We start from the raw sequence: 60,722 nt of genomic DNA on the forward strand, positions 1-60,722 counted from the left end.
GTTTATCTGTATCTGCAGTTTTTCAGCATCATCTGGTAGTTCTGTATTACTGAGCTTTTCGAAGCTCACTCTATTACTCACCTTTTCAGGTTAAAAGAATTGTGCCAGTGCATCTATCGACTTCAGTAAGGGAGTTTTTCCGGTGTTGTTGCGGAGTATAGTACATGTGATTAGGGGCATGTAATTGTATTTGATTATATACGTGTTGGAAATCTGTTTTATTTTTAAATAGTGAAAACTGATTTATAAGTTTACATGTTCTGATAAAAGTTTTAAATTTTTAGTTATTTTTACAGTGGGTCGCTCCGGTGGCCCTAATGTGACTTCCCGGATCAGATCGGGCTACCCGTATCGGTCTGGGGGGTTACATTTAGTGGTATCAGAGCTATGGTTTGAGTCAAAATTTTCAAGTTAACCGGCCGATCGAATGTCAAAATATGTGATCAGTACATGCCCCTAGACTGTAATCGTGCTGAGCGGAACTCCAGGACTGAGTCCCTATCTGTAGCGAGTAACCAAAGTTTATCTGTTAAGGCTATACTTGTACAAAAAGGAATACCAATAACATCTGTCTAAACGCAGTAAAGTGCCTTAGCCATGTGAGAGTTATTCATCTAAGAAATTCTGACTCAACTCCAGAAATAAAATTGAGATATGCTGCTCTACGAGCCTATTCACGTAACCAATGCTGAATTGATTTCACAAGGATAAAGTTGTTTTGATTATTTACTTGAACTGAGGGAGAATTCTGAAGAGATTGATTACTCAAGGAAAATTTTTGTTCGGATTCTTTTATTGAAATGAGAGAGTTCTGATAAGAATGTATACTCAACTGGTTAAGGATTAGTGAAGGATCTGTGTTTCTATAAAAGCTACATGAAGATATGAAAGAACTGATGGAAGTTTCATTTCTGCATTTATGTGACATTAATGAATTTCGAGGACGAAATTCTTTTAAGGAGGGGAGAATTGTAACACCCCAATTTAGGGGCTAAAATTTAGAAATTATAAAGTGGTGGATTTAATTTGGTATTTTGAAAGAAACAGGGGATTAAATTATAAAGTTTTAAAGTTGGCAGACCATTTTATAAAGTGCAGGAAATTCAGTGGTTAAACCCATGATTTAACCATTTTTCTTTAGGAGTTAATATAACCCCTATTTCCCGTGCATTTTCGGCAGACAATGCTCATAATTCCTCTCCCGGACACCAACTTCCAACTCCGATCTACTCGTCGTCCGACCTCCGATCGACGAGCCGAAACCACCATCGTGTTCGTTGTCGAGCGAGGAACAAAACCCTTCAAACCTTACGTCGTAAATTCTCGTTCGTCGTTAATTTCAGTCGGAAGTATCGTCGGTAATAATCGGTTTAGTTGGTTTTTCATCGATTCACGACGATCCGAGATCCGTTTCGACACCTCCCGCACCATCGTGTTCCTTGTGCCATTCTCCGATCGACGAGCCGAAACCACCATCGTGTTCGTTGTCGAGCGAGGAACAAAACCCTTCAAACCTTACGTCGTAAATCATCTCCGTTCGTCGTTAATTTCAGTCGGAAGTATCGTCGGTAATAACTCGGTTTTAGTTGGTTTTTCATCGATTCACGACGATCCGATGATCCGTTTACGACACCTCCCGCACCATCGTGTTCCTTGTGCCATTCCGAGTCCATCGGTGTTCTCCTTTTGCTCCGGCGACGACGGCGCGTGTGGAGGTGAAGCGGTCAAAGTTTCCGACGTTTCAAAATCGAGCTCTCCGCCGTTCAAAATTGTGAAGCGAGCTTTGTAAGTATCTCGAAATCGCTCAAAATAATTTTTAGAAATTTTTCTGTGAATTTTACGCTGCCGGAACAGTGCCCACGTGCCCCCACGCGCCGCCACTGCGATTAGGGATAGTCCAAATGACCAGTTTGACCGGTTTTAGTGAATAGTTGACCGGTTTGACCGGTCACAACCCGACCCGACCCGTTGACCTGACCCGACCCGTTGACCGTTGACCGTCGTTGACCACTGTTGACCAAAACTTTGATCGGCTTTGACCGGGCATTAAACGACCTTTGACTTCGACCGAGTATACCTATCCTGACATTTTTCGACGTTCCAAATCCGATTTCGCTGTCTGTTTTTCGAAATTCGAACCCGAAGGCCTCGAAATTGCCAGTCAAACCCGTTGACTTTGATTTTGACCAAAAATTTCAAATTTCCGAAAAGTCATATTTTATACTTTCCACGTCCTGAATCCGAATCTGAAGTCCGTTTCGCCAAATTCAAACCCGATAAGCCGTCTTTCACTAATTTATCACCCGATTCGATCCGTTTATCGCAATTCAGCTCCGTTTCTGATATAATTTATGTTGATATGTATTTGAGGAATTATTGGAAGTTGAATTGAAGATCAAAGGCGTTCAAATGGAATTTTTATGGTCGATCAGTATTGCATGGAAATCGAGGTAATACTTTACTACCTCTTTATGCTTTATAGAACATGTTGGTATTGGTGAATGCATGAATGGAAATATTTGGTCTCATATGTGTAATTAATGAAGATCTACACTAGATACGAATACGGTAGAAAGTAGATAACTGAATATGACTCAGATGACTATTATAAGAAATTGGAGGACAGTTGGAATTAAATTACAAGTTCTGGAATTAAGTGATAAAAGAATCAACCATGGATTGTAGATTATAATTTATCTCATTAAAGGTACTTAGATGATAAATTATGAGAATATTTCGATTAGGTAAAATTATGAAATTACCCTTATGTTGGAAAATGACAAGAATTGTCTTTGGAAGTGGATTAATAAATCTAAAAAGAATTATTGATCTGCTAAAACTATTGATGTACATAAGAAATGTTAGTTTTACTTGGAAATTATAGATAACCGGTTTTTAACCCCAAGAAGGTTTATGCTAGATACTAGAAGTCTTTTAAGGAATTATTTCAAGATCAAAGAATGTTTGAGGAAGCAATTAATCATAGGATCTCTATATTATATAATTTTCGTTAAGAGCTAATATCAAAATTATCTGATTAAGAAATTACGAAAATGCCCTTGAGAGATAAAATAGTCAGAGTTGACCCTGAAGGAGAAAGTATTTTGAGGATTTGTACTTAACTCGATTAAGTACAAATTTAATTATTAATATTTTTGTCTTTGTAAAGAAAAATTCATAGTATTTCGTTTGTAAAATCCGAGAAGGCACTTGACCCAAAAATATCCGAGTTATGAGTAAATACCTGAAGAACAATTTATCGGAGGGTGCTCTTTTATCAGAATTGTTCGAACGGACTAGAATAGATAATAAATTAGAATTAAATAATAAGACTGGATGGAGGAAAAAGATTGAAATACTGTGGATATGTAAAATGACCAAAATACCTCTGTAATAGAAATTACCCAAGAATATCACAAAGCTCAGGAATGATTGGATATCCTCGAGCTCTGAAATGAATGGAATAAAACTGAACATCAAAATTACCAAAATACCCTTATGGCCTAAATTAAGTAAATGTCTTGGATTAATTAAGGAATCCAAGTAAGCATAGGTATTGAACTACCTTTAAAGGTAATGGAAAACAATTTAAGTAAGTAGATCAATCCTAAAGCTATGTCAATACCTGAATGGCATAGATATTACTGGAACATGTGTTCGTCTTCTCAAGTTTGGCTCAATGATAAATTTTGGAAGTGTTCATCTCAACTCAGCTCTAGATCGTATTCAGTACTAAGAATTGGACGCTTGTTCGACAAATCAACCACGAAGACCAAATTGAATGGAATGGAAGTACAACATGTATCTGAAATTCAGGAACGTTTGAATTACTCTGGAAAATCCTGAAGTAACTGGAATGGAGATGACTGCTAAATGAAATAGGTAACCTCAATGACTGAGGATTTAGTAAGTGATTTGGATAAGTCTGGAAACTCTGATGAGTTTACGTAGTGTACAATTACAATGGTTTATGAACAAATTAATCAAGTACGTCAGTATTTCATGATATTGTGGAAGTGTGGAAATGAAATAAAGACATTGGAAGATCTATTCAACGATGATTCCGAAAATGGTCTATGGACAAGAATTGTGGTATTAAAGAGTAAATACCCTGGAAGAACAATGAATTTACCAATCGACAAGCATTAGTTCTGGAAACTATTCATGTAAGAGTTGTCTGATAATCCGATCAATCGACATAGAATATAAATGTCCTGAACCTTTATTTCTTCCTTATCAGCTCAAGTCACATTCTGAATAACTGATGATTCTGTCAGTCATTGAACGTTTCCAATAGTGATTCTGAATTCCAATATTCTATCGGTATACTGAAGATCCGTATTCCTCTACTTGTTAAGATTATCCAATATCTTTGAATACTATCTATAAATTCTGGTGTGTTCCCTACTCACATGAATATTTTATCTGATTTTCGATTTGAATTTTCTGATGATAGATTCTGATTTGATATCTGACATAGATTCTGATCTGATACTTGACTTGGATTCTGATCTGATACTTGACCTGGATTTTGATATGATACTTGACCTGATTTATGTTTTGATTTTTGATATATCCATTTACGGACGGACATATTTTACTTGGGGGTAATGTTGGAGGAAGTATACCTGGAGGCTCATCGGCTGTGTGCTCAGGGCCTTATTTACCGGTTCCTCGGCTGTGTGCTCAGGGCCAACTGGACTTGATGGTGGGTGTATGGTTCTGGGGAACCTACACAATTTGGACTTGTTGGATAGGTGTATATATATATATATATATATGTTTTAAAAGATCCGTATCTTTTTACTGGTTTTATGAGAACACACTAGAAAACCTGTTCTGATCTCCTGAACCTAGACATCCGAAATATTTCCATCTGAAATGAATATTGTTTGTTACTACATGTGATATCAATGGACCTCAGCTCAACATAAAGATTTGTAAATATCTGAACCAATAAGGAAAATATGTTTATCTGTATCTGCACGTTTTTCAGCATCATCTGGTAGTTCTGTATTATTGAGCTTTTCGAAGCTCACTCTATTACTCACCTTTTCAGGTTAAAAGAATTATGCCAGTGCATCTATCGACTTCAGTAAGGGAGTTTTTCCGGTGTTGTTGCAGAGTATGGTACATGTGATTAGGGGGCATGTAATTGTATTTTGATTTATATACGTGTTTGGAAATCTGTTTTATTTTTAAATAGTGAAAACTAATTTTATAAGTTTACATGTTCTGATAAAAAGTTTTAAATTTTTCATTATTTTTACAGTGGGTCGCTCCGGTGGCCCTAATATGACTTTCCAGATCAGATCGGGCTACCCGTATCGGTATGGGGTTACAAAAACTGCAGCTGGCTTTTTATCTTCTGCCTTCAAAGCAATAAACCTGGGCACGAACAGAGCAAAAGAATCACAAATCTTTGAATAGAACCTCAACAAAACACTAAACAAACCCCCAACATATACAGCAGTTCAACCCACCGGTTATCCACTGCCACTTGCACCTCCACGCAGCAGGATCCTTCCTCGACCCAAAAACGATCCTCAGCTTCTAATCCAACCCCCACGGCTAGGACGTCCGCCGCCTTGTTCGCCGATCTGGGAATGAAGTCAAAGTTGCATGCATGAGTCTGATCCACCCTCCTCTTTGCTTCCCAAATACATGAACTGATTTTTGAAAAATCATCCTTCCCCGACTGTAACTTGTTGATCACTATTCGGGAGTCACCTTCTACAACAATACGCTGAAAACCAAGATCCACCGCATGAACAGTAGCTCTAGCTTCAGCCAAGAAAATCGAGGTAACATTTAAACTCCTTCTTCAAGCACCTAGAATAAGACCTTCATGATCTCTAATTATCACCCCTGACCAAGCTTCTTTTTTTCATGAGAAAATCGGGCATCAAAATTAACTTTGACTGTTGGGCTTACCGGTGGACTCCATCGCTCCACAAAAGTAGATATTGACCACCCGCAAACAAGCATTCGCGTTGGAGTAATCTAAGCATTGTGCTTGAACGAAGGTAATCAGTTCATCTTTTGTTGAAATCTGGCCTTGGCGTATATATTTATTTCTGGCGTATCATAATGCCCATATAGCAACCATCACCATTGCATGCTTATTTGGATGATTATGCTTTAACAACCACCCCAACTAAACTCTAAAATCTATATTTACGATATCAAGAGGCCAGACAAAACCCAACGCCTGCCAAACTTGATATGCTAATGGACAATCACGAACCACATGAACTCCATCCTTGATAATGGTTGGGCATTTTGCAAAATTATTATTTGTAATTTTGCGTTGAAAAAGATTGTGGTTTGTTGGAATGTAATTAAACGGAAACTTTCAAACGTGTAGCTTAATTTTCCGTTGGCATGCGCAACCCCAGATAGCTTTAAGCACTGCGACTTCATCTTGGTTAACACCACCATCCTCAACAAAAGGTGATAACCACTCCTCACACTGTATATCCCCGTACATTCACCATTCTAAACGAGAATATCTTCATGGTTGAAACGAGAAATTGGGATACTCAATATTATCTCCGCTTCCTCCTCTATGAAATTCTGTCGAATTAAATCCTCCTTCCAATTACCTTCCCTCGCATCTATTAAATCCGAGACCTTTTCAGTTGTGTCAACATGAGGGGAGGCTATACCATATTGCCCCCTACTCGGAAGCCAATAATCATTCCAAACAGATATGGAGTGACCATTTCTCACTTTTTATCTTAACCCTTCTCCAGCAGTCCACGTGCCCTCCCTATACTACACCAAATATACGAAGGCGAAGACCCATGTCTCGAATTGAGAAAGTCACATGTGGGATAGTACTTCGCTCTAAGTAACCTGCTCACCAACGATGAAGGTTGCATGACTAATCTCCAGCCTTGTTTTGCTAAAAGGCAATATTAAACTTCACCATGTCCTGAAAATCAAGACCACCCTCGTCCTTTAATCTACTAAGTACCTCCTACGAACACCAATGGATTCCCCATTTAACCTCCATTTTTTCCACCAAAAGCGAACCATGATACTCTCCAATTCCCTACATAACGTCTTAGACAGTAGAAAACAGTTTCTTGCAAACAGAGTAATAGCTTGAAGCACAGACTTAATCAAAACCTCCTTCCTTCCCTGTGATAAGACCCGAATTACAGAGTAACAGCTATTCCTAAATTTTGTTACTTAAAATCGTATTTTTCGAAAAGTTTGATAACATACTACAAAAAAATTAGGAATAGCTTCACATTTTTCATATTATCTACAATTATAAAAAAATTGAGTGACGTTAAATTCTAATAATAATAAAATTAACTCGATAAAAAATAATAAAATTTATAATGCGTATATTTCACTAAAATATATTTCAAAAAACATTTTCCGTAAAAATTACTAAACATCGAAAAATGAATTACAGAACATCATCCAAATACTAACAAATACTTTCCAGAAATTGTAATTCATTTTTCAGAAAATCAATTACAACGAAACAAGCATATCCTTAATTTATTTAATAATTAAATCCGACCTTGGTGCATTTTAAAGGACTATAGCCCAAGACAATTTTAAGGCCCATTTTTCTCAATTTATACCTTACATGCCCAGTTTAAAGATGTAAGAAGCAGACTGATTGTGAGTGAACAAAGATGGGCACTATTGTCACTTATTAAAGTCTAAGCATAAGTCCAAATTAGAACTTCCCATCATGATTTTCTGCAAGTCTTCAAATCAGGCACTCACGTACATACCTCTGAAATTTTTAAACTTTTTATACTTCAAATATTTTGTTTATATTAATTATCTAATTTCACATCCTTAAATTTTTAATATAATTTCTTAAGTTTGTATTCTCTAACATAAATCCAAGCCCTTTCTTAATCACTAATAACATACAGTTTGTAGACATAATTACTCGAATTCAAGATCTCAAGAGAAAATGACAACCATTACAATTTTTTTCTATCGAGAAACTACGGTCACCTACATACCAACAAGTAAATTGCATTGAAACTTTTTCTTTGATTAGGTATTGGTTTTTATTTTCTTTTGGTTAGAAGCCCATTTGCATAAAACTGTAAACTTGAGGTTCGAATTGTTAAAGATATTCTAGATGTCAGGTATTTGCTTGATATGACACGTGGTTGTCCAAGTGGTTATCCATGCGGTTATACTGTTGCAATAGATGTATATTAGTTGAGCCATCATCCTTAATCACCATAAATAGCCTATTCTTTGTATGATTATGCTTCTTGAATCAATAAAGATATCCTTCAGCAGTTTTTTTGTTCATGCTTAACATGGTATCTTTCGCTTTTAGATCCTAAAAAAACTGTTTTGCTATGCGGTGTTCATTTTCTTCTTGTTTTCTTCTTGAACTCTGGGCTCATATCTTGCTAACTCAATCATGGTGCAACCTGCAACGATCCTAGAAGTTGCCAGCGATGAATAGATCAATAATTCTAGTTCGTTTGGCTTTGCCAATAAGAGGATCAATGTAAGCTTAATAGACTCGAACTATCTCTTGAGGAAGCAGCATGTATTACTCACGATTCGAGGTCTTGGTCTTGAAAAATTATCTTGATGAATCCATGCTCGTTCCAGCCCGATAAGCTGTCAACAATGCTGGAGAGAAGATCGTCAATCCGGCCTACTTATACTTCATCAAACAGGACAATTCTCTGGCCTCCTAGCTTCTATCAACAGTTAGTCCTAATATTTTGCCTCAGTTAGTCGGTGCTGACTCTACAGCAACAGTCTGGAGTGCTGTTACAAAGTTGTATTCTAAGTTTTCCACGACAAAGATCATGGCTTTACATTGTTGCCTCAGGTCAATGAAAAAAGGCACTCAGTCTATGAGGGATTACACGATGGCTATCAAAGAGATATGCGATCTTCTAGTCACGTGTGGAAGTCCCATTTCGGATATAAATCACATAGCCACCATTCTTAACGGTCTTTCTGTGGAGTATGAGCCAACTGTAGCAGCAATTACAACGAGTAGGGAACCGTTTGCGTTGGAAAATGTGGTCTTCGTTCTCATTGATGTTGATTCTCGTATTGAAGATTCTTCTCGTTTTCCAATTGGTGTGAATTTCACTCGATGTAATACCAATCAGGCTTCTGACGGTCAGCAAGTCAATCAGCAACAAAGGCGATATGGGAATTCTACACCTAATAACTATGCTGGGGGAAATACAAAGGAAGGCCGAGGTCACAATGTCAACTCCGTGGTAAACTAGGTCATCTTGTTGACAGATGTTGGCATAGGTTTGATTAGAATTTTAAGAGTGTCTCCGCTCGACAGAATCAATCAGCTTCTGAAGCACAGGCAAATGTTTGTTCATGTTTATCTAATGCCTCTGAATGCATCTATACTCATTTTGTGAGTGCAACTGCAAGTGATGAAGAAACCTCTAACATCTTAGTTTGTTTTCAACTCCCACTAGAAATCTTTTACTCGATCATATACTTTATGTTCCACGGATAACAAAAAAACCTTCTATTAGTCTCAAAATTTGCTAGAGATAATACAGTTTATTTTGAGTTTTATGCCAATGTTTGTTATGTTAAGGATGAAAGCACAGGAGCTGTGCTGATGAGTGGAAGGCATGATGGTGGTTTATATAGCTTTGATTGTCAGAACATGGGAGAGTCAGCAGTTGTTCACAACACAATACTTAAAGATAGTGCAGAATATTGGAAGTGGAACAAGAGACTAGGACACGCATCAATTGAAGTCGTGAAAGCTGTCCTTAATAAACTAATTCAAGTGGACAAAACAAGCATATGTACAGCCCTGTCATATGGGAAAAAGTTATGTACCTCGTTATATAAACAGCAAAAAAGTACAAAAACCAGCCCCGTGCATGGCTTTCCTCGTCATTAATTTCATGTATCAATTCTTTTTATAATTATTATCAGCTTGATTTTGTCTCAAATATGAAGTGGATTTAGCTAAATCTGCCGATTTTTTTATTGGCTTTAGCTTCTGGATTCTTCCATTTCTCGCTACTCTTTGCTAATTAATATAAATTTATCGCACAAATCATGTGCACCAATGAGTTGTAATTATACCCTTTTTTCCTGCACGCTTTCACTTTGTCTGGCTAGGTTAACATCAATTGGATTTGGGGCAGCTAAAATCAAATTTATTGTACTTGGGATGGGTATGAGACCTGAACTCGACGGGTTTCGACCCGATCCGATCGAGTTAGATTTTTTAAAATAATTTGGATTTAGGGTTGGATTGGATTGGATTTGGTCGGGTCGGTTTTTTAAAAGTGATGTTTAGGTCGGATCGGGTCGGATTCGGGTTTATGGTGAAAAATATCTGACCCGGCCCAAAAATATAATTTTACCTTATATATTTAGAAATAATTATAATAATATTTCTCTATATATTATTTTTTTCAATTAATTCACTGTTTTTATTGAATAAAAATAATATTTTTTATTATTTAAGGTTAAATCAAATCGAGTTTAGATTTTATCTCAAAAAATCAGGTCGAGTTCGGATTCGAGTCGAGTGAATAATATATATTTTTTTAGATCAAATCGAGTTAGATGAATGATATAAAAGTTTCAGGTCAAGTTGGTTTGACCGAAAACCAATCTATATCCATCGCTAATTATACTGCTAAGCTATAGCATGCTTTTGGACGCGTTAGTGGTTCATTTTTCAAGGTAATGTAAAAAATATATGGATAATCCTCTCATTTTATATACATTTAATAAATTGACAATAAAAAATATATATATATTATTTATTACTCGTGATTTATCGTAAATTTAGAATTTCAATTTGAACTATAATAATTTAACTTTTATTTCATATATGACTTTAAAAAATAAGGATAAACTTCACATTTAGCATCTATACTATCAATTTTGGTTCGTTTTAATACTTAAATTTTTTATTTTTTTAAAAATCAGATCTAATGTTTAGCTTTTATTTCATTTTAGTACACCATCGTTAAAAACTTAACGTGTTTAGTACCTAAACTATTAATTTTGATCCGTTTTAGTACCTAAATGTTCATTTTTTCAAAAGTTAAAGTGAAATTTTGAACCAAAACTAAAAAAAAAACTAAACTTTAGGTACTGAAATATATCAAAACTAATAATTTAGGTACTAAATGTGTAATTTACCCAAAAATAAATGACCCTTTTGTTAAAGAAGAAAAAACATACAATCGATGTGATGAGTAAAATACAATGAATTGTATCATCTTGTTGAAAATAATGTGCATATACATATTCTTGTTTTGGGGCTATCAATGCATAGACAATGACATTTCATACTCTTATTGTTTATACAACATGAATCTATCACAAAAATCAACCTCATCTTAGCTCACCATAAAAGCATTGCACCATATTGAACAATGACTAAAGCATGATATCCGATATAAAAGCTTCTTGTACTGGGCATCTTCTGATTATAGTTTAAATCAATGTTATCAAATTCGGACCGGATCGGTCAATTCGACCAGTTGAACCTAGAACCGGTTGTCTGTTCGGTCCAGTCAGCCTCCAAAACCGGTGTGAATCGGCAGTTCAAGCAGTTTACACGGTTTTATTTAAAAAAAAATTAAACCAAACGACGTCGTTTGTTATGATTTTTTCAACCCTAAATTTATTTTCTGATTTTGCATCTGGGTTAAGCCATTTTCACGAACTTTTGCAAGCGATGAACCCTATCCTTTTTCCACTTATATATGTTATGAATTGTGATATTTTTATTAATTTTAATATTGTGAACTTAAAAAGAGTGTTATATATATATATATATATATATATTAATATTACTTTGAATATTATGTAAAATTTTAAAAAAAATATTATTTTATATAAACTGGTTCAACCGCGGTTTAACCACAGTTGAACATGTGAACCAGTACCTTCACCAGTTTAAGGTCCGGTCTGGTTTTAAAAATATTGGTTTAAATTTTAAATTATTATTATTTATAAATATATTCATAATCTAATTAACTATTTGAACATTAAATGATGATTTAGATATATAACCAAGTACATCTAAAACACATGTATCAAATTTTAGCATCTTCAAATAGTTCGCTTAAATTTAATGTGTTAAATTTTAGATACACCTTTTAGTGCTGTGTCTATTCCTTTTAAAGGATTTTTTTCCCTGTTAATGAATGAACGTTTGCACTAAATAAATAGCCAGTGATATTACTATTTTGTATACTTTAAAAATATAGATTGAAATGGAGGTTGATCAATTCCAATGGTGGTTTTAGATATTTAATTAGGTAAATTGATGACAAGCGGATAAATTACTTAGTTCAATAGGATAATTCAAAATTTATTTTAGGTTTGACGGTATTTGATTTTGTTCGAAAGGTTTATTTTCGATTTCTCAAAAAGATTATTGATCACGTTCTTAGGTACCAGTACATAACATGTTTGAACTAAATTAAAATGAAATTTGCCAAAATATAATTTAATAAAATATTTAATTTTATATACTATAAATTATTTGAATAATAAACAAAATTATAATACAAAAATATATTAATATAACACAAATGCAGAATTACAATTCAACATTACCCAAATCCGAACCCATTGACAAGTGAATTTTGTTCTCTTTGCCTGCTTTGGTTCAAGTTTGTCTTTTAGTTTTGTACCCATGAAAATTAGCTGAACAATGATGAGGAGAAAGCACGCAAAATATTGGAGCTCGGTGAGAGTAAGCTTACAAACGAACCGAACATTCAACGAACCGTTTAACGGGAAGTTCGCTTACATTTATTTATTTATTAAACGAGCGAATATGAATAAGATTTTATGTTCGTTTAAGTAAATGAACGAACATGAACAATGGGCGCGTTTGTTCATTTATGTTCGTAAACGTTTGATAATATGTTCGTTCATGTTTTCCAGACCTGTTTGAAATATTAGGGGGTTGTTTGTTTACTGCTGAATGGAACCATTCAGCGCTAAATGCTAAACCGTTCATCATTCTGAATGAAACAATAAAACACTGCTGAATGATTCAGCATTAAAGTACATTCTGGATCATTAAGCACTCGGTATTTTACCATAATACCTATTTTTTCACATGTTATCTTATTAAACAATTATATCTTATAATATAATAAATCATTATGAAGGTAAAAATGAAAATATTCATAATTCAGATTGTACATTCAAAACCATTATCAAACAACATGTCACATTCAGAGCTAATTCATACAGAATCTTTGAATCATTCAGGCCATTGAATTATTCAGCGCTTAATCATTTTATTTTATCAAACAGCCCCTAAGACTTAATAAATTTTAACCTTAAACCTATTAATATTTAAAACCCAATTAATTTTAAACCCAAATAAAAATACTTAAATCAATTAAAGAAAATATAAACCCTAAAATTATTTGGATAGAAAAAACTCTTCTTAAATATAAACTCAATTAATTTTATGTTCGTTTGTTTATGTTCGTTAACGTCCGTTCATTTGTGTTCGTTTATCATTTTAACGAACGGATATAAACGAACACGAACAATAAATTCCGTTCGTTTATTTGTTCGTGTTCATTCGCTTGTTGGATTAAAGTAACACAAACGAACATTAACAAACTCTCGTCGATGTTCATTCAATTCGTTTACCATTGTAAGTGTGAGAATTTTTAGAGCCTTGCCACTTGAATTTTTGCTTATGATGGGTGATCAAATTGATTGAATGTAGTGTGGATCTTAGATTTTAGATCATGCGCTGTTTGTATATAGTGGGTGAATATGAATATCTATCCAATCTTTATTACAAGGTTTTAAGTCACTCATATTTGTTATTTCATCTCAAAATTTTTAAAGAGTCGAACATATTTTAAAATGATTAATTATTTATCTAATCATTCATTAGTTCCGGAAAAGCTCTGTGTGAGAACATTACTAAATTCTTTAGAAACATAACGCTCGTGTTGGGCCTGATAAGCTTAATTCTAGCTCGAATGTCTGTAACCAAATTGAAACCCAAAACGTTTAGAGGCCGACAATAGCCTGATTTGAACTAAATAATTAGACCCCAAAAGAGCCTCCGTAAACCCTAACGAGGAAGAGATACGGCTTCAACCTGACGGTCATTGGGATTAGAATTACGGAGTAGAAGAAGCCAGTCCATACTAGTGTAGGGATAAACGAAGCGTAAAAGAGAAATAGCCGAGCTGAAGGATTTGGTGTCGGTAAAACACTAGATGACAAGGGGAAGGAAGAAGACAAATCGCTGCAGCTTGAAGAAACGTTTGGTTTCAGATATTTTAGTGACTGATTCTGGAATTTGAAACGGTGATAGTTGTAATTCTAAAAGATTTCACTTGGAGGAACAGTTGAAATCGGATTGCAGCATCCATATCACTTGTCCCCCAAAACACCTGGAATTGGCATTTACTAGTTTAGGATTCATAGGCAAGAAATTGCAGTCTGTCGGCGTCTTGGATAGAATAAGTAGTTTGCCCGATCATATTCTTTGTCGTATTTTGTCGCTCCTTCCTATTAAAGATGTAGTCCGGACCTCAAAAATTTCACTCAGGTGGAGGTATCTCTATGCTTTCTCAGTGTCTATCATTGATTTTAATGATTGTTTACCACATATCTCACTACCTAGTGAAAATGATATCATTGATTTTAATGATTGTTTACCACAGTTCCCGGTACCTAGTGAAAATGATAACAACTTTCTGGATTTTGTTGATAGATTCTTTTCTGTCAACAAGCATTTAAGTTTAGAATGTTTTAGGGTGAATGACTATTGGGTGACGATGGATGACATTCAACCGTATGAGGGTTTTTTACACCTTAATGGTTGGATATGCTCTGCACTGTGGTGTGGTGTTAAGGAAATTGATATTAGATTTATATATGAAGATGTTTCCACTTTATCAACTCTTCTGTTTAGTTGCCAATCACTGGTGACATCGAAATTGAATATCAGAGTCAGAGGTAATATGAAGGTTCCATCTAACACTTGTTTGCCAAATCTGAAGACTCTACATTTTTCATTCTCCAAGTTTCAAGATGGTTATCCAGTTATTAGGTTAATTTCCAATTGCCATGTCCTAGAAAATTTGGAATTTATTTATTGCGAGTTTTGTAACATAAGAGAGCTTAATATCCATAACCTTTCCCTTAAGAGGTTGGTTTTAGATTTCGGTGACTTGTATATTCAGTCTCACAGAGGTTTCAACTTCATCGAGATCGATACCCCAAATCTTGTTTATTTCAAATATGTTGATGCAATGGTTGAAGGCTATACGTTAAGTGACATGAAATCTCTAGAAAGAGCTGATATTGATATCACTCTATTAGCTAGTGTGGATTATGAACGTGCAACATATCTTCTCAAGAGAATTTGCAATGTACAGTCTATTTAGCCTTTGAAGATTTCTCTGGAACGGTTAGTGAACTTAGCAATATTTAAGGTCATTGTCTTGAATATCGAAGTCGTTTCTTTTAACAATATATAATACTTGGTTTTTCGTGTACAGCTTTTTCTGGCACCTCTTGATCCAATGCTTGCATTTAAAAACCTTGTTGAACTGCACTATCATAATTACTATACTGATGATCAAGGAACGTGGATTGTAAAGCTTCTACATTGCATACCTAATCTAAAGACACTTAAACTTTGTCTGGTATGAAGGCTTCTTTAACTATCATTTAAGATTTAGTGTACAAATTTGATTTTTTAGTTACCTACTGTGAATACTCATTGGTATTAACCGTTTTAATATCAAGTACACCCAAAACCCTATTACAAACTTTCTTATCTCCTTCTTTTGTATGCGTAGGAAATTAATTCGGAAGGTTTCACATCATTGCCTACAGCAGTGCCTTTGTGTTTGTTATTTCACATCAAAGAGATTAAAATCATATACTTTGACGGAAATGAGCATACATTTGAAATGATTAGTTATTTCTTGAAACATGCATCAGTTCTGGAGAAGCTTGTATTTACAATTATTGATCCATGGAAGAAAGAAGAATCAGATATCATTGAAAAACTATCGAGTTTACCGAAGAAATCAAAGAAATGTGAAATCGTGACTCCCTAATATTTCATTTTGTCTCTTCTATTTTGTATTGTTTTAGAGAAACTTCATTGTCTCGATTCGTTTGGTTTCGCATAACACTTTTTTGTTGCAAGTAGCAAATGCTGTGATATTATTGACATTGTTTTACAGTTTCAATTATACTTATCAAAATGTGATACAACTTGCACTAGTAAACACTTCTTATGTTTGCCTGATAGAATCTGTTGGTGACTCTGATAGAAAAAGTAATTTGCCTGATCATTTTCTTTGCCGTATGTTGTCCTTCCTTTCCATTAAAGATACAGTTCTAATATCAATTGTTTCACCCAGGTGGAGGTATCTTTCTGCTTCATCTATTTCTATCCTTGATTTTAATGGTTGCTTATGTGTATGTCAAAGCCTATCGAAAACGATAACAACTTCCTGAATTTTGTCGATAGATTCTTTTCCAACCCCAAGCAGGTTTGTCAAGAATTCTTGAGGGTGAATGAGCAGTGGGTGAGGAAGGATGGAATTCAATAGGGTGAGAATTATTTAAACTTTCAGCCTTCCGAGATTTCAATGCTGTTAATATTAATTCCCGAAATCTTGTTTATTTCAAATATGTTGAGGGAAAGGCTGAAGAATGTACTTTAAGTGAAATGAAATATTGATAAGTTATTCTTTGAAACATGCATTAGTTCCGGAGAAACTCATAATTCGATCTATGACCAGTGTGACAACATATACTTTTTTTTTCCGATTTCAAGTGAGGACATATACTAATTCTTCGGGAACATGTCGCTTTTGTCGGGCCTGATAAGCTTAAGTCTAGTTCGAATGTCTGTAAACAAATTGAAACCCAAAAAGTTTAGAGGCCTACAATATCCTGATTTGAACTAAATAATTAGAAATACGGTTTCAGCTTGACAGTAATTGGGAGAGAATTACGGAGGCAACCCTGATTCACAGAGGAGGAGAGGCCGTACTAAGTTAGGGGTAAACGAAGAGTAGAAGAGCTATGCATTAAAGTGGCAACTAATTGCGGAGCTGAAGGATTTTTTGTCAGTAAAACACTAGAAGAAAAGGGGAAGGAAGAAGAAAAATCGCTGCAGCTTGAAGAAAGGTATGGTTTTGGATAACTTAGTGTCTGATTCTGGAATTTGATACAGAGATAGCGTAATTATAGAATAGTTGAGTTGGAGGAACTGTTGAAATCAGATACATGGGCGAGCAAGTAGAGTCTGTTGGCGACTTCGATAGAATAAGTAGTTTGCCCGATCATATTCTGTCATATTTTGTCGCTCCTTCCCATCAAAGATATAGTTCGAACTTCAATTATTTCACTCAGGCCGTGGAGGTATCTCTATGCTTCCTCAGTGTCTATCATCGATTTTAATGATTGTTTATCACGTGTCTCAGCGCCTAGTAAAAATGATAACAACTTTCTGAATTTTGTTGACAGATTGTTTTCTAACCCCAAGCAGTTAAGTTTTGAATGCTTGAGGCTGAATGACAATTGGGTGAGGAGGGATGAGGATTATTTACGCCTTAATGGTTGGATATGCGATGCACTGTGGTGTGGTGTTAAGGAAATTAGCATTAGAGTTATGTGAAGGTTCCATCTAACACTTGTTTGCCAAATCTGAAGACTGCATTTTGCATGTTCCATATTTCAAGAAGGTTATTCAGTGATTATGTTAATTTCCAATTGCCATGTCCTGGAAAATTTGGAATTTACTTATTGCGAGTTTGGTAACATAAGCAAGCTCAATATCCATAACCTTTCCCTTAAGAGGTTGGTTTTAGATTTCGGTGAGATGCATGTTCATTCTCAAATTGGTTTCAGTGTCATCGAGATTGATACCCCAAATCTTGTTTATTTCAAATATGTTGATGATACAATGGTTGAAGGCTATACGATAAGTGACATGAAATATCTAGAAAGAGCTGATATTGAAATCACTCTATTAGATAGAGTGGATTATGAAGGTGCGACAAATCTTCTCAAGGAAATATGCAATGTACAGTCCCTTTGTTTAGTCATTGAAGATTTCTCTAAAACGGTTAGTGAACATAGCAGTATTAAACTCATTGTCTTGAATATCAAAGTCTTCTCGTTTAACATCATATAATAGTTCTTGGATTTTTGTGTATAGCTTTTTCCGACACCTTTTGATCCAGTGCTTGCATTTCACAAACTCGTTGAACCGGAATTTCGTAATCAGTATAATGAAGATTGGCAAGGAACGAGGATTTGTGGAGTATCTACATTGCATGCCTAATCTAAAGACACTTATCCAGGACATGGTATGATGGCTTCTCTAAGTATCATTTAAGATTAGTGTATAAATTTATGGGTTTTTTTTTAATTACTGTAAACATTCATTGCACATGACCATTTTTGTGTATCCACAATCACAAACCTAAATACGCCCTAAACCCTGTTACAAACTAACTTTCCTTTTCTCTTTCTTTTGTATGCTTAGTCAAGCACGTCTGTAGAAGGGTTCAGGTCATTGCCTACAACAGTGCCTTTGTGTTTGTTATTTCATATCAAGGAGATTGAAATCAAACACTTTGAGGGAGAGGAGCATATGTTTGAAATGATTAGTTATTTCTTGAAACATGCATCAGTCCTGGAGAAGCATGTGGGGGAAGAACTATTGACTGTCATTAGAAAACTATTGAATTTACCAAAGGGATCAAAGAAATGTGTAGTCGTGACTCCTTAATATTTCACTTTGCCTCTTCTACTTTGTATTGTTCTAGAGAGACTTCATTGTCTCAATTGGTTTGGTTTTGTGTAACACTTTTATACCCTTTCTTTCTTCTTCAGTTCTAAACAAAACAGAAAGCTTCCTTGCCCATCTTTCAAAGATACTATCAGCCAAAACCCCTCTGATTCCGGTTGACCCCGTCGAATCGGCCTGTAGTTTTGTGGGAGTAGCTTTTTCCAACTTATGGTTCAATGGCCAAACAACCCAGATCAATGGGTTTCTTTGACAATTTACCTGATAATGTTCTTTGCCACATTTTGTCATATTTGTGTCAATATGACCACTGGACTATTTAAATGGTTTCAATATAGCAGCATGGCGTTAACGTTTAACGGAAGTGTTTATGTGACAGTTAACAAAGTTGATATAATTAGGATGTGGTTCCTTGTAAAGTTATGTATTATCGACGTTAGAACCCTACTTTGTTTTCTTTCATTTTGGTCACTACTTGTATAAGATTTGTTTCCTTAGATTTTCATTTAATGCAATTTGATCCCGATTCTATTTTTAATTTATCTAATGCCTTAATTTGAGCATTAACTTTAATTCTTAATTTTTAATTAGGTCCTAATTTTAATTTAATTTAATAAATTTATTTCTCCAATCAAATTATGACACATATCATAATCTGATTTAAGGAATTTTTTAATTTTAATTTTAATTTAATAAATTTTCAATCAAATCAAAAGATGACACGTATTATCCAAAGGAATCCAACATGGATCCCCAGGCTAACCTGCGCATGCTTTAATCATTGAGCTAATTCTCTTGTTATTGACATAGTACATATATTATATAACTTGTTCAAGTTTAGGCAAGAAAAAATAACTTAATTGGATTTCAACCCAAAATGAAATAGTAACCAAACAAACCTTAATCAATAAGCTAAATCTAATATTTAGGATATATATATATATAATAAAAATGGATAATTGAGAACTTACATCTAGACAAATTGAGAATATGACAACACTTAAATCGTTAAAATAAACACAATAGTTTATTTGCAATTGATTTAAGATTTTAATGTTTTTAAACTAAATTTATTATTTCCATATTTATTTTTTAATAATTATATATATGAAATTATTAAAAATCAAACTAAGAATATGACAACACTTAAATCGTTAAAATAAACCTAATAGTTTATTTGTAATTGATTTAAGATTTTAATATTTTTAAACTAAATTTATTATTTCCATATTTATTTTTTAATGATTATATATATGAAATTATTAAAAATAATTTAATATTCAAATTATAATAATAAGAAAAAATATTTAAGATTCCAATTATTAATTTATTTTTTGATTTTAAATTGTGCTCGTAAGTTTCGGGTATGTTAAATAAATTTTTAATTTAATTTTAAATATAATTTCATGTATATAATCATTAATAAATAAATATTTTAATTGATTCCTAAATATCATATTTAGCCTATTGGTTAAGGTTTTTCTTGGTTACTAACTAATATTGGGTTCAAATGCAATTAAGTTATTTTAGTTTTATTTTCCTGCCTAAATTTGAACAAGTTATATAACATATGTATTATCTGGATAACAAGTGTGGGAATTGAATCAACGATTAAATTCTAAAATTTAGAGGATTTAATCTATAAATTTAATATATGACTAAAATAAAAGATTTTAAAGTTAATGCTAAAATTAAGGCATTGGATTAATTAAAAACATAATTAGGATCAAAAGACATTAAATGAAAATCCAAGGAAACAAATCATATACAAGTAATGGCCAAAATGGAAGAAAACAAAGCAGGGTGTCAGCGCCGCGAATACATAACTTTACTAGGATATGCACCCTAATTATATCAATTTTATTAATTGTCACGTAACACATCCATTAAATGTTAACGAAATGTGGCTATATTGAAACCGTTTAAGTAGTTCAGTGGTCATATTGGCATAAATTTGAAAATGGTGGTCATTTTGAGACCACACTCATAGTTGGATGATCATTTATGTAGTTTACCTTTTTTTTAATAATTTAATATTAACGTATTTGAAAAAATAATTTATTACTTAATAATTTACTTTAATTACATAAAAATAAATACAAATTATAGATTTTTATATATTAAAATATTTATAATGAGTTATTATAAAATATATTTTTATTGTAATTATATTTTTATTTTATATTTTATTCATTTACAATATAATGTTTATAATAGACATTATATATTCAAATTCACTTTTTAACAATAAATTCAAATAATTAAATTTTAAATTATACTTTTATACTAACAATTTTAAAAAAGTGTAAATTACACAGTTCTTAATTGAACTTTACTCACTCTCTTATTTTTCTCACCCAACTTTCAATTTGATCAATTTGCTCATTGAACTGTACAAATTGAATCATTTTTGTTCACTCTACCGTTAACTATTTAACGACGTTATGATGTGGCACAAACATCAAAACGACGTCATTTCGGTGAGTAAAATAGGGGAAGAGAGAGAGATAGTAAAGTTCAGTGAATCATGTTGTAATTTACCCTTTTTTCCTTCTCTTCTTCATTTTCTCTTTGTCGGCCATCAGATCATTTTCATTTTGGTCACCGTCGAATGCCATAGAGGGTGACCGTTTGGTCATAAATTTCATGAGTCGATTTGTCTCGACCCTAAGTCCGAATCTAGTGGTTGTTTCACCGGAAAATATCCAAAAACTCATGCATTTGGACTGAAATGTTTCGGTTTCCTCACTTTCAATCTCAAATTTGTGGACTTCAGAACAAGTTCTGGCAAATTGGAGGTCTGATTCAGACTCAAGTTGTCAAGGTGAAGCTACCCATCCCATTTTAGGATTGAACGACCACCATCTACAACGGTCGACGGTGACATGATCACCTTTTATTTTTTTAATTATTTTATATTAAATAGTGAGAAAATGATCAAGTGAGCAAAATGATTTGATAATAAAGTTCAGCGAGCAAAATGATTTGATTGTAAAGTTCAGCGAACAAATTGATCAAATTATAAGTTGGGTGAAGAAAATAGGAGAGAGAGTATAGTTCGGTGAAGAACAATGTAATTTACCCTAAAAAATTCTACAACATTTTTAAAATACAAATTTTAAAGACTATAGTAAATAAACCCTTAATATAGCACTTTTAATATGATATTTTTAAAAATCACCTTTTAAAATCTACGTCTGATTAGATTTTATAATTCCATGTCTGCATTTCTCGAAAATCTTTCTGGGGGGATATTAACCCCACGACCCACCCACCCATCCAAGTCTTTAATTTATACCCAAAGAAGAAGAAGAAGAAGAAGAACAACTTCCTCTCCCTTCATTCCACGATACTATCAGCTAAAAACCCTATGATTCCTGTCGCCAGCCGTCGAACTGGCCTGTAGTTTGTGGGAGTAGCTTTTTCCAGCTTATTGTTCAATGGCCAAACAACCCAAATTAATGGGTTTCTTCGACAATTTACCTGATAATGTTCTTTTTCACATTCTGTCGTTCCTCTCCACTAAAGACGCAGCTCGAACCTCCGTCCTTTCCCCGAGGTGGAGGTATCTTTTTGTCTCATCAATATCTGAGCTTGATTTCAAGCGTTGCGTCATGATTTTCAAAAAAGATGACAGTTTCCCGAATTTTGTCGATAGATTCTTTTCTAGCCCCAAGCTGGTAACCTTGGAATGATTTACGCATTAATGGTTGGCTATGTGCTGCATTCCGGAGTGTTGTTAAGGAAATCGTTATATTCTCGATAAAGAAAAAGACCCCCACCTTTACCTACTACTCTTCTGTTTACTTGCCAGTCACTCCTCACACTGAAACTGAGAATCAGAGGTGTCAACGATGTTCCAACTAATGCTTGTTTACCAAATCTCAAGACTCTAAATTTTAGGTCCAAATTTTTATATGTTCGTTCGCTTCTTAAGTTAATTTCCAGTTGCCCTGTCTAGAAGATTTGGAATTTTATATGTGTCGGTTTCGTAATATAAGTGAGCTCAATATCCATAGCCTTTTACTTAAGAGATTGCATTTAGGTTTTGGATTGCTGTACGCCGATTCTCGCAGAGGTTTCAATGCCATCAACATTGATGCTCCGAATCTTGTTTATTTCCAATATGCTAACGGAATGGGTGAAGAATGTACTTTAAGTGAAATGAAATCTCTAGAAAGAGCTGATATTCAAATCACTGTAATGGATAACGAGGATCGTGAACGTGTAGCAAATTTTCTTCGGGGTGTTTGCAATGTAAAGTCTCTTTATTTAGGCATTGAAGATAGCCCTAGAACGGTTAGTGTACTTGGTTATATTCACGTCATGGTTTGGAATATGGAACTCTTTTCTTTTAACATTATAGTTCTTTGTTTGTTTTTTTGTACAGTTTTTTCTGGCACCTCTCGATCCAATGCTTGCATTTCACAACCTTGTTGAACTGGAATTTCGTAATAAATTTAACGATGCATGGCAAGGAACGTGGATCGTGGAGCTCCTACGTTGCATGCCTAATCTGAAGACCACTAGCCTGGAACTGGTATGAAGGCTTCTCTGAGTACCATTTAAGATTTAGTGTACAGATTTGATTTTTCTTAATTACTTTGATGTGAATATTCATTGCAATTGAACATTTTAGTATCGAATATATAAACACTTGAATGAATTTGAAAATCGTTCAAGATCACAATTGAAATCCATGTTACAAACTCATTAACCTTTTTTTCTTCTTCTTTTGTATGCTTAGGCAAGTAAGTCGGGAGGTTTCGGGCCATTGCCTGCAATAGTGCCTTCGTGTTTGTTATTTCGCATCAAGGAGATTTAAATCAAATACTTGATGGAAACGAGAATATGTTTGGAATGGTAAGTTATTTATTGAAACATGCATTAGTTATGGAGAAGCTCATAATTAGAAGAATTGATGTCTGCGAGTAACAACCATCGACTATCGTAGAAAAACTATTGAGTTTACCGAAGGAATCGAAGAAATGTGAAATTGTGACTCCCTAATATCTCGTTACAGACTCTTCCTTGTGTTGTATTAGAAACGCTTAATTGTCTCAATTGGTTAGGTGGTTTTTTATTAATAACAAATGCTATATGATATTATCATTATTTTACAGTTTCTTTTGTTCCCATTATGACCAAATACTTGTGTTTTTAATGGTATAAATGCAGGTAAAGGACGAGAAATGCATAGGTTAAATTATTAAGTAGGAAGAATTCATTAATAAAACATAAATTTATGTAGTTTTCCTCCCTTTTTATGCCATTATTTAATCATGCGTCTTTCATACATTGTTCATCAGCAAACTGGAGTTGTATCCTCTGTTTAATCATAACCCCCAAAAAAAAAACAATCCGATCGATCCAAAGTTCAATTATCGACTACTTGTTATATTTTACATTCTCCCCACCCAGAAACTCAAACGCTTCACTACTTGAGATCAAGCTTTCAGGCAATAGTAAATGGCAGTGGCATGCTGTCCTTATTGCTCTGCTGGAAGTTTGTCTTTCAAATACTTCAGAATAGCTTTGGTTCCTCTGTCTAAAATTGGCCTCCTGATGCTGGGGAAAGAAAAAAATGGAAAACATTTCACATAAGAACCAAAACAGAACATGAAACCGAATTAAGTTCGGGTCTGTAAATCTTTAATGTTTTCTTGTTATGATTTTAAATTTGGAATGACCAAATGCAGCATACCTTCTCAATGGATTGCCATCAAGTCTCAAAACTTGGAGGTTTGGTTCAAGTAGACCCTGTCCAAAAAAAACCAATAACTAAGAAACGAGTGATCATATATAATCTGAATAAGGAGACGGTAAAGGGGCTTTTCTGATTCAGACCAGCTCTGGAGGAAGAGAAGAAATGTTATTGTCAGACAAGTCCAGCTCAGTGAGAGATATATGGTTTTTTAATCCCTGCACATGAATAAACAAAAAGGGATAAAGCCTAAATGACAGTCGAATGTCGAAGAATAATCAAGGAAAAAAATATGATGCAGGCCAATAATTAGCACCAAGAACACGGAAAATCAGGTATGTGTCTTATTTCAACCCTTCACGTGTTTAGGACAATTGTAAGAGAAGAGAACATTTTACCTCAGGGATTGACTGAAGGGAATTTTGGCTCAAGCCTAGGATTTGCAGTTGGCGTAAACTCATTATCTCTGCTGGGACTTCTCGTAGATGCATCCGTCTGTCAAGTCAGCACAAAGGTAAGACAAACAGCAATCGTTGCATAAATACATGGAAAATTGTGCATATGCTTGTGAGTATGCATGCTACATATATCTCATTAGTTTTGACGAACTAACCTCAAATAAAGCTCCTTCAATTGTGGTAAGCTGGAAAATGTAGGATTTTCGGGTAAAGAACCTGGGTTGCCACTTATGTCTAATATCTGGAGCATACACATTGCTTGGAATCCACCGGATGGAATCTATGATCAAGTAGATAACAGAAAGTCCAGCTCGTCAATATTAAAACGGAACTTGCATGCATTGTGATACAGAAACATTCATAGGCAATAGCTAAGTATGTCCTTATATTGCACTGGATATATATTGCATAGCAAATCTTGCCAGTAGAAAGGTCTTGAAATGCACAACCTTTACACTGATGATCCATTATTGATGAAACATAGTATAAAGAACGAACTTGGCATATTTAATTTGCTACATATCAAGGAGGCAATCATGAGTTTGACTGTTTCGCGCATGTACAAGCAATAATTTCTCTCCCAACAGTTGCGGATTAAAATGAATGCAACCTCGTTACCTGTCTTAGGGGATTATTATCCAGCTTCAAACAAGAGAGATTTGGAAGTGACTTCAAAATTGCAACCGGCCAGTCCTTAATATTGTTCCTAGATAAAATCAAAGTCTGCAATTTAAATACGAGTCAATAATGATTTAAGAAAGCAAAAAAAAAAAAATCAGATATAATACATTAGCCACGAGCTTTAAACTTCACGGCTATAGAATTGATATCACAAGTAAACCTCGAATGGAAGCTTCAAGCAACAATACATAATATGCATGTTTTATCCGATTCAGAAACATGGATAGACATATCGTTTTATTTTATAACTGAAGTATACTTCTAGATGGAATGATAACGCTAGAGAGCAATTACCTGGAGGGATAAACATGAGGAGAGTTCAACTGGCAGCTCTTGGATAGAATTTTTGGCAAGATTGAGTTTTAGGATTTCACCCGATTCCCATACTTCAGATGGGACAGCACTTAAACCCATTCCCTCCAATGAAAGCTCCTGCAAATACAAGAGGTGTTATTTGTAAAATTGAATTCGAAGAACTTCGAGAGTGAATTTGGATGTATATTGTAGAAAATAACTTAAACATTAGAAGAAAATAATAAAAGGCTGGTGCTAATAAAAATTTGATATTTCAACGAATCAAGCTTTGATTAAGCAATAATTCACGTTCACAATTTATATGATGCTCTCCTATCCTGAATTCTTGAATCCTATGATGCAAACTAGGTTCCACTAATGTATGAGCCTATGATGCAAACTAGGTTCAACATGAACCTACCTATTGGAAGATCAGATCAAAATCTCGGGAAAAAAAGTTGATATAGTAAAGGAGATACCTTTGAAGTGACGGACAATCGAGCTGCCATAGTGACTATTTCCTCTTTGGCAGGAGATTTAGTTTCCGAATCTAAAAAAAGTGTTCATGATTACTGCTTGAAATAAGATATGGTACCGAGACAAAAATCAAGGGAATTCGTAATTTGATGAAAACCACCACCAGAAGCAAGGAGAAAGTACAAAGGAGACCAGAAAAAGGCTATAGACTAAAAGGGTATCATGTTGAATGTGCAGTGAAAATGCATGTACCTTCAGTCTCAGAAAGTCTACTTCTAAGGTATCTCAGTAAGGCAGGTGTAGGTCCCGTAACCAGTGAACTGCATGGGCAAATAAAAATCATCCGTTGGTAAAAACCTGACTAACACAAGCGCTGAACTTACACAAAAACAAAAAAATCCCTCAATGCCTCTGACCTTCTTAGAGTTCGTAAAGGGTTGCCGGTGAGCAAAAGTTTTCGAAGAGTCGTCATCTTGCCTAGACAGAACAACTAATTAGAACCAAATAAAATAGTTTATCATGAATATGTAAGTGCCAAATGTATCTGTATTGCTTTTGCCACCGAATGTGAAATGAGTCAACCAAAATTGATATTTTTGCTGCATCATGGGCTACATGTTCCTATTAAAGATGCATCATAAGTGAATAAATAGTCATCCGAAGTTTGCTAAACTTACCAAGCTCAGCAGGAAGTCCGGTCAACGAATTATTAGAAAGATCCAAAACTGACAGAGATAACTTGCATGCTCCGACTGGATATTCCTTCAGCTGCATGCATATGAAGTTTTCAGTATGCGGTTCCAATTTGGTAAGATTCGGACTATTTCCGCATGCAAAAGAAGACAAAACCGAGCACAGAAAAAAAAGATGAAATAACTGTATAAATCAAATGATCACATGCACATATTACATTTTTTTCCAGAACAACTATTACACTGAAAAACATGTCACATGACCCAAAAATACTCCTGGCTTAAAGAAACTGCTAGCCTTGATATAGTTAAATCCAACATAGACATCCTCAAAATACATTCAACACAGCTAAGAAATCAGAATGTAGCATAAATCATATACTGTTAGTAAACCACAGTCCACAAAGCAGGAGTAAGACTTTTAAAACAAAAGGCAGCCAAGGTATCTATGTGATGCTAAATTGTTAGTATGGTATTTAGCTTCGATAAGAATTAATATCGTGGTGGGCATCTAATCATGTACTCAATATGATGGTATTTAATTGAATTTCATTTTGAGATATCCGAATGACATTTCATGTGTACATCTAGGAATAGAAAGACTGAAATTTAATCTAGCTTGGCCAAAAGCAGACTCTTTTTTATCTATATTCATCTCACTACAGTTTTCCGATTAAAGAATCATAACAGTAATAAAATGAGGTCAACAATGCAGCATTATGACCAATAGTGAGCTCAAATATAATGATTAGGCAAAAGGAATTGAAATAGATACCTGGTTCGAGTGAAGATCCAATGTCCCTAAACGAGAAAGACCACCTAATTCCTCGGATAACGTTGACAGTGCATTATTCCTGAAATTTTGAGGTGGCAAATACCAGATAAATGCAAAAGGTACACTTTCAGGTAACTATTTAAACTTCTTTCCTAATCAGTGAACAAGAATATGACCCTATATAGAATTCAGCTAGAGAAGAGCAACCCGCTATTGATGGTGGGATTGACGAAATTCCTGCATCATACAGTAGCGGTATGACTTATCACATAGAACTAAAGGATAATTTCTAGCATAACTCTGTATATCACTCACTATTCTGGTGAAGGTCAAGACGGATGAGACGTGTAAGGCATCCAATGTTCTCTGGTATACCACTCAGCAAGTTCTTTGCTGCACGGATGTCAAAATTTCCTTTTAGCTTTGGAGATTTAAACACAACTGATATAAACAGGAAAATTATATAACGGTCTATTACATGCATTGAGTTCCGTAAGCATTGTACATGATGCGAACAAATTCTCAGGTAAAGCTTTTAGCTTGTTCCCCTGACATAATTAGAACATACAGCATAAATTAGGCTCCAAATACATCATTAATGATAACTAATTACAACAGAAAATAAATGTCTTTAAATACCTCCACATCTAGTTTTGTCAATTTCGAACAGTTCGTAAGATCTTCAGGCAAGCTTGTTAGTAAATTATTTGATGCCTGCCAAGACAAGAAGGAACGAAAAACGATTTATGGATCGTATATAGTATTAAATAGACCAAAATGAAACTTGTAGTTTCATGACGAGAAGATTTTAGCACATCATAAATCGGAATCCTTAGTCGTCAGGTTAGCTGATCTCTAGAATCTAATTGTCAAATGATAACCAAATAAGCAACGGTAAATATATTTTTATGGTCCCGAATATAGAACCGTATACAAACGGGACTGCATTGACCAAACCGTATACAAACGGGACTGCATTGAGCAATCGTCTTCTTGTTTCTCCTTCTAGCAATGATTCTCGTCAAAGGGAGAATCCACCTTGAGACTCGTTTGGGAGAGAGCCATCTGATCTCTAGTTTAGGTTTAAAATACTTCTTGATTTTATTGAATATGAGAAGGCCTCTTATATAGAGGTTACATGGAATAAGGTCTCACTGGAACAATAAGGAAATAAGTCTCAAGAGTCAAGACTTCTAAGAAAGCAGGAAATCAAAATCGCAATATCTCTTGATAAAACTATATCTGTTTAATATAATAATAATGTTCTCTCCTAAAATAACAAATGCTAGCATAACAGATATTTTGAAAGAGCGTGAAATCTTGTTTGAAGATAACTCTAGCATCCATTCAAAAACAGAAATTGGGAAAACCGCAGTAAAATACAAATGAGGCGCATGTTTGAGATTGAAAATGACCAACAATGATAAACATAACAAGAAGAGATTTTGTAGATAGAAATGCAGAAAACATAAACCAAAACTATTCGCGGCTTCATAATGGAACTTAAACATTATTTTTAGGAATGGTAACCGTGTTCAAAGACAAAGGTCTATATAGCTGAAGCAAAAGGTGGAAAAATTAATCCAGAAAGCATATTCTTGAAGGCCATTAAAAAGGTAAATAATAACTATGGTGATAGATAAATAGAAAATACAATACCTTTAGGTCTGATAAATCTGAACATTTTCCAAGTGAGGACGGAAGCTCCTTGATACGATTTTTTGAACAATCAAACCTGGAAGTCACAAAGGAATTATCCAAAAAGATAAAATGGATAAGGAAACAGCGGATAAAATGATCGAAGAAATTAGGCAAGACTATCCATTTCATTGTCTGTGTCGATGCATAGCCGTTCAAACATAAGCACATCGCAATACAGGAATGCACACAGAGCATACAAATGTGAACAAGTCGTTAACATCTAAAACTAATTGTACCGCAATGAAAAAGGAAACCATCCATCTATTCTTTATTTGATGGATTGAGGAGAAGCTTACTTGACCAAAGATGTTGCAGAGCCAATTTCCTCCGGAATTTCCACTATAGAGTTAAAAGACACATCCAACAACTTCAGCATAGAAAGCCTATTCAATTAGAAGAAAACATAAGATCACAGAATGGATATTATCTAGCATAACAGAAAAAAAAAACCCATAAAGTAATAGAAAACAACTCACTCTCCTATCGCAGCTGGAAGATCTGTAAGCTTATTGTGACTAACATTCAACACAGTCAATAAAGATAAATTCCTCAGGTCTTCTTTCAGTGACTCGATATTGTTATGTGCCAAAATCAGCTTTTGTAGCTCCACAGCCTTTAAAAAACAGAAGCGACACCAAGAACACTAAGACTATGCTTAACTTTAAAAAAATGGAAATTCGCAATCGAATTACATCGAGAAACAAAGGGATTAAGCTTAAAATTAGAAGAAATTTTCATGATTTACCTAAAAAAAGAACAGTAACCAAAATTAAATTAAATTACCTCCCACCATTTTTCATCCTCCCCTAGAGAATCCAAGCTTCTGTAGATCTCTTCTGGAACATCTCTTTTAACAATTTAAAATGAAGGGGGAAACAATTAATTGAAATGCAGCAATGAATTGGAATGATGGAAAGGAATTTATGTGTTTGGGGACGAAGGAAAGAAATTTACCTGAGAGATCGATTGGATAAGTTGAGAGAACCCGAGGCTCTTGCAGCTTTCAGTAATCGATCCATTTTCTCTGCAGTGTGTTAAGACATGAATGGACTGGAGCAGTGGTTTTGGTTTTTAGATCTCTTCCGTTCGGTCTCTTTACTTTTGTCTTACGCTGTAATAACTGCAGAAGCTAGAAAATAGATCTGCTTCTAGTTCTTGCGTCTTTGTCGGATTTTCATTTTCTCTTTTTTACTTCGACAAATCTTTAAGGAAAAATAACGCATTTAGCACTTAACCTATCCCTTTTGATCTATTTTAGTACTTAAACTTTTAATTTTTTGAAAATCATACATAAAGTCTAGTTTTTGTTTCATTTTAGTACCCAACATTAAAAACTTTTGTTTTTGTTTCATTGTAGTACCCCGTTCAAAATTTATCATTAAGTTTTAAAAAGATTGAAAGTTTAAGTACTAAAACTGATCAAAACTGATAGTTTAGTTACTAAACACGTTATGGTTTTAACGGTGTGTACTAAAATGAAATGAAAACTAAACGTATGTATGATTTTAAAAGAATTGAAAGTTTAGGTGCTAAAATAGACTAAAACTGATAGTTTAGATACTAAACAAGTAATTTACCCACACTTTAATTATAATTTTTTGGGTAAACTACATAAGATACCACTTAACTTTAATTATAATTTACCCTAAATATGTACAAGTGTTTATTTATTATAAATAGAGATGTAACCTGAACCTATGAGACATTGAATAAAACTTCTAACGCCGCCTAGGCACCGAGGATGTAAGCACATTGCTAAACCTCGTTAAAATCCGTGTGTTCTTTCATTTTTCTTTACCCGATTCTTCAACAATTGGTATAAGATGTCAGGAGCAAAATTTGAAGTTGCAAAATTCGATGGTCAGGGAAACTTCGGATTATGGCAAACAAGGGTGAAAGATCTGTTGGAGCAGCAAGGGATCATGAAGGCTTTGCGACCTACAAAGCCAACGTCGATGGAGGAGGAAGATTGGGAAGAATTGCAACAGCGAGCGGCAGGAACCATACGATTATGCTTGGCGGACAAGGTCATGTATCACGTCATGCATCTGTCGTCTCCAGATGAAATTTGGAGGAAGTTGGAAAATCAGATTATGTCCAAATCCTTAACGACTAAATTGTATCTAAAGCAGCGGTTGTATGGTCTAAAGATGCAGAACGATCATGATTTGGTGCAACAGTGAATGTCTTAAATCAAATCGTTTCTAATTTGGCTCGGCTTGATGTGAAAATTGAGGATGAAGATAAAGTGATGATTTTGTTGTGTTCGTTGCCTCTCTCTTACGAACACATGGTGACTACTCTTACATATGGGAAAAAGACTATCAAAGTTGAGGAGATTAATGCAGCCTTGTTGGCTCACAACCAACGGAAGCAGAATGCAGGGGAAAGCTCTCAAGCTGATAGCTTATATGTCAAGGGTAATCGAGACTATGGACGAAAGCCAGAGAATGCAGAGTCTGGGAAGCAGAATTCCAGATTGTCCGAAGTTGAAAAAGCAGACTAATGAGAAGCGTGATGACTCACCCAAGTCTGTGAATGTGGTCGATGATGACAATTCTGATTGCAGTGAGGGTGATATGCTCTCTATTTCAATGACTCAATTGACGGATGTTTGGATTCTTGATTCTGGATGTTCTTATCACATCACGCCAAATAGGGAATGATTTTCGACATACAGGTCGATTAATTCTGGTTCTGTTTATTTGAGTGATGATCGATGTTGCAATATTGTTGGTATTGGTGATGTCAAAATTAAGATGTATGATGGCTCTGTTCGGACGTTGAGTGGTGTTCGGCATATCCCAGATTTGAAGAAGAATTTGATTTCTTTGGGCACTTTGCACAAGAAAGGTTTTATCCCTGAGGCTGATGAAGATAGGGAAACCATTCAGATTGTTAAAGGAGCTTTGATTATGATGAAAATAAAGATGACTGCAGGGAATATTTACATATTGTTAAGGAGTACCGTTGTAGGTGGAGTTCATTTGGTTGAGTCTTGAGATGATACTACCAAACTGTGGCATATGCGTCTTGCTCATCTTAGCGAACGTGGTATGGATGAATTACATAAAAGAAATATGTTGTATGGTGTTAAAAGCTGTAAGCTCGATTTTTGCAAGTATTGTGTTCTTGGTAAACAGACTAAAGTTCGTTTCAAGACTGTGAAGCACACAACTGAAGGGATTCTTGATTATGTGCATTCTGATGTATGGGGGCCTTCCACGACATCGTCTTTGGGTGGATCTAGGTATTATGTTACTTTTATTAATGATTTTCACGGAAAGTTTGGGTGTATTTTTTGAAACAGAAGTCTGACGTTTTTTAGAAGTTCAAGCTGTGGAAAGCTGAGGTAGAAAACCAAACAGGACGAAAAATCAAGTGTTTGCGGTCTGACAATGGTACGGAGTACACAGATTCACAGTTTCTACACTTCTGTAAGGAGCATGGGATTAAGAGACATTTTACAGTGCGCAAGACACCACAATAGAATGATGTTGCGGAACAGATGAACAAGTCGTTGAATGAAATAGCCAGATGTTTGCGGTTGAATGCGGGGCTTCCCAAACACTTCTGGGCTGAGGCTGTTAACATGGCGTGTTATTTTATCAATAGATCTCCAAGGGCATCATTAGCTGAGAAAGTTGCAGAAGAGGTATGGACTGGTCATGATGTTACTTTTGATCACTTATGGATTTTTGGTTGTCCTGCTTATGTACATGTACATGCTGATGAGAGATCCAAATTTGATGCAAAATCGAAGGAGTGCATTTTTCTGGGTTACAAGAGAGGTGTCAAAGGATATAAGTTCTAGGATCTAGTTACGAAGAAAATTGTGATCAGTAGAGATGTTTTTGATGAACATCCCATGTTTCAACAGAAGAAAGACACGACAGTGGTGGATTTCGAGCAATTTCCAGTTGAGAAAACAGAAACTTCTCAACTGACTTCTGGTGGTTCTGCCACGGATGATTTATATGATTATAGTCTCGCCAGAGACAGGGTGAGACGGACGAATATAAAGCCTCCGAACAGATTGGGTTTTGAAGACTTGGTCTCTTTTGTACTTACTATTAGTAGTGATGATCCGACTACTTTTCATGATGCAGTTACTAGTCAGGAAAACGACAAGTGGATGGCTGCCATGGTTGAGGAGATTGAGTCTTTGAATCATAATCGTACATGGGAGTTAGTTCGCCTTCCTGAGGGTAAGAAGTCAATTGGTTGCAAATGGGTGTATACGAAGAAACTAACAGTAAAAGAAAAAGAGGGGCAGAAGTTCAAGGCTCGTTTGGTAGCAAAGGGTTTTTCACAGAAGAAAAGAGTTGATTATGATGAAATTTTTTCTCCTGTGGTCAAGCACACTTCAATCCGAGCAGTACTTGTATTGGTGGCTAGTTGGGATTTGCATTTAGAGCAGATGGATGTGAAAACTGCTTTTTTGCATGGTGATTTAGAGGAGCAGATCTACATGCGGTAGCGTGAAGGTTTCACTCAACCTTGAAACGAGCATTTAGTTTACAGATTGAAGAAATCTTTGTATGGGTTGAAGCAGTCTCCGAGACAATGGTACAAACGGTTTGACTCTTATATGATCAAGATTGGCTACAAGCGATGTGAGTATGATTGTTCTGTCTATGTTAAGAGCCTTGATGATGGTTCTTTTATTTTTCTGTTAATATATGTTGATGATATGTTAATTGCTGCGAAAAATATGGATGATGTTATCGGTTTAAAAACTTTATTGAGTCAGGAATTTATAATGAAAGATTTAGGTGTTGCAAATGAAATTCTTGGAATAAAAATTTGCAGGGACAAAGACTCAAGGAAACTGTGGCTATCTCAACGGGGTTATGTTGAGAAAATACTAGAATGGTTTGCGATGAGCAGTGCAAAACCAGCTAGCACTCCATTGGCGAATCACTTTAAGCTCTCATCAGAACAGTGCCATAAGACAGATAAGGAAGCTGAAGATATGGCAAAGGTTTTGTACTATAATGATGTTGGCTGCTTGATGTATGCAATGGTATGTACTCGTCCTGATTTAGCTCATGTTGTTAGTCAAGTTTGTAAGTACATGTCTAAACCTGGTAAGCAATATTGGGAAGCAGTCAAGTGGATCTTTCGGTACTTAAAGGGTACTGTGAGACATGTAATATGTTGTGGCATTATCTACAACTGAAGCTGAATACATGGCAGCGGCTGAAGCTGAATACATGGCAGCGGCTGAAGCTGCAAAAGAAGCTTTATGGCTTACTGGTTTAGTGAAGGAGTTGGGTGTTCAGCAAGGTGGAGTTCAGTTGCTTTGCGACAAACAAATCACTATTCACTTGGCTAAGAATCAAGTATATCGTACTAGAACTAAGCATATTGATGTAAGGTTTCACAAGATCAGAGAGTTGGTTGCATCTGGAGAGATTTTGTTTCAGAAAGTACATACTGATGAGAATGCCACTAATATCTTCACCAAGCCAGTTACGACAGACAAGTTCAAGCATTGCTTGGACTTGTTGAGTGTTTCGAGTTGTTAAATAAGTAAGGGTTTATTTATTATAAATAGAGATGTAACCTAAATCTATGAGACATTGAATAAAACTTCTAGCGCCGCCTAGGCACCGATGACGTAAGCATATTGTTGAACCTCATTAAAATTTTTGTGTTCTTTTGTTTTTTCTTTACTCGATTCTTCAACAATCGAAACCTTAAAGGAAGTCATGGAGTAAGGGAATTATTCCTAGGAACAAAGTGGAGATTTCAAAGAGAGCCACGGAGGGCATTTCATAATTTGGAGGTCTCCTACGGAAGCTGCTCTCAACCTGGTGTTGGGGGCAGCCTACTATCTTACCTCCCCCTTACCCCATACATATGGGAAAAAAGGGACAGCCATAGTAGCATTTTTGGACTATACGACGGGAAAACGCGGGCGGCGAGGATTGGTTTCCGAGATGCCCCTGGGATATTATGGGACGTTGATTCTTTAGCAATACAAGGTGCGCCACGTGGCGTTTTTAGTAATAAATATAGATTATATTTTAAAATTAAATAAATATTCACTCAAATAAAATATTATTACGGACAAGTTACTCTACTGTTATAATTGAAATGAAAATCTAGCACAACATTTGTTGCCCCTTAAATTTAGAGTTTTAATCCTGCTTAGGATGAACGTCTACTAGGCTGGTACAACCTTGGAGATCTGTAGCCGTGCTCAACTCCGGTAAGCTCTCGGAGTTTTTCAGGTCGACCAATTTCAACCTATCCAGAGGCTGTTGTAAACAATAATAGTAAAAAAATATTTAACATAAATATTCATCTGTGATCTAACAAATAATAAAAGATGATGCCTGAAAGACAAATAGAAGATAACCTTACCTTCTTTCCCTCCCACAGTTCTTCGATCCTGCTACAAGGCATAAGAGGTTCCACAAGGATTTAAAAGGAAATCCTGGCCAATTGATAAGCCGTAACTCAGTAGAAAGATACACGACATCTCCAGAATTTGCTTCCAGATACAAGAGTTTGAGCAATCTTAGTTTTGTCATCTTCAAGAACACATCACCGCTCAAACTGAACGTCTTACTTTGCTCCCTGATAGTTATTCAAACAAATACATAAACACACTTCATAATAATACAGAGAAATCTACCAATATACTGTTGGATATATGAACTGCAAAACTACACCGTTAGCACTGACTGAAAATATAAACAGTAATTAAGAAGAACAAATTCTTAAACCGTGTCGTGGTAAGAACTACTGCCTTATAAACGAATTCGCCCCGATGTGTGTAATCGCTGCAGTAGGCGGACCGTCCCCCGAAATTAACACGGTCGCTCCGAATTCCGTACACTCGAAACCGGAGTGGACTGCAGAGAACTTTAGAAAACACTTTGTAAGTGAATTGTGAATGTTTTTGAATGAGTTGAGAAGCTGAATATAGCTCTCTATTTATAGGCTAGAAATGTGGTTAAAATCGTATTACCACGACCCGACCCGACCCGACCCGACCCGACCCGAGTCGAGCCGGACGGCGGCGGCGGTGCGCGAGAGCCCCCCTTGTTCTCTATCACTCAACAAGGAAGTGGAATGTCAAGCCTTAAATACCATTCCCAATAGTGTTTCCAACACTATGTGGGATTGAGCATTACCAACATATACAATCTAAGTACCATAATCTTTCTACGAACATGCCTTGAACCAGGGTTTCAAATAACGGTCGCGTTTTCGCTTATTTCGGATTTACCGTGATTGCGGCCGTCGCGGGTAACTCGGACAGTGGCGAAATCGCTATATCGCGGACGAAATCGCGGCCGCGGTCCGTTTTTTGAAACCCTGCCTTGAACCGCTTCAGTACCCTAAGAATCAAGAGTGAACCGTTTAATAAGTTTGGGACAATATGGACTATCATGCAGGGACATTATTTTTTCTCTCTCTCATTAAACCCTTAAATGAGCATCAAATATAAGCCCAAAATTACCGATCTAACTAATATGGTAAAAACTAAATTTTACATGATAAAATAATGACTTACAATGTTTCGTGTTAGCACATGATGGATGTCGTTTCCCTTCCACAATCTGCAACGTTTTCCAGGGTTGACAATAGATTTTTGCCTAACAATTTGTCTTCCCGTCTCTTGGAGCAAATCCTGCATCCACAATGTGTTGTCACCTGTAACTGTTATTAGAGATTTCTTAATGAGAGCATCGATACCGATTTCTAGGGAAAATCCACAACCATCCAATATTTTTGTCAGGAATCAATCTTTTCCCCTTTGAAAAAACATGCAATATCCTGAAATATATCCTGCTCGGTCTCATCCAATCCATCAAAGCTTTTTTGAAGTCTATCGTGAATCTCTTTGTTAGAGTCTCTTTCGAGTCTTGCAATAGCACTTCTCTATTTAGTTGTATCTCAACCGCAAAGGAAAGAACCCAAAACTTTAAGAGCTAAGGGAAGACCATCTGCATATTTCACAACTCGTTCAGAAAGTTCCACAAAATCATATGGTATTTTGTCACTTTTGAAAGCTTTCAAACTGATAAGACGAAGCCCTCACGAGCATCCAATATCGTCGGCTTATAAACATGGTCCACACTATAGGCTTCCAACAACTGTTTATCTCTAGTTGCTACAATGATTCGAATTCCAAAACCAAACCAGTTGCAGTCTCCAACTAAGTATTCTAACTGTTGTAGGTCATCGGCATCGTCGATAACAACAATAACTTTGGGCTCAAGATTGATCCACCGGCCGCATGTATGAAGACTCAAACTTTGGGCTCAAGATTGATCCTTGCATCTAAGGTTTCTGCAAGTCTTGCTAAGAAAGCTACACAGTCTGATGTTGACTTGATTAAACGAGATTTATTTGCCGGAAATGTAGGGATGTTGGGTACAATCTGTTTGCTAAAAAACACTATGATAAAAGCATTTTCCTTCTTACTTAATACAGAGTGCACAAATAGTTTATAAGCAAAACTTTTGCGAGTTCGAAAGGTCTGTTGTTGGCTAAAGACAATGGCTTCCAAAAGGCCATCTTAGAGTTCGAGCTGGATTCAGCGGTGGTCGTTCATTTTCTTAACCGTGGTGCAATGGATTTACATCCCTTCGGTACACTAATAAATGAAGTTATGAGCTTGGAAAGAAAAGTTGAGGGATTGAAATCAGACACAATACATAAGTTAGAGAATGCAATACGCAGATCATCTAGTAAGCATGGCTCAAGTGATTGACTCGGGTTACTCATCTTCAAAGTCCTATGAGATTAAGGCCTTTTCTACTAGAGGATGGAGTAGGCAAAGGGATGCTCAAGTTGTAATAATTCATATTTCTCTCAAGGTACAAAAGAATGGAAATTAAAGCACCCAAGATTGACAAAAGCTTGTAGAAAGAGAAAGAAAGAAACTATTTACCTGTCATTTAAATGCCATCCCTTGATACTTGCCACTTCAGTTAAAGCATTACGCCAACTTTGGATCTTGTCCTTGTGTATGTGTTCATGTCTGGCAAAGGCTTCTCCAACTCTGTCATTCTACTTTCCTTAAATCAGGCGGATCAACCTGATAAAAAAACAGGGAATCCTTTATGACCTTTTTCTCTTTTATGTTTAAAAATCTCAGCAAGCTCGTCCTAGCACCAACTTGAATGAGCATATGTTTGGGAAAACACAACGATTGAACACCATGACTCTCGGATCGCTTCAAAAAGATTTGGTCCGATCTCTTCTCCAGCTTCAAGCTTCGGGCCATCCCTAAATGTATGATTCCATTCCTTTTTAAAGCTTCGTATATGATCCGAGAAGTTTTTACGAGTATCTTCACCTCTAAAATTCAAGAAAACATTGTATTTATACCGAGAAGTTTTTACAGTTTAAAATTTAATTATTGGGATTTTTGTAAGTTTAAAAAGATAAAATATCTAATATTGACATCATGTTGTAAATTAAAAATATATAATTTAAATTATATTTACAATTATTAATACTATGATATATAAAATATATTATAATAAAAATATAGAAAAATATTTTAATATAACTCATTAATAATATTTTTATAAATGAAATATTTTTATTAATAAAAAATATATTATCAATACTTTTTAATATATAAATATAAAATTATTACGGAATAATAATTTAAATACTTGTTTTGAAAAAAAAGAATATTAAAAAAATACATTTGTGTTTGTCAATGGTTAAATGAACCGTTGTTGTTCCTAGAGGTCACGGGTTCGAGCATCAACGATTGCAGCGAGATGATTGAGCGTTTATCGTCAAATGATTGAGAGTATTTAGAACATATATTACTTTGTAATCACCTTAACTTAAAAAAACAAGTCAATTTATTAAACTAGAAGCTATTATATCTTTCACTAATTTTATTTCATAACGAGATGGGGTATTTAATTCATCATCATTACTTTCTCCATATTGTTTATCTTTTAGGTTATGTGTAATACCCCAAAAATTTAGATAATGACCAAAATGTAAATTTTGAAAATTTGATGGTCAAAGTATAAAGTTGGGAAAATTTTAAGGAATTAAGTGGTAATTTTCCTAAAAAGAATTTTATTCCATAAATTGATTTATTTAGTGACCAAATTATATATTTGGTAAAGTTTGGTGACCAAAGTATAAATTTTGAAAAGTTTAGGGACCAAAATGTAATTTTTTAAAAAAAGTTACATATGGGTCACGAAAATAAGTAAATAAAAATTTTATTTTTCACATTTTTAAAATGTTGGAAAATAATATTTAATGGTTTAATTCTATGTTTAATTTAAACCGTTGGATTATAGTGACTGAATTGTAATTTTTGGAAATTGCAAGTGCAAAACGATAAAGTGAAAAACTAATTTGTTCATCTTTGACTATTAAAAGATGATAAGGCTGATATTTATCTGATTTTGATGATGATAAGGATAAATATCTAGGTTTTATGGTAATTATGAAGTTATATTAAGGGTATATTGGTATTTTCTTAAGTTAATGATTTAAATAATATTTTTAAAGGATGATAAGCATGATATCAATAAAAAATTTCATGCCAATGTTCATCTTCTCCAGCATATTCACGTGAGAAAGCTTTCAAGGTAAGAAAAATATTTTATTTTCAATTTTTGAGCTAATTCCTTTGGAATTGGGGTTATGTCGTGAAATAGGAAAGTGATATACGCGAAAAACGCTATCATTTGGTACCAATATTGCTTTCTAATCTTGCTGGATTTCAAAGATCCCAAATCTAAGGGTTTGTGTTCATATAAGGGATCATGAAATTGATGATTAATCTTGATGATTTAGAGGTTGTAGATTCATTTTCAAGCTTGATTGATGGTTATAACATGTTCAATCTTCCTAGAAATAATTTTATAAAATTCGATCAAAAGAGGAAATTGTAGAACTTTGTGTTCTGATTAGAGTTGATTAAGGATTTGATTGTAGAGATGTTATAAGGTTGATTGAAAGTTGATTTCATGCTTGAATCGAATCAAAATCGAGCAAAATCATGGAAAACCTAGTTTTTTATCTTTAAACCATTAGGCTTTGGTTTTAAAGGATGAGAAAAATTATGGAAACTTATATATGGTCTGGAAATAACGTAGAAAGTATTCTACAAGCCTTGGAAAAATTTAGGGACCATTTTGTAATTTTTGAAAAGTTGAGGGACTAATTCATAATTTTGAAAAAAGTTGAAAATTGTTGTATAATTGTCTAATAGTTGATATACTATGCTGGAAAATGCTATTTTGGAATTGAAATGAGTGTTTAGATGTGAAATATGACTATTTTGGAAGTTTGAAAAGATTGGTGATTTAAGTATAATAATTTCATAGTTGGGATACTTAAATGTAATTATGTTTTTGTAAAAGCATTTGAATAGTGATAAATTGGAAAAGTTGGTTCCAATGTTAAAAGAAATTATTAAGTGTTAAGTATTTTGATAGAAAATGAGTTTCAAGTATATTATGGAGTTATTTTGGGATATGTTTATGTTAGTAAAATACTAACATATGTATCATTATGAATTTGTGATTTATACAGATTGTGATTGATTTGCGATTGAAGCAAGTCAAATATAAAAAGGGTTTATTGTGGAACATAGTGAGGCACATATATTGGATATATAAAGTGTCAAGGTGAGTGCAATACATGCATGACATTATACATGGATGTTTTATACATCATCAGAAAGACTTGCGATAAGTCGACCTTGTTTATATCAGCATGATATTATGTCATAGTTTTTATAAATTGACATGACATTGATATGTCACTGTATGAAATTATAATGCATTGATCATAGAAAATGTGATATTTTACCATGAATGTTTTTGGGTATAAATTGCCCAATGTTAAATTATAATATTATGTCATTTTTATAAATTGACATGACATTGATAATGCATGATATTTTTCCATGAATGTTACGGGAATATAATGCCCAATGTTAAATATATGGTTATATGATGTTATGGATGAATGAAATAGACTATATGCCCAAGTAAGTCATTGAGGGACAAGGTATAGTTGGCATGCCATAAAGTCCAGCAGCAGGCTGCATACGGGATACACTAAAGGATACCTAGTGTATATGGTGGACACGACCTTATGTGTCATACGGGTTAGCACTACGGTGCTTATATTTGACTCGTGTACCCAGGGTCCTCAGGGTTTTATATTGGGCTATGGGTTATGATTTATGGTTTATAATATATTGGTTAATAAATCGTAAGCATGCAAATAAGCTTACGAGCTTATGGGATTAAATGGTAAGTATATTGGTAAAATAAGCTTACGAGCTTATGGAATGATGGTAAGTATGTTGATAAGAAATTTTATGTTATGTTGATCATGGTAAAATATTGGATATGCATGTAACATGATCTTATGGCATTTGTTTTTGACATTGAAAATCATGCATGAATTGTATTGCACTGTTTATTATTTTAAATTGCCTCACTAAGTATATACTTAGCATGTGATGATTTTCACGCGTCTGTAAAAAGCCAAGAATGGAGTAAAGAGTATAAGGCACTCCGAGCATCCAGGAATACACTAAAATATCAGTAAGACATCCTATGATGGAATTTTGACTTTGTTAGTGGCATGTAATTATTAATGTCTTAATTGCTTTGTTAAATTATTTTGCAACTGTTTTGTAATGGTTAAACTAAACTGCTTTACTCTGATTCAATATGGATAGCATAAATCCATATTAATATATATTTTTAAATAGTATGTGATAAATCGATATGATATTTTTATATTATCATTTACCATTTTTAAAGGAAATAAATTTTAAATCACTTTCGAAATGGAAATGGTTTTACGTAAATCGGGTGACATCTATAATCTGTATAAGTATAATTATTCGGGTTATAGGTGTTACATTATGTTCATAAGTTTCATCATTTTTTTCGTATTCCATAAAATCTGCATCATCAAAACATGTATGTTTACAAATAAATTGTGTATTATCATTGTGCATCATCAAAATCTGCATAATTTATTTTAAGTAATTAAAATAAATTATTATTTAACGGTGTTAACATTAAGTTATTAAAATAAAATGTAAATACATAATTGAGTAGAACTCATATATTAGTAACAGCTTGGAGCCTGTACTCCTAATAAAGAGATTTTCCCGATATTCCTCACCACTAAAGTCATTGTCCTCAATTTCAGTTTAGTTCTAAAAAAGCCCTATTTTTCCATAATTCTTAGCGCCTATCATCCCTTGCTTCTTTCTTTCCTTTTGTTAACCAGAGCTTCTTACTAACAGCTACCTTACCACAGTCATTCAGCCTATTGACTCTCAGGATTTTGTTTTAGAGAGACTTTCGAGTGTTATTCTTACAGCTTGCCTTACTAATTAATGTGCCCCTTTGTTATTGTTGCCATACCACATTCAGTCCAATTGGTTGCCTAGCGGGATTCCCGAGCTTTTTGTCCTAAGAGCAACTAATGTCAGACTAATATAACTGATTTACACATGCTACACGTGTTAGTATTTGGCCAGCTAAGGTGATGTAGTTAGTCAAGCTGTTAGAGCAGTTATGCATGCTGTTAGGCTGTTAAGTGCTTGTTACAACAGTGTATATAAGCAAGCTATGATGAATGAAGAATGTGTGATTCCTGTGCTAAATGATTTGCTTATTCCCTTTCTAATATGGTATCTTTCGCCAACGTTCTTGGGTTCTCTAGTTTTATCTCTGCTGCTGCGTAACCTCCATTGGTTATGGAATCAACCAAGAGCTTCTCACATAAGAAGGTCAATGTAGTTCTCGACGAAATGAACTTTCTACTATGGAAGCAACAAATCCTCTTGACTGTTCGGAGCCATCTTCTTGAACGACTCCTGACCGGTGCCTTGAAGCCTCCATCAGAAATGATCATTGGTGCCAATGGTGAGGTGAGCGTGAATGAGGCGTTTAAAGATTTTATGGCGCAAGACAGTGCGTTTGCATCCTGGCTACTGTCCACTATCAGCTCTCATCTCCTTCCTCAGTTTGTTGGGGCTGAGTCAGCTGCTGCAGTATGGACTACGGTGCAACAGCTATTTGCGAGCAGATCCACGCTAACTGCAATGAGTTTGCATTGCAAACTACAATCGCTCAAGAAAGGTAATGACAGTATGCGTGTCTACCTTACCAAAGTAAAAGAGGTATGTGATGCACTTGCCTCGTGTGGTAGTGCAGTCTCCCATGTTGGTCACATTGCTAGTGTATTGAAAGGCTTGCCTAGGGAATACCAACCTTTTATAGCTGTTATCACTACAATGAAAGAGACACTCTCTTTGGACAGTTTGTACACAGTCATGCTTGATGTTGAAGCCCAGCTGGTTGGTTTTGATGAGGAACTAGATTCGCTTCCCATGAGTGCCAATATAGCTCTTCGACGAGATGATTGCAATTCTGTTGAAAATGATCGTCGTGAATCCAAGAATTCATGATCCAATTTTGGTACTAGCTCGAGAAGTCGTGGTTGAGGAAGAACCAAGATCCAGTGCCAGTTATGTGGAAAACTTGGTCACCTAGTTGATCGTTGTTGGCATCGCTTTGATGAGGACTTTATGTGTGTCACTTCTGACTCACGACCTCACAAAGGACAGGCTGCTAATGCTCGTTATGCAGCTGCTGAAACTCCAAATATAAGTTGTGATTACTGCCAAGCACGTGTAGGAGTGCGCGATGCTACTGCAGCTCACCTTGTATCTGCTGGTTTGTCATAGTCGGAACTTTGGCACCATCGCTTAAGACACCATGCTAGCTATGCAATGAATAAAATTGCCAAAGACATTGATGTAAAGATTGATCCAAATGTTAATAAAACATGTATAGCTTGCTTTATGGGAAAAAGTCATAAGCTATTGTTTGCAACTTTGAATACGCAGTACAATACTCCATTTGAACTTGTTTTCTCTGATTTATGAGGACCTCCACATGTTGCATCAAACGGATTTCGCTATTACATCTCATTCGTTGATGCATGTACACGGTATACTTGGATTTATCTACTCAAAAATAAGTCACAAGCATGCACTGCGTTTCAACTGTTTCATAAACTTGTGCACAATCAGTTTGGACAGACGATTAAAGCAATCCAGTTCGATTGGGGTGGTGAATATAGACCCCTCTCAATGGTTCTATCACAATCAGGTATAGTGCATCGGCTATCCTTCCCATATACATCAGAACAAAATGGTGTTGTCGAGCATAGACATCGTCACATAGTGGAACTCGACCTCGTGTTGCTGGCTCAGTCATCGTTGCCCATACGTTTCTGGTCATATATTGTGATAACTGTTGTGTACTTGATTAATAGGCTACCCACCACGGCGCTTGGAGGCATGACCCCATTCGAAAAATTACTCAAAAGAAAGCCAGACTACAACGCGTTGAGAGTCTTTGGCTACCAATGTTTCCCACACTTGAGACCGTTTCAAAATCATAAACTGGCATTTAGATCATAGCCTTGCATTTATCTTGGCTTTAGCCCTCAGCATAAAGGATTTCAGTGCCTTGCAAGGGATGGTAGAGTCTACATATCTCGCCATGTTGTATTTAATGAAACAATTTTTCCTTTTGCAAACAAGGTGGTTGATGGCTCGGCAACTGGTGGCTCACGATGTCGATCATATGGAATTCGGTCTTCAGATATTCCCGTCATTGCTAACGTGAGAAATTGGTCGTACAGAAGTGCTTCAGATGGTTTACCTAACGATGTATAAAGTACAGGTGGAAATGAAGTGTCAGCCATAATCCTGATAGCCCATCACAAATAGCTGAGTAAGATGCCACAGGCAATCCATCACAAGCAGCTGAGGAAGCTGCCACAGAAGCCACAATAGATACCTCTGCAAGCAATTCGCTAAGTTCAGATGTGTCTCTGCCGGTCAATGTGATGCATCCTGATGATCATACTGAGCCCAGTGTAAGCACAGGCGCAAATGTCTGTAGCAGAATGACGAGCAGTCATTCCCTGTAAAATTGTCATCACATGCTCACATGTAGCAAGTGTGGAGTGTTTAAACCAAAGTCTTACTCGAGCTACTTTGAGAGTGAAATACCAACCATAATTCAAGAGGCCTTGCAGTCTTCCAGCTGGAAAGAGGTTGTTCAAGCTGAATTTGATGCCCTTCAGCGCAATAACACGTGGGAGTTAGTCAAGATGCCTGCAGAATGTTTTCCAGTTAAATGCAAATAGCTTTTCAAGTTAAAGCGTAACCCTGATGAATCCATTCAACGCTATAAGGCACGGCTGGTTGCAAAGGGATTTGCCCAAGTGCCAAGTTACGAATTTAATGATACGTTTAGCCGATTGTGAAGTTTTCCTCCTTTAATGTTATGTTGGTTGTGGATGTTGCAAATAATTGGGAAATGAGACATATAGATGTGAACAACGCATTCCTCAACGGGGACCTAGATGAAGTGGTGTTCATGCAGCAACCACCGGGGTTCGAGCAAACAGATGAAGATGGTGCTCCACTGGTTTGCAAACTTAAGAAGGCCTCTATGGTCTCAAACAAGCCCCACGAAACTGGCATACTAAGCTTCGAAATAATTTGCTTCAGCTTAGATTTACAGCATCACGAGCTGACCCCTCGTTGTTCATTAGTAAAACAGATGATGGTGATCTATATGTGTTGGTATATGTTGATGACATAGTCATCACTGGGAAGTCTTCCAATGCGATTCAAGAAGTTGTTCGTCTTATTGGTAATAGGTTTTCGTTAAAGGACCTTGGAAGTTTTTCTTGGGAATTGAGGTACAAATGTTGCGTGATTCAGATTTGTTGAATCAAAGGAAGTTTGTGTTAGAATTGCTTGAGAATGCTGGAATGAGAGGAGTTGATGCATATGCAACACTTATGGTGGCATCCCCTAAACTTTCAGCGGATGATGGTGAATTGTTGGTCAATCCTAGTGAATACCGAAGCATAGTCGGTTCTCTTCTCTATTTGTGTCACACGCGACCATATGTGGCCTACAGTGTTGGGAAAATGGCACAATATATGCATGCACCACGAGAAACGCATATGACTGCTGTTAAAAGAATACTAAGGTATTTAGTTGGGATTGTGGACTATGGTCTCTTGTTCCAGTCGACTGATGCAGGGTTAAATGTTAAAGCTTTTGCTGATGCGGATTGGGGAGCTAGTGTGGATGATAGGCGGTCTATCTCTGGCTACGGAGTGTTCATTGGTAGAAGTCTGGTTGCATGGAGTTCCAAGAAGTAAAAGTCTATTTCCAGGTTAACGATGCAAGACGGATATAAATCTCTTACTGATGCGGCTGCTGAGGTAACCTGGGTCAATGCACTGCTTGTTGATCTTAGTTTGCAACAGACTCAAGAACCAGTGGTGTGGTGTGACAATACTGGAGTAGTGGCAATGAGTGCCAATGTTGTTTACCATGCGCAATCGAAGCACATAGGCTTGGATGTGCACTTTGTGGGTGAAAAGGTAGCTGCAGGGCAAATTCGAGTTAACTACGTTCCAGCAGCTCATCAGGTGGCTGATGGCTTCACCAAACCCCTAGCAAGATTTGTGTTCGAGGAGTTTCACAATAAGATATGTGTAATACCTAGTTTTAATTCAAAAAAAACAGGAACAAGTAGGAGGAATGTTAGACTAATATAACTGATTTACACATGCTACACGTGTTAATATTTGGCCAGCTAAGGTGATGTAGTTAGTCAAGCTGTTAGAGCAGTTATGCAGACTGTTAGGCTGTTAAGAGGCTGTTAAGAGCTTGTTACAACAGTGTATATAAGCAAACTATGATGAATGAAGAATGTGTTATTCCTGTGCTAAATGATTTGCTTATTCCCTTTCTAATAACTAACATCAGCAGATGGCCCGTTTGTGCGAAGGTGGGGTTGGGGTGTAGTCTTATTATAGGGGTATCTTCAATAAGAACGAGGGATAAAAGCCTCTCTCTCTTTTCAAAAATTCCATATTCAACAAAGATGGCAGTGGTGGTGTCTTCTCTAAAGCGAGTTCAGCTTGGATGGATAAAAGTAGCTGCTATCGAGTAGACAGTTCGTACGTTCATTCTCTCACATTCTCCTTACGCTAGGCGCATCAAGATCTGGTTTGTCAAAGCTCGAATTCGTCATATATCTTTTCGTTCTAATCATGTGCATGAGTTAAATGTACTCTTCGCTAAGATGTTGGTGGTCAGTGCACCAGAGCGAGATGAAACGTTCAAAGGTAGTTCGGAGCGTTTGCTTTGAGTTAAGGGGTCAGATCTACAAGCGTTCACTAGCCCCAGGCGGAGTTAGTAGCATACGGAGCTGCTTTTACCTTCCCATACACCAATGAAAAGAGTTTGTCGCCTAAAAGTTACAGTTCATCAGACGTGTGATGTGAGTACTTTGTCGCGTAGTCTTTTTATATAAGATTACGTTTGCGTTCGGATGTGTTCCATCATAATTGATATGTTGCTTTTGCTTAACACATACGAATTAATGTGTAAGTTCATGTTTAATCCATCTCACACGGCTAAATGCTATTTTGAGGCCTAAAAACAAGGGAAAACAAAATTGAATTGCATTAGGATAGGTGTTTATTAGCGGATTTTGGATTTATACTGAAAAATACGCGAAAACGTGAAAGAAACAGGGCAAGGCGTTCTTTCCGCTCACTCTCCTTCACTTCTTTCTTTAACTCTTTCCTTCCTTCGTATCCTCTCCTTACATACAAACAGTACACTGAACACCAACCTAATCTGCATGCTTCAGCCCATTAAAAAAATATTAATATCATATCGATCAAAGCTTTCCTTTAGTTTAATTGCAGCTAGTGGTTTCAGAATATTCCTTCCGCTAAACGGTTGCGCTAAGTCTTCCTTGGCTTTCCTTCCTTCTATAACTTTTCTTTAAGATGAGCTTCTGGCTTTGAGCAGAGCCTGAGAGCAGATACAAGATCAGAGAAAGGCATCCATACTTTCTGAATAATCAACTTTGGCGATTGCTGTTTCCATCCCTTACAACATAGAGCTTGTGGAAAGAGTCGTTGAAGAAGTTGAGATCAAGAAAGAAACACGTCCCGCTTCGAAGGGTAGGTGGAAAGCCTAAAAGATGCACAAATGATCAATTCAATGAAAGAAACAAACATACTATTCGACAATTATGCTTAATACATCTAAAAGCGCTCGGTGGTCGGCCATAAACCAGTTGTGGTGCTCAGTGGAGGACATAGGTTCATCTTAGGGTGGGTATGTGTCCACCCTGAAATTTTTAGATATTCAAAAAAAATTTCTTTAAAACTCAAATTTTTCTTTTATTAATGCATGTGTATCTACATTAAATTTTATAGTGTTCACCCTGAGATTTTATCGTATCACCTAAATATATAAAGTCCATCCTTAAAAAAATGTTTAGATCCTTCACTAGTGATGCTTTTTCCGGGAAGAATCCAAGTAGGTGAAGTGTTACTTGAATTGCATTATGAAATGAGTCCATTTAAGGGTGATTAATAAGAAAAATTAGAGTTTTTTTTACTTAATTTAATATTAAAGAATTAATTTCGATTTAGTTCAACTTATAATTTCATAAATTTTATTCAATTTGAAATTTTTTTAAATTTGAATTGGTTTATAAAATAAAAATAAAATAACTCAAAATTTTAATAATTAATGCAAGTTCCTACTTAAAAAAAGTAAATTATAGAGTTAGTCACTTTTATTTTAATTTTATAAACGTATGGTCACTTGATCCAAAAATATTAATACGTGGTCATTGGAAAGTTAACCTAAGTTTAATAACATGACACATTAGTAAAAATATTTAATTTTTTCTTTAATCTGTGAATTTTTGATAAAATACTAATTAGGGATCATTTTATAAATTCAAAGTAATTTAGGGGCAAAGTTCTAATTTACCCTTTTCATATGTTTTCTGCTAGCAACCCCATCTTCTTCACTCTTCTTTGCAGCCGTGACCCTCGCAGACCTAAACCCACGCCGCCGACCACTGTTCATATTAAATTAGAACTTTGTTTTGGTGAACGACTTGTCTCGACTCGACGCTTCCTCGTACAAAGTCCGGTTCACTTCCGGATCAATAACGACATCAGCAATGCCATGGACAACCAAGAACGGGATACTCACATGACTCAGTTTTTTACTTAACAACTCGGTCAGCCTCAAAAGCTCAACAACGGTTCCCAGTCTCGGTTTCCCTCTATACCTGAACGGATTACTGTTCCCAATAATCTTCTTTTCTTCAATCTTGATAGATTTGGTCGGTACAATGGCTAAAGTGGGCAAGAAATTGGAGATAAAAGTGAGTGCTTGAAGAATTGGCCATCTGGGTTTAACCTTGTCCGAGATTTTAATTGGTGCAACCAAAATATCACTTTGGAAACCTTTGGGGTCAGCAAAATGAACCAGCAAAGCAATGGCGCCCCCATGGATTCTCCATACAAAAAACAGGGTAACCCATCAAAGCTCAGATCTTGCTTGATTAAATTGAAGGAGAGACAATATTGGACAACTAAATCAACACTTGGGACATAACATCTTAAACCCTGAGATCTGTCGTGTCCTTCAATGTCGAGGGCGGAGTAAGCAAACCCTTTTCGAGCGAGGAAAATGGAGGTGGACTGGAAGGTCCAACTTATGTCATTTCCATACCCATGGATCCCAAAGATGATGCCACGTTGAGGGTTTTGAGACAGGGGAAGCCATGATCTTGTGAAGAGGGAGAGGCCTCTTGGTGAAGTGGGAGGGTCACGACTGCAGAGAAGAGGGAAGAAGATGGGGTTAGGAGAAGAAAACATATTTTAAAAAAAAGGTAAATTAAAACTTTTATATTTATAAAATGATTTTTATTTAGTATTTTATTTAAAATTCAAAGGTTAAAGAAAAAATTAAAGTCTTTTATTAAAGTGTAAAGTTAATATTTCAATTATCACATTTTTAATTAAAATGAAATAAAAATAACCTCATATTAATTTTTTTAAATTGAGTGATTATATATTTATAAAATTAAAATAAAAGTGATCAAATAAAATACAATCTAACCCAAAACAGTAGCATGAAAATGACGATTCTGATCAACAAATGTAAACGCAGCTACCAATTCTACAATGAAAATTCAGATGAATAAAATATAAGCAGATAATAAATACAATTTTGTTAAAATGGTTATTTATCCCAATAGGCTTCAAACATCAAGATTGCTTATCTAGTCTAGTAATACAAGGAGGAGGGACCATAATATATCAAGTTGAGATAACAAAGACCAGAAGAACATGAAGAAATAACATAGTAAAATACTAGTACTAAAACAAACATAGCATTTCAACAGTTAGTTTCTTTCTCATGAAATTTCATGATCATCCACATTTTTTTCTGTTGTCTTATGAGATTTCATCCTCGTCCGTATCTGAAACATTTGCATGATCAAATATCCTTAAAACTTATTCTTCTAATTTCCGCCATCATCATCAGCAGCAGCAGCAGCATCACAGTCATCGTCGTCGTCATCTTTAGCATCAAACTCCTCATCGTCATCAAACTCGACATCTTCATCATCAACAAACTCGTCGTCGTCGTCCACCACGACTTTTCCACGAGCCTCGACAACGATCCTATGGCTTCCGCCAACTTTCTCCTCCAGGGTCAACGCTCTATGAGACCCAACGAGAGAACCCATTTCAGTGAAATCAAAGATGGGTATTTGGGCGTGAATCGTTTGGTTCGAAACGAATAAAGATTGAACAATCTGGTGGTGATCTTTGGCTATGTTATTGAGGTTTGCAGCAGCATTGGACCGACCAAGGATTCGGCCGCGTATAATCTGGGGGAACGATTTGCTGCTTTTCAGCAGATTTCTTGCAACGGCTGCTGTTGTTGCCATTGATGCAATCAGTTTTGGAGCTTTTGAATTGGAAACTGAAGGATGGCAAGAGAGGTTCTAGTGTTCAGGGTTTTTAAAAAGAAATGGGCTGTTGACACGTGTAGACATGGTAGGTGGTAGGAGGATTCTAGGATTTTACTACAAAATACTCGAAAAAATGACCCTTTTTTTCTTTGGGTTCATCCCATTTTATGAACTTTATTTTGGGCCACTGTCCTTTCGTAGGAATCCATTTCATAAATGGATTTTTTAAAATTTGAGGATAAATTATAAGTTATAATATTTATCATCAATCTATTATTCATTTTCTATCATTAAATCATTTTTTATAATATTAAGGGGTAGATTTCTTCTCTTCTTTTTGGTACAGTCAGCATTTGAAAGAAACTGTTCTCTATTACCAGCAGAAGCCCTACGGTGACACCTCGAACCAGATCTTCTGTCCCTCCCACGTCTTAGAGTCCTCTTCCCTTGATTTCTTCCATGGACATTGGTATTCGGCAAAGCTGGTGGGCGTCGAATCATCGCAACTAGTGGAGGCATATGCTCCAATAGATCTCTACGATATACCTGCGAATAAGAAGAAAAGCAGTAAAAAGTAATATATATGTTATCAAGCTCGAAATTCATAATCTCATGAAGTTGATACTCGAATACAGATTATGTACCTGTATCACAAAATTGCGTCTTTCCCAATCCAAAAACATATGGATATGCCAATCAACTTTTACTATTATTTTATCCCTTACCATACCAAAGCTTAACTGGTCCCGGGATGTAAAACGATCAACTTCATTAAACCACAGACAGGTAAACAGATTTGCGATCGGTATATGCTCCTTTATGAGTACAGAACCTTCAGGAACATCTGTAGAAAATCGTAGAAAGGAACATTTTTCTTTGCTCCTTTATCGATAAACATGTAGAAAGGAACATTTTTCTTTGCTCCTTCACTGATGTTCCTGGGCTGCTGTATTATATCCTAGTTCCCTGGAGAGTAATAAATATAGAAATGATGAGGATAAAGCATACATAAAAGAAAGAAAATATTGCAGAACCCTGAATATCTAGTACCAAATATCCCTGATGCAACAATGATCTCGTGGAACTGCAACAACTTTTCCAGGTCAGACTCGTCAAAGTCAAATCCAGTGAGGTGACCAGGTTGACTTCCCTTGAAGAATCTGAAAGAGAAAGTACACGAAATTACAATATCAAAGAGCAACGGGGAGAAGATCTATTTATGAAGACAAGTAATTCGTTGAATCATTTAAATGCATCGTCAATAACATAAAAATCACATAAATCTCTACCCGAACTGTTGTAAATGAGTAGTTTATATTGAAGAAGTGATAGGAGAGTGAAACCTACCCACTGTGAACTGTCACCAACTCTTTTATATCAAACGAATCATTTCTTTGCTTTAGAGATGGATATCCACCAAATTCAGAGCCCCCATGTGGTTCAGTTTTGATTGGATTTTCATCATGAACATATATCAAATTTTGAAGCACTGGAGATTCGGATGGGGAACTTGGCATGCTAGCTATGGCCTGATCCACAGGGAGATAACATACGGGACATGCTGAAAAAAAGAAAGAATAAAATTAGTAGCAAGATAATGACGCAAACATAATTAATTTTTGAGACCTTACTTTCCATTGACTCTTCTGATCGTGGATCTGCAGCCTCTGCTCTCGAGAATAAGGTATAATGTTTTTGAGATATTGTGTTTCATAAAGTTTTAGACAATTATGATCTCTGTTGATCCATTTATTCACTTTTCATGTTTTACTTGTGTCTGACACATATTCAGACTAGGACAAGGGGATATGATTTACCATACCATCCCAATACAAAGAAAAACTTTTAAAAATTAAACATATCATTTTCTATCAAATACCCATATCTTGTATTCACGCCCAAGTTCATGTAACGTAGATTATAATAGTTGCATCTAAAAGCATGTCTATGTGTGCATTTTCTAAATGGTAGTATGTAATTCTTTTAGTCCAAAATCATAGTGTTGTACTTCTATTCCGATGATCGATCAATATTATCTAGTGACCTTGACTTGTTTTTATTTATGTTTTTCAGTTCTTTACGACTAAACCTCTTCCTTGTGATCCTTCGAGCTTGCCAAAGTATCCTCCTAGCAAAGAACTCGATGCGAAAATGAAGGATGAGGAAGCTAGAAGGTCCATATTATATACTTAATTACAATACAATTTTAATTTGTTTATTTTATTTTATTTATGCATGTGTGTGTGTATGAAGGTAGTTACGTGTGCTACATGGAAAATCGCATGCTTAAGGAAAATTCTATTAGAACTCTTGATATACTTGTGATGCATTTACTCCCAAAGAAAATAGAACACTTCAAAACCATTGTAAAAAAACTTGTAACAAATAATTGAATCTCTTAGTTCTTCAGCTCATGTTGGACTGCTGTAAATCTGGTGTTTGGAGCTATTATTATCGTTTACTAAACGACGTTTAGCTGTTCGGCCATTGCTGCCTAATGGCCTGAAATCTTGAACAGTTGGCCTAGGTGCTAATAAACTTACTTTTGTTTGCATTGACAGAAAAAGAGCAGCATGTCACGGACTTAATCTCTCAATAAGCCTCGTACGGCCTTAGCTCCTTTTCACCCCTCGCGATAGCTAAGTCAGCCTCACTCAAACTCGTGCTAATGTGGGAAAGGATTGGCAAGGAAACAAATAAGAAAGGAAAGAACTTTGAGAGAAAGCTTGTTGATATGCTTGAAAGCTTACAACTCTTGGATGATTTACAAATGAGGATTCTACATCTATTTATAGCCTCCCACCTCCTCAATGGACGGTGGAGATTGACTTGATCCTACGGTAGGGAGAGATTCTCTAGAATTCTCCATAATTTCCTACCTAACATGGAAGACTCTAGAATGCTTCTAGAATATGTACAAGTCTTGAGTGTTCTAGAATAATCTACACTATTCTATCAACCTCCAAGACCAAGTGTGGCCCAACATAGCCAAAATAGCCCAAAGTGTGGAGAAAATGCCCAATTTCGTGACATTCTCCCCCACCTATTCTGGCGTCGTCCTCGTACGCTTTGAGATGTTCTTCAAAGTGCCACAAGTCTTCAGCTAGTTCCCATGTTGCCTCGGACTCTGGTAGTCCTTTCCACTTGATTAAATACTCAGTACGCGGTGGGACTCCTCTCTTGCGGACCGTCATGCTTGTGAGCATCGTTTCCACATCTTTATCGTAAGACTTGGTTACTACGGGAGGTGCTCGATGCGAATACCCTCGGCTTGGGTCTTCCTTGTCGGCATGATATGGCTTGAGCATACTTACATGGAAGACCAGATGAATCTTAAGTGTACTTGGCAAGTCTAAGCGATAAGACACTTTACCCACCTTGGCAAATACCTGGAACGGTCCCTCGTATCTCCGTATTAGTCCTTTGTGAACGATTCAGAGAGCTTTGAACTGTTGTGGCAAAAGCTTCACAAGGACTAAGTCTCCAACGGAGAACTCTCGATGCCGCCTCTTCTCGTCCGCCCACTTCTTCATCTTCTTCCTCGCTTTCTCTAAACATGCGCGGGTGATATCGGCGTTCTCCTCCCATGAATTAGCCATCTTGGTGGCTCCGGGACTTTTGCCCTCGTCAAGTGGCATTGTCAATGTGTGCGGTGTGAGTGGTTGTTGTCCGGTTGCAAGCTCGAACGAACTCCGGCCTGTGGCTTCACTCCGCTGCAGGTTATAAGAGAATTGGGCGACGTCTAACAACTTTGCCCAATCTCGTTGGTTGGCACTCACGAAGTGCCGCAAGTAACACTCCAACAAAGCGTTCACTCGTTCGGTCTGCCCATCAGTTTGAGGGTGAAAGCTTGTGGAGAAATTTAACTCGGTGCCAAGGAGCTTGAATAATTCCGTCCATAGGCGTCCGGTGAATCGAGGGTCTCGGTCACTGATGATGCTCATTGGTAAACCCCAATGCTTCACGACATTCTTGAAAAATGCTCGCGCGGCCTCCTCCGCAGTGCAATCCTTGGGGCATAGTATGAAAGTCCCATACTTGGAAAATCGGTCCACGACGACCATGATCGAACCGTATCCTTCGGACTTGGGTAATGCACTAATGAAATCCAAGGTGATTGAATCCCAAGGTCTTTGGAGAACTGGTAAAGGTTCGAGTAATCCCGCCGGCTGTCGGTTCTCTACTTTGGCTTGTTGGCACACAAGACAAGTCTTCACGTAAAGCTCCACGCTATCCTTCATATGGGGCCAAAAGTATGTTGTCTCTATCAATGCCATAGTGCGCTTTTGACCCGGATGACCAGCCCACTTGGTGTCGTGGCACTCTTTGATAAGATCTCGCCTTAAGTTTTCCCATTTTGGAACATAGATTCGCCGTCCCTTGGTGTAGAGTAGACCGTCCTCTATCCAAAACCGTTGGGTTTTGCCATCGCTAGCCAGCTTAACTAATTCTCTTGTTAGTGGATCTTGCTCAAGGCCCTTCTTGATACGTTCCAACACGGTTCCCTTGGCTAGAGAGATCGCGGCAAGCTCTGTCTTTCGACTTAAGGCATCGGCTACGACGTAGGCTTTGCCCGACTTGTATTCCAACGTGTAGTCGAACTCGGCTAGGAAGTCCTGCCACCTAGCTTGTTTTGGTGACAACTTCTTCTGAGTCTGAAAATAACTCGTTGCCATGTTGTCAATCTTGATGGTGAAGTGCGCGCCGAGTAAATAATGTCTCCATACCCGCAAGCAATGGATGATGGCCGTCATCTCCTTCTCTTGCACCGTGTACCGTCTCTCGATGTCGTTCAGCTTGCGGCTCTCAAATGCTACTGGATGCCCCTCTTGCATTAGTACTCCCCCGATAGCGAAGTCGGATGCATCAGAGTGCACCTCGAATAGCTTGGTAAAGTCAGGTAGGACCAAGACAGGTTCTTGGCTAACTGTTGCCTTCAAGTCCTCAAAGGCCTCCTGACATTGTTCGGACCACTCCCACGTCTTTCTCTTGGTCGATAGCTCCCACTTGGTTATGGCCTTAATTTTGCTCTCGTCCATCAATAGCTTCTCGTGGCCGATTACATGTCCAAGGAAGTGTACTTCCTCAGTGGCAAACGTGCACTTTTTCTTCTTGACATACAGCTCGTTCTCTCGAAGTATCTTGAACACAATCATCAAGTGGTCTACATGTTCCCCGATGGAGTTACTGTATACCACGATATCGTCCAAGTACACCACCATGAACTGGTCCAAGTATGGTTACAAGAGCTTGTTCATGAGCATGCAAAACGTCGTCGGTGCATTGGTTAGACTAAAGGGCATGACCAACCACTTGTACTATCCGTATAGGGTGATGCATGCGGTCTTTGGCTCGTCGCCTTCTGCTATTCGAACTTGGAAGTAGCCTTTTTGCAAGTCCATCTTCGTGTACACCTTGGCTCCTCCAAGTCTGTCAAATAAATCGGCAATCAAAGGGATCGGGTAACGATTTTTAATGGTTACCTTATTAAGTGCCCGGTAATCGACGCACATGCGCAACAACCCATCGTGCTTCTTTTGGAAGAGTACCGGTGCGCCATATGGTGCCTTCGAAGGTCGAATCATTCCCATATCGACTAGCTCCTTGAGTTGCCTTCGAAGTTCCTCAAGTTCGGGTGGGGTCATTCGGTAGGGTGCCAGGGCAGGCGGCTTGGCACCGGGTTCCAACTCGATCTTGTGATCCACCTCATGCCTTGGTGGAAGTTTATTTGGTAACTCGGGCGGCATTACGTCCTTGTTCTCCTCTAAGACTTCACGGATGATCAAGGGTAGGTCACCCATTTTCTCGATCTCGTCATCTTCCTTTAGCATGGCCAAGTAAGTAATGTCCCCTTTCTTGATGCCTTTACCAAGTTGTATGGCCGAGAGTTGTGTAGCATCTCGACCTTGCTCTTTCGGTTCCTCGACCGTGAGGATCATGCAAGGAGACCCTTTCTCCAAGATACAAACCGAACTAAAGGAAAGCATAGGGAAAACGGTTACCTGTCGGAGGAAGTCCAACCCCAAAACGACCTTAAAGTCATCCATAGGAACGACTGAAAAGTTCACTTGGCCCTTCCAAGTACCTAAGCGTAGCTCGATCGTGCCACACCATGGAGTGGTACCGCTTGTGTGTTTATCGTCTTGAGCCATCTTGTGCTCCCAATGTACTTTAGGCCCAAACAGTTGGCTTCGTCTTTAGACACAAAATTGTGGGTAGCTCCCGTGTCCACCATGGCTCTTGTCAGCTTCTCGTTGATCATCGCATCCACATACATGAGCTCATTACTCGATGTTGGTGTCAACGACTTGGCCTTCAAGGCGTTTAGAAATTTTAGCGATCCCATCTCGACTTGAGACTTTGTGTCTTGACGATCGACGATGGCAGACAATGAACCAAGTTTGGGACAGCTACTTATCGGGCGCGGCCCTTTACACAATAAGCATCCTCCTTTAGGAACGAAGGCCTTTTTCTTCTCTTCGTAGTCCCTTCGACCAGGGACGTCGATCTCGATCTCCCTCTTTAGCTTGTGGCCTTCGGTGATCTCGATCTCGGTTGCCATGGTTGTTCTCCCGCCGTTCTCCCCCACCTTTGGCTGGATACTTATCCTTATTCCTCGTCGCATTGGTGTGGGAGTAGGGTTGGAAGTCGACGAGTGACTCGGCGATGACAATGGCTTCATCAACTGTCCTAATGTCCCGACGGTGTATCTCTTGCTTGGCCCATCCTTGTAGCCCGTCAACGAAATAGAACAAGAGATCTTCTTCTGACATATTGGGAATTTGAAGCATAAGGGTTGTGAATTCTTTCACATAGTCCCGCATAATACCCTGTTGCTTCAACTCCCGCAATTTCTTGCGAGCCTCGTAGACCACATTCTCGGGATAGAAGTGCTTCTTGAGTTCTTTCTTGAACTCATCCCACGTATCTAACCGACAAGCCCCTCGCTCAATGTCGGCATGTTTCTTACGCCACCATAACATAGCAGTATCGGAAAGATATAAGGCAGCGGTCTTTACCTTAGTGGCCTCGTCTTTAAGGCCGATTCCCTCGAAGTATTGCTCCATCCGCCATAGGTAGTTTTCGACTTCCTTGGCGTCCCTTGCCCCGTTGAACCCTTGCGGCTTGGGGCACTCGACCCTCGGGGTGGAGACATTATTAGCACCCCCGCTAACGGCGGCTCTCTTGCAGAGCGACAAGTCCTCTCGCATCCCCTCGATGCTCTCACGTACGACTTGGATCATATCCTCTAGCCGTATGAACCGAGCTCCCACCTCGTTGTTGGTCTCTTCGGTATTTCCTTTGAGTGTGTCAACTTGTTCCAAGACATGGTCCTCCAACGTCTTGAAGTTGTGTTAGACCCTCTCCAGCCTCTCGCCAAACTCTGCCACCATCGGTTCTAAGGAAGTGCCCTCACGGGCCTTACTTTGGTCCCTCTTCTTCTTCGGGTTGGTAGGTGCAACTTCTCTCCCACGTTCCTCAGCAACAGTCGACTCGTTCGAGTTCCCGATCATTTCTACAAGACACGTGCACGATATTGACGCCTTTACCGGCTCTGATACCAACTGTCACGGATTTAATCTCTCAATAAGCCTCGTACGACCTTAGCTCCTTTTCGCCCCTCGCGATAGCTAAGTCAGCCTCACTCAAACTCGTGCTAATGTAGGAAAGGATTGGCAGGGAAACAAATAAGAAAGGAAAGAACTTTGAGAGAAAGCTTGTTGATATGCTTGAAAGCTTACAACTCTTAGATGATTTACAAATGAGGATTCTACATCTATTTATAACCTCCCACCTCCTCAATGGACGGTGGAGATTGACTTGATCCTACGGTAGGGAGAGATTCTCTAGAATTCTCCATAATTTCCTACCTAACATGGAAGACTCTAGAATGCTTCTAGAATATGTACAAGTCTTTAGTGTTCTAGAATAATCTACACTATTCTATCAACCTCCAAGACCAAGTGTGGCCCAACATAGGCAAAATAGCCCAAAGTGTGGAGAAAAAGCCCAATTTCGTGACAAGCAGCAACCTAGGGCCAGAGACCTGAACTTGATAGGAGAGCAACAAGAGAATCTCGAGCTGTCCCAGCACCCGATGCTAATGCCGAACTAGTTCTGTCAATGCAGGTAACTTAGAATTTGGCTAAAAGTTTCTGCAGTCACTTGTTTTTTGGTCTACATGTTCGGTAATGGGCATCCTTAACTAGTGTATGTATGTATGTATGTATCAAGATGTGGACCAATGTTAAAACTAACAAGATCCATAAATTTTACAGCATCAGACAATATTCATTCTAGACATGTTAATATGTTATTAAGTCACCCCTCTCTTTTTAAACATGGTTGAGATGTAATTCTTTCCCTCTTTTCTTCAATCAACCAAGGGCAGGCTTTCATTAACTTGATCAATGTGGGTGAGGAGGGAAGAAAATATAACGAATGAGTTGAAATATAGTTCGTCAGTTTTTACATCAAAATTTCTTTCAGAGCAGTTACATTAATTTGACATTACTATTATTGCTTTGACACTTCAGAGAAGACAAAATCAATCCGATTCGAAGTGCCGTAGTGAGAACTTTAATCCGCATCCTAAAGAAGCTGCTTCAGGCTTTCCTATAGATCCACCTAGACCTTCACAAGCAGTAGAATCAGATGCAGATGGCCATGTGAATCATCACAAGAGAGCCTCCCATTCAGGGCCGCTGGCTCACAGGGCTGCATGGGCAAAGTCTGGGAAAAACCAGGATGATCCTTCAAAAGTTTCGACCGGGCCTAATCTGCCAATGATGTCAGGTTTAGTGGCAGCAAGGAGAAATAATCTTTTACCTGAAGATAGCAGAGAAAGATCTGGTTCTTCGCAATCCGAAACTCCAAAACTAATTGCAAGATTTCCAGGGTCTTTCAAAGAGGCCTCGGAATCTTCTATCGGACAGGACCCAGAACATAATGTGCAGCAGAAGGAAGATGGAAGAAGAAATACCAAAGATTCAGTTCTGGTAATTAGTCCACAATGTTTTCCGGTTTTGCAGTTCAACTATTTCTTACACTTCGATTGCTTTTATCCATTTTCTCTGATACATGCTTCTCAATGATGTTCCCAGCTTGGTTATGGATCGAAGGTTCAGAAAATTCACTATTCAGGTCCATTATTAGTTCCATCAGGCAACACAGATCAAATGCTCAAGGATCACGATCGTCAAATCCAAGAAGCTGTTCGGCGAGCACGTCTCGATAAAACAATGAAG

General features: G+C 36.7%; 6 protein-coding genes, 1 long non-coding RNA gene and 1 pseudogene across 8 annotated transcripts in view; 4 read left to right on the plus strand and 4 right to left on the minus strand.

Moving 5' to 3' along the window:
• Nucleotides 1-14,318: 14,318 nt before the first annotated feature.
• LOC120129211 (putative F-box protein At1g58310) lies at nucleotides 14,319-15,407 on the plus strand (the record flags this gene model as incomplete). Its single annotated transcript, XM_039146783.1, has 1 exon — nucleotides 14,319-15,407. A coding segment is annotated over one exon (1,089 nt), but the record flags the coding sequence as incomplete, so codon positions are not given.
• Nucleotides 15,408-15,410: 3 nt separating this feature from the next.
• Nucleotides 15,411-18,689, plus strand: LOC120129145. 2 transcript variants are annotated; one of them, XR_005516708.1, is made up of 7 exons: nucleotides 15,411-15,430; nucleotides 15,522-15,668; nucleotides 15,825-16,403; nucleotides 16,508-16,590; nucleotides 16,972-18,112; nucleotides 18,206-18,356; nucleotides 18,536-18,689. It is a non-coding gene; the product is annotated as an uncharacterized LOC120129145 (long non-coding RNA). The 2 variants fall into 2 exon arrangements; XR_005516706.1 differs by having other exon boundaries at nucleotides 15,825-16,590.
• A 3,571-nt stretch (nucleotides 18,690-22,260) lies between these two features.
• LOC120129212 (F-box/LRR-repeat protein At3g59210-like) lies at nucleotides 22,261-23,624 on the plus strand. Its single transcript, XM_039146784.1, has 4 exons — nucleotides 22,261-22,479; nucleotides 22,748-23,098; nucleotides 23,190-23,339; nucleotides 23,547-23,624. The coding sequence occupies exons 1-4, from the start codon at nucleotides 22,261-22,263 to the stop codon at nucleotides 23,622-23,624; spliced, it is 798 nt and encodes a 265-aa protein (XP_039002715.1).
• A 426-nt stretch (nucleotides 23,625-24,050) lies between these two features.
• Nucleotides 24,051-30,694, minus strand: LOC120129130 (plant intracellular Ras-group-related LRR protein 6-like). Its single transcript, XM_039146718.1, has 21 exons — nucleotides 30,536-30,694; nucleotides 30,365-30,428; nucleotides 30,058-30,194; nucleotides 29,878-29,964; nucleotides 29,540-29,615; nucleotides 28,520-28,594; nucleotides 28,359-28,428; nucleotides 28,196-28,273; nucleotides 28,057-28,117; nucleotides 27,881-27,959; nucleotides 27,091-27,181; nucleotides 26,830-26,890; nucleotides 26,666-26,733; nucleotides 26,416-26,486; nucleotides 25,937-26,074; nucleotides 25,580-25,684; nucleotides 25,117-25,241; nucleotides 24,902-24,998; nucleotides 24,647-24,721; nucleotides 24,504-24,559; nucleotides 24,051-24,367 (listed from the first exon to the last, which is right to left on the minus strand). Exons 1-21 carry the CDS (start codon nucleotides 30,598-30,600, stop codon nucleotides 24,289-24,291), a joined length of 1,758 nt encoding a protein of 585 aa, XP_039002649.1. The 5' UTR covers nucleotides 30,601-30,694; the 3' UTR covers nucleotides 24,051-24,288.
• Nucleotides 30,695-35,727: 5,033 nt separating this feature from the next.
• On the minus strand, nucleotides 35,728-37,325 carry LOC120129213 (probable WRKY transcription factor 19). The gene is made up of 5 exons (XM_039146785.1): nucleotides 37,113-37,325; nucleotides 36,918-36,936; nucleotides 36,751-36,772; nucleotides 35,954-36,169; nucleotides 35,728-35,836 (listed from the first exon to the last, which is right to left on the minus strand). Exons 1-5 carry the CDS (start codon nucleotides 37,233-37,235, stop codon nucleotides 35,728-35,730), a joined length of 489 nt encoding a protein of 162 aa, XP_039002716.1. The 5' UTR covers nucleotides 37,236-37,325.
• A 12,213-nt stretch (nucleotides 37,326-49,538) lies between these two features.
• On the minus strand, nucleotides 49,539-50,368 carry LOC120129215 (annotated as a pseudogene).
• A 582-nt stretch (nucleotides 50,369-50,950) lies between these two features.
• On the minus strand, nucleotides 50,951-51,450 carry LOC120129216 (nucleoplasmin-like protein NO29). Its single transcript, XM_039146787.1, has 2 exons — nucleotides 51,060-51,450; nucleotides 50,951-50,976 (listed from the first exon to the last, which is right to left on the minus strand). Exons 1-2 carry the CDS (start codon nucleotides 51,448-51,450, stop codon nucleotides 50,951-50,953), a joined length of 417 nt encoding a protein of 138 aa, XP_039002718.1.
• An 8,628-nt stretch (nucleotides 51,451-60,078) lies between these two features.
• The window catches only part of LOC120129097 (protein IMPAIRED IN BABA-INDUCED STERILITY 1-like), an 864-nt gene continuing 220 nt past the window's right edge, over nucleotides 60,079-60,722 (plus strand). The window contains exons 1-2 of the mRNA XM_039146693.1: nucleotides 60,079-60,473; nucleotides 60,579-60,722. The exon at nucleotides 60,579-60,722 is cut by the window's right edge and continues 123 nt beyond it. Of these exons, the coding sequence (XP_039002624.1) occupies nucleotides 60,261-60,473; nucleotides 60,579-60,722 (357 nt within the window). The 5' untranslated portion in view covers nucleotides 60,079-60,260. The remainder of the gene's footprint in view (nucleotides 60,474-60,578) is intronic.

Source organism: Hibiscus syriacus, unplaced genomic scaffold, assembly GCF_006381635.1.
Source record: "Hibiscus syriacus cultivar Baekdansim isolate YM2019G1 unplaced genomic scaffold, ASM638163v2 tig00110483_pilon, whole genome shotgun sequence".
In the NCBI taxonomy this organism is placed as follows: domain Eukaryota; kingdom Viridiplantae; phylum Streptophyta; class Magnoliopsida; order Malvales; family Malvaceae; genus Hibiscus; species Hibiscus syriacus.

Excerpts from the sequence above, each read along its gene's own strand:
- LOC120129212 (XM_039146784.1), top strand. The coding sequence starts at position 22,261 with ATGGGTTTCTTCGACAATTTACCTGATAATGTTCTTTTTCACATTCTG. Across the intron at positions 22,480-22,747 it reads TCTTTTCTAGCCCCAAGCTG|TTGCCCTGTCTAGAAGATTT; the intron begins GTAACCTTGGAA and ends GTTAATTTCCAG. Across the intron at positions 23,340-23,546 it reads AGACCACTAGCCTGGAACTG|GCAAGTAAGTCGGGAGGTTT; the intron begins GTATGAAGGCTT and ends TTGTATGCTTAG.
- LOC120129130 (XM_039146718.1), bottom strand. The coding sequence starts at position 30,600 with ATGGATCGATTACTGAAAGCTGCAAGAGCCTCGGGTTCTCTCAACTTA. Across the intron at positions 28,274-28,358 it reads GCTTACGGAACTCAATGCAT|CAAAGAACTTGCTGAGTGGT; the intron begins GTAATAGACCGT and ends ACATCCGTGCAG. Across the intron at positions 26,734-26,829 it reads CCTTTACGAACTCTAAGAAG|TTCACTGGTTACGGGACCTA; the intron begins GTCAGAGGCATT and ends TTGCCCATGCAG.
- LOC120129213 (XM_039146785.1), bottom strand. The coding sequence starts at position 37,235 with ATGCAGGATTTGCTCCAAGAGACGGGAAGACAAATTGTTAGGCAAAAA. Across the intron at positions 36,170-36,750 it reads ATGTTCGTAGAAAGATTATG|GGAGCAAAGTAAGACGTTCA; the intron begins GTACTTAGATTG and ends AATAACTATCAG. Across the intron at positions 35,837-35,953 it reads AACTGTGGGAGGGAAAGAAG|GTTGAAATTGGTCGACCTGA; the intron begins GTAAGGTTATCT and ends GCCTCTGGATAG.
- LOC120129216 (XM_039146787.1), bottom strand. The coding sequence starts at position 51,450 with ATGGCAACAACAGCAGCCGTTGCAAGAAATCTGCTGAAAAGCAGCAAA. Across the intron at positions 50,977-51,059 it reads AGATGACGACGACGATGACT|ATACGGACGAGGATGAAATC; the intron begins GTGATGCTGCTG and ends CAAATGTTTCAG.